At 37.1% G+C, this 72089-nt stretch overlaps 3 protein-coding genes across 3 annotated transcripts; 2 read left to right on the top strand and 1 right to left on the bottom strand.

Moving 5' to 3' along the window:
- Positions 1 to 3177: 3177 nt before the first annotated feature.
- Positions 3178 to 14916, bottom strand: LOC149957534 (uncharacterized). Its single transcript, XM_090167077.1, has 5 exons — positions 14697 to 14916; positions 14475 to 14621; positions 13982 to 14204; positions 3423 to 3426; positions 3178 to 3375 (listed from the first exon to the last, which is right to left on the bottom strand). The coding sequence occupies exons 1-5, from the start codon at positions 14761 to 14763 to the stop codon at positions 3178 to 3180; spliced, it is 639 nt and encodes a 212-aa protein (XP_090023203.1). The 5' UTR covers positions 14764 to 14916.
- Positions 14917 to 42043: 27127 nt separating this feature from the next.
- LOC149957533 (alpha-ketoglutarate-dependent dioxygenase alkB homolog 3-like) lies at positions 42044 to 43288 on the top strand. The gene is made up of 6 exons (XM_090167076.1): positions 42044 to 42310; positions 42383 to 42474; positions 42538 to 42703; positions 42766 to 42987; positions 43056 to 43136; positions 43214 to 43288. Exons 1-6 carry the CDS (start codon positions 42185 to 42187, stop codon positions 43286 to 43288), a joined length of 762 nt encoding a protein of 253 aa, XP_090023202.1. The 5' UTR covers positions 42044 to 42184.
- A 9338-nt stretch (positions 43289 to 52626) lies between these two features.
- LOC149957532 (uncharacterized) lies at positions 52627 to 53376 on the top strand. Its single transcript, XM_090164832.1, has 2 exons — positions 52627 to 52662; positions 52727 to 53376. The coding sequence occupies exons 1-2, from the start codon at positions 52644 to 52646 to the stop codon at positions 53173 to 53175; spliced, it is 468 nt and encodes a 155-aa protein (XP_090020958.1). The 5' UTR covers positions 52627 to 52643; the 3' UTR covers positions 53176 to 53376.
- The last annotated feature ends 18713 nt before the right edge of the window (positions 53377 to 72089 follow it).

Genomic DNA, 72089 nt, shown 5'->3' with positions numbered 1-72089 from the left:
TCGGTTTGAATATTTTGTTCTGCGGGAGTCCAGCGCTATCCAGAGAATAAGAAGAAAATATCTTTTATCGATCCCCCTTCGTTGGTCAGTTTTATTCATTTCCGACCCGGCAGGCGGCAGCGCCTGCTTCGACAGAATGCTCATGGCTCTGCTGTAATTTAATTTAACTGATTTATACATTTTCTGTGAGAAGAGCGGATTTCTACCTCATAGAGGTTTAAAGGAACCTTAATGCGCTCACAGAGTGTCGGAATAAGTTTCATTTTATATTAATTCAAGAATTTCAACCATTCAAAACGACGCCTGCCTAGCTTCAGTACTAAAGAACAGTGCAAATTTACTAAGCCTAACCAATGCCGTGCCACGCCCGACAAGTTTGTCAACAGTATTTCCAGTCTCTTACTCTTCTAAAAGAATTTCAATTAAGTTATTGAATTTAAAGAATTTAAGATAACATTTTATTATCAACAATAACTTAATGGTTTTTGCATTCGAAGTATGAAATTTTGGGAAAAAAAAACAATGAGTTAATAAACTTCAGTTAACAGGCTACGTGGCAGCGGACAAATTTTTTGTCATGAAACTGGACTAGTGACGATGGAATATGTGTAACCTAAACTATTTATCTTTCAATATATGATAAATTCGACTTAATGAAGAAATATTTCATGGTTATGACTCTGTCCTGTTTCAGTGATTCATATCTCTAGATTTAATTTGAGCAAAGGCTTTTATGGATTTCAATGGGAAAGGGGGCCAATATTGGAAGAAATTTCAAAGATATTCATTTCTCTTTCTGTATTTCTCTTTCCTTTTACCTTCAGGGCCGCAGTAAGACAATTTTGCGCCTGATAAAGGCAATTTTATCTTGGGGGAGGAGAAGGGGGGAGGGGTCGTGTCAGCTTCCTACGATCTACGTTTTTAACTATTCTTAATACAACTTCCAATAACATTGTGGATACGCTAGCGAGTCTTCCCCAATATTTAAAAAATTATGAAAATGGATTGCAGAGTTTTTATTCATCGAAATATTTACAAAGAACACTACATTAAGTTATAATTTTTTTATCGGATATACGGTGTATAATATTCCGTTAATTACGTTTGCAAAAACTTTACCTTTCTGTGCCTTAACTGCGAGCAAATTTATCAATTAAATCTACGTTATTCAGAGTTTTTGCTATTTCTTTTTCAATTGAAATTAGAGCCAAATGAGTTAGCCGTTTGGGACTCATCGAAGAACGTAAATAATTTTTAATGAACTTTAACTTACTGAAAGATCTTTCGCGTGAAGCGGAGGTTTAAGGGTATCGTTAAAAAAATTCTACAAGCTATCTCCATGTTAGGAGAGCTACTAAACAGAAATCGTTAATTAATTGATTGGAGAATCTCGAAATGTGACAATTTATTAAAATTTGGACTTATTGGTGGAAGCATATGCTTTGCGCTTGCTACTTCTGAACCGATTGCTGGCGTCGGCTGGACCAAATATCTAGCGTCAAATGAAGGTTACCACCCTTCAAATTGCCTAAATCGTCTGACATAAAACATATTGAAATCAGTAAAGAGAAAAGAAGCAGGCGAAGAAAGTTCAGTTATAATACACGTATAAAAAAAGCTCTCAACCATTATTGTTGGTTTTAGTTCTTCGTGAACTATGCGCGATAGTTCACTAGTCACGGTTCTGCAACTACACATTTCTAGGTTGGGATTCGCAAACTCCAGCACTTTGCGCGATCCGTTCCCGTCCACGACGCTAAAGTCTAAGCCGTCTATTTAAGAGATGTATTGCATTCTTATGAAAATTTCTGTTTAAATTTGTGGATGGTGACTTAAAATTAGTTTCTACAAGTCGCTGCCCTCTACGATGATATTCTCAAATTTTAATAACACTATTTCATTATCGGGAATTCGTAGCAACCACCCGTGACCTCACACTTAGGTTGGCTGTTCTTTTCGTGCCAGTCATACCACAATTAATACAAATGTAAATGCGCGGTAAATTCGTCAGTACCCAAAGCAGCACTTATAAACTTTAACAGTTTTCGGTCTGGAAATAGATTGCTTTACGGTATCTTTCGCATTCTACTTGGTCGTCGAAGTACCAGTCTAAACCTCCATAGCTAACAAAATTGAACAGCGCGTGCAACAAAAATACCACTTCCTTACTAATACATGTCTTGTATTGACTGTATTACATTATATTTAGAGCTTTTAGAAGGACGTAACCCCGAGATTTCGCGATACGATTTTTATAAACCCCCTCAAGATTGAATAAGGTAAAGGGAATTCCAAATTTTACATAAATACAAAGACCCTCCATTGGAATGGCAGCTTCTTCATGAAACGTTTGGCATTTCATAGTCGTTAATTTGCTTGCCTGATGAATAAATAAATTATTCTTCAAAGTTTGTAGTCTGCTCTTAAGGGGATAGTCACTTGTAAAATATGGTATACCCTACACATTTGTTTAAAGGAAAATTCTATAGTTTTGAGTGTTTTAACTATGATTTCCAGATAGGGAAACCTTGTGATAACCTACGAATTGTACACCTGATTACTTGAGTGACTATCCCCTGGCCTTCACAGTGTAACTTCAGATAGGTTTTTTGCCCTCCAAGTTTGTTTAGGACCTACACATACCCTCAAATCGGTTGCCAACAAAGACTTAATACATTCTTCCATTGGCACAATTTTTTCGTTGTTTTGACTAGATGCATCTCCTTTTATATGTTGAGAGAATTTAACACAAATCCGAACGAAACTCCAAGATCTTTTTATTAAGTAAATCCAATTTTACTTCTTTTAAAATATAGGGACACATTTCGTGTCTGAACTAAAAATAATAAAATAATCAGAAGACTGACTTTATTTTATAGAGCACGTGTCTTTTTAGAAATATTTTGCCGACCCATCTTTATGGGAGTTTCGTTTGGCCGACTGCTGATTTGGACTGCTCATTTGGCCGACTGGTATAATTGGCTTTTCAATATTTTCTTGACCAATTATTGCACCACAATCCGGACAGTTTGTTGGAACCTCAACAGTGTAAAAGTTGTTTTGAAAATTTGTGGAGTTGAAAAAGTACCCATAATCAAATTCTGATATTATCCTAAGTTCGGATAATTCATCAGCTTCATGTGTAATTGGTACTTTTGATTTTGGGGTCAACTTTCTTTAAACACTTTTATTGGCTTTGAGAGACTCTCTGTAAACAATTTCATCCAAAAGCAGCTTTTCCTCTGAATCAGGTAGCAATTGCTTGATGGCTTCAATGTGCTGACAGGAGTGTACACCATATTGACAAGTAACGCACTCAACCTTGACATGACTATCTTCATTTGAAGTACTTGCTAGTATAATTCCATAAGCGTCCTTTCAATAAACACATATTCCATCCAACATTTCCACATAACTAATACTTGGCTGAAATAAAAAAAATTACAATAAGTCTTTTAGTAAAATAATATGGTTTTCTGGTTTTAATATAGCTCAGAAGTCTTATTTTTCAATTTTTTGGGCTCTAAAAGCTGATCATGTCGCAAGGAGCTTTGGAATTTCTAAAGTGCATGCCAAATCTATACTAACAAAGTTAAGTCTTATGATGACGAAAGAGCATTTAAAAGGAGTGAAAACTTATACCAAAAATTTAGTGCTAATACGCACTAAGACTTGTTGTTAACATGACTCGCCAGTTATCCTTTTATATTGCTTTGAATATTTTTATTGTACATTGATTTTTACTTTAATAAAACTATTATATATTTGAGTACTAACAAAAGATTCAATTTGATCTGCACAAAAATTGGATATTAGACCCCATATTTTGAACATATCTACAATAAACTGATATTGCAAAAATTGAACAACTTCTATCAATTTATACACAGAAAATAATTAGAACGGTGGTTTGCAATTCCAAACCATTTTGTATACAGCAATTTGGATTTGCATGTCCATAGGCTTTAATTAATATAGTCCTCAATTACTAGGTTATATAAATTTCAAAGCTTTATTAAAGTGAAGAGTTGTGATATGACACTAATTAAGGTGTACCCTATTTGAGTTAATGTCAATTTTTCAAGGAATGCTGCCCCAAACTAGTCGAAAGAACTTACTCTCTCCAAACAAAACCGACATATCTGTATTAATATTAAAGCAACAAAACGGATACGATCCCAAAATAAAATTATGCCTTGTGGAATCCAGTGGTGCAAAAGTAACTCTCGCTAGAAAAAGCTCAAACTCCGTTGTTATAAATAAAACTAACTTCAAGGTCCTGATCGTCAACTCAAACAAAGCTGGAGATGGGTGGTCAGAGGCAGGCCAAAGAGTTCACTCTAGGCCCTACTAGTCAAAGAGCTAGTGAGTAACTCGCACTCTCCATGACTAGTATTAGGATGGTTACTGGCCTACCCACAGGTCACTGCCATCTAAACAAGCATCTAAATACTATTGGGGTCAGTGATGACCCAATATGCAGGGCTTGCCTAACGGAGGATTTAACTGCCTCCCACGTACTCTGTAGCTGCGATTATTACGCAGCTCAAAGGTTTGAGCATTTGGGTATGCATCAGTTGGAGACACACGATGTATCCAATATTACGGCCAGGCAGATTCTAAACTTCAAGTTGGCTATTGGACTTTTATAAAGTCATTGGATTGGGGATGCACAATGGACCTAAGGTCGAAGTGCTCGGCTTGCCACCCCTATCAAAAATAGTAATAATAATAATAATAACTTCAAGGTCAAGAAAAATGCTCAGGGAACGATAGTTTGTACTGTACAAACTATCGTTCCCTGTACAAATTGTACAACCTACTTTACCCATTCCTGACCCCTCTACTCAATTTCAAGATATTGATCGATTCCTCACAAAGCACTCTGTACATATTGAATTTTCTTTGTAATTTGGTGTTGCCAACTGTACTCAGTGAAGGTGGTTAAGCTAAATAACTCTCCTCATGGAAATTTTCATCCACCAACAATTTTGGAGCCGTCATGTTTAAAGGGCTCACTTCTCCAGGGGACCCATAGATTTTAATCTTAAATAGTCAACTTCTTCTGCGAGTTATTTAACTTTCTATCTTATCTGAAAACTAATTTCAAATAATGTACTAGTATTTCATACCTTCCATGATTTCTTGTGTGAAATATGCATCTAAAAAAAACTTGGCACATTCAGAGTGAATGCAAAATTTAATTTTTTTCCATGAAGTCTGCAAAAAAAAGACCGATTGAGACTTAAAACCCTTTAGACGTTCTACAGCAAATGGAAATTAAATCCTACCATCAAATGTTTTTTGAATGAAAGTTGATAAATTTATGAAAAAATTATTACACTTCATACAACAATAAATTATTTTGGTACAGTCCAAAATTTGCTTTTTTTTGGTTTAATAAAAATGGTTACTTTTTCCTGCATCAAAGTAAACGTATTACACACACACATACTGTATAACCATAAGTTTATAATACTTTACATAAGTATGTCTCTTTGGAAAATATTTTACTGAGAGTTATTCACGGGGTGACGTCATCACGGTAAGAAAATCACCCCCAAGCGAGGCGCCGTTAAATGCTACTCGGGACAAGAGAGCGAGCAATGCGAAACGTCGCTAAGCCCGTTGTATAGTCTCTCTTGCGACTAGCTCTCAGTAAACCTTTTGTATGTTAAGAATAAGAAGTGTCATACTTATGTAAAATATTACAAAACTTATGATATAACTAATCTGAAGTAAAGTGATTACTTTTAGTTTTTAATTCAGTTTTAAAATCCACTAGCCAAAAAGTGGTCCCCATTTTAATACATTGCTGTATACAAGTGCATTTAAAATTCTAGTTAAAAACAGAATATTGAATAAGGGGGAACGTTTTTCGTTAAAATATGCATTAGAATCTAAATAGATAGGGGAAATGGGTACTTCACATGGAAAACAGAACTGAAGAGCAAAGCAAAGGGATTACTAATTTGAAGGCCTTTGTTCAATGATTAGAAATAAATTTGGAATCACTTACGTCAAAATATTTTTCTGCTTAAATGATGCTACCAATTCGTACAAGAAAAATAATATAATGGTTTGGAAGTCTTATTCCACAATGATTCTCTTATTTGGGTTTCACGTTAGGATCCATCCATTTGCTTATTTGGCTCCGATGGGGAGATAATTGTACGTGATATTTTTTATTTTTGAAAGTACAAAAATCCTTTTATAGTTTTATTAACTTTAGTGATATATTGATGGGGCTTACTATTCCTATACTTCAATTGTATTGAATAAATTCTTTCATTTCTTCCGGATACACAGTTCAAGATATACAGCAGCCACTTTCTACCAATTGAAGAGGTCATTGCAATTTCAGTTCTTTGGAATCTTAAAATAACCAATAAATAGTATATTATAAAAAGGCCACAATCATTTGAGTTACTTAATGACTTTGGGTTGTCATTAATAGAGGTGCATGTCCATTCACTTGCTTCAAATGGTATTTGCGCTGTATCACAAGGAAGCATTGTCAAACATATCAGAGTTTTAAAGAGGTTTCTTTATATTGATTGGATCCATTCCCATTCCATCCTATATAAAAAGTTTCTTATCTTTGAAATAAATAAGTTCAGGAAACCAATGTACTGCGTGTAAACCATATCCAGGAGATATAGGCACCAAGACAGTTTGGTGTGTCATTTAGTCAATTTGCGGGACAGTCGAAAGGTGTGTCTTTTCCTATATACACCGCTAGTTTTGCGACACACCGTTTACCGATCTCTAGCAAAGACGGAAACATAAGTAATATATTTCAGCCTGGCTATATTATAGACACCAAGACGTTTTGTGCTGAATTGCGCAGTAGCTCCGAAAATCTTTTAGGTGGTAATTTTAGTTATCTGCCATACCACTTGCCAAGTGAACCAGAGAGATGATAATGATAATTCAGAATAGAATCTAATCTACTGTTCAAATCCAAATGATGAAAACCTACTTTACAAAAGAGTAAGAGATTTTTCTTTAATTCTAAAATTGAACTAGTTTCAAAAATCATCACCAGGTTATAACTTCATTTAGTTTATTCTTATAACGTTGTTTTAATTCCTTAGTCTCAATGTAATCTCTTGACCATTGGTCGAGGTCAACCACTCCTTAAACCAGCCAACCTCACAAGCAAATGTTCATTGTTGTTGCGAGCCCAAATATCCTCTTTCTTTTCGCTTCTGGGAAAACCTGTCAAACTAATATTTTCTTTTCCCGTTACCAGAAGTAAATGAATTTCCCAAAAGTGAATTTACATGCATACATACATTTTTGTTGTTTTTTTTTTTAAATATTTTTCAACAGGACCTTTAAGCTATTATCCTATAAGCACCACCCCTTTGGATGTAACCAAGCAACTTGAAAAATATTTAAAAATTTTCTAAAGCTAGAAAATCATGGTGAATTGGCGGGCCCACGGGCCTAGAGGGGCCCATTCAAAATTAGGACCATACTTTTCTAATCGGCCAATAAATTACTTTCAACGAAACTGGTAGCCTTTCCAAATGGGCGCCCGGCCTTATTGGTACTCGCTTAAGACGAATGGTTGGTAGCCCTGTTTGAAGAATTTTGTCGTCTGCTACATAAATAAAAACTTAAATGAATTTAAACAGGGCTATAGCGGGCACCAATAATGCCTCGCGCGCATTTGCCAGTGCTACCGATTTAGTTGAAAGTCGTTTATTCAAAAAAAGGCAAATGGAGTCAAGTTGCTGGCCGGATCAAAATCTGAAGCTACACCATTGCGCCACTGGCAATGGCCCCATGCCCCGCCCTGCGTCGTGGGTAGAAACAACTTCTATAAAATTCGTCGCTCGAAAGTTCTATGAATTCGATAATAAAAATAAATTTAATATAATTTGGTATTTTAATATAACTTATTATGTAACTTATTCTAGGCTAAATTACATAAACAAATCTCTAAATGGTATCCTAATACCAAACAAATTGTAAGAATAAATAATGTACTTACTATAAATGTCGAAATCCGCAAAGTATTTTCTCGGTATCTTCTTTCGACACTCACTGTTTTTTCTTAAATCCCGAAAGAATCACTTCGTAATTTTTTCAACTTTGAATCTCGCGGTTAAGCGTTCAAAAATCCGAAATACACAAAAAGAAATCGCAATATTATTTTAACTTCTAACCTCGCGGTTAAGTGTCCAGAAATCCGAAATTATATCTCCGAAATCCAAAAATAAAATTGAAGTCACGATTAAAGGTTCAAACTTGAAAACTATACTTCAATATCTCTGTAAAAAAACTTAAATCACACTAAGTATACCAAAGAAACACCTGCTCTGGTCGAGACCAAAAGAAATTGGAGCCGGTGGCCGATACGCAGTCCGTTTTTATTGCGATATGCAAAAGTAAGACAGTATTACTTGACAGTGCTGTTGTCTACTTTAACCAGTCTCGTAGATCTAAGAATTTCAACCCCAGGAATGGACGAATAGAAAGGACGCTGTAGCTTTATCTAGTACAATTGTTTGTCGCTGACCTCCGATTTTTTTTGCCGGAAATGACCACGTCAACCCAAGACCCAAGTCTATCTTTTAGAGGTGTGCAAATACCATTTTTTGGGGATCGAATCGAATATCAAATATTTTTTTCAAAGCATGGCAAATACCAAATCGAATATATATAACGTCGAATAATTTGGTGGAATATTTTTAGGGCAAAAATTTAGGCCAGTTAACTGATCAAATACCAAATAGTATTTCGAATATCAAATTATTCGACGTATTTGGTTTTCAAATAGCCAAATAGTTTGCATATTTGTCAAAAAAAAAGTAATTGAAATCACTGTTCGTTTTACTTGAAAATGGTAAAATATTAAACCAAATACTGTATATAATGTTATTTATCAAAATGAGTTTCCTGATCGTAACCTACAAAAATATAGTGCTTATCAACTTATCATACATATTTTAATTGGGTTCCATGGCAAAATAATAATAATATTAATTAACTAGGCTAATACCCTAGGTACTACTCCGGGACCAAGTCTTCTAGCGACTTTTAACCTTTAGTAACTTCTAACTACAATTAAAATCACATATGCTATATACTTCGTAGTTTGCAAACACTTAACTAAAATTTCAAGTTTTTAAATATATGTAAAACGCGAAGGAGCAGATCTTTTGTTACAAATTAAAAAATTGCATTTTTATTAATTTAGTTAACTCAAAAATTCTAAACAGAAAAATCCATAAAGTTACTTACTTCAACTTTCCTCCCGGTTTTTAGTTTTGTTTTGGACTTGGTTTACGTTTTAGACTCAATTTTAGTTTTACTTTGCTATTCTAGAAAATTCCATAACAAAAGAGAACACGCGAGTAATCTAGCCAATAGGCGCTAGAATAAACAGCTTCTGCCTTTCGCTAAGAAGTTTTAATACAAACGGTATGGATAATGGACGTGCAAGCTACTCTTTATATGGTCCTTGGCGCTGCGACCTGAAGAGAGGTGCCAGAAATAAGGACTAGTTCGGAAATTTCACTACGCTCTCCTGGGATGGCCTTGAAACTCAACAAATTAGAAAAAGACCCGCGGTTATTCGACCAGTTTGCAAACTATTTGAAAATACCAAATACTTTTTCCCTATCTTTTCGAATATTCGACTATTCGCGAACTTTTCCAAGCGCTATTCGATTCGACGAATCGAATATTCGATTTGGTCTGACCAAATATTTTGCACACCCCTACTATCTTTCTATTCCTAGGGGTTAAGGCGCGTGCCAACTATAGGGGCAGAGGGGGTAATTTCTGTCTTGCCACCGCTCTCGTGTTACGCGCCTGTAGTATCCATTTTAATTTTTTCACGCGGCGAGTTGGGGAAATCCATCTATCATTAGAGGTTTTGCGCGGAGAAACCAATTAACCCTTTTTCGAAGAGATTGTTGATTCTAGGCTTTAGTCTACTGGTTTTATCTTTCCCTTACCCTGTACCCCGCATTTAGACACGCTTGTCCATCAAACCTCGTCGTCTATATTCTCGCTAGCATTGCAGAACTCTCGATCTTTTCCGCTGTCCCATTGTTGTCGGCCAAAGGCCTGCAGCTGGGGAATTTTACGGAGAGTAAAATCTTCTGACCTCTTCATAAAGCGGAAATTTGTAACCCGGAAACCGTGATAAAATTAAATACCAACATCTAATTTTTATACATTTTTTTAAATTTATAATAAATAATATTAATAAATAAATAATTTTTATAGCCAAATGTTATTGGAATGCGCATATTAACTTAATGCATAGGGTGATTGAGAAAGCGCTCCGATTGATGAAAGTTTTTCTGAAGTTGGAACATTTTTATATGGCACCCCTAGCTACCCTGGTACCCGGGGCGGACCGCCCCACCCTTACGCCGCGACTGATGTATGTGTATATATTATAGAAAGAGCTTTTGTTTAAAATTTTCACGCGTGGATAATATTATCAAAGCGTTCTATTTTCGAGTTTAATGTATCGGGGTTTCGTCACTGGCGTTTTTCGTTTGTATTCGCCCGCGTGTATAGTTCTTTCAAACAATTTACTTTTTCTGTAATAGGAATATTTCCCCGGGAAATAACTGTACTTTTTTTAATAGGAATATTTCCCCGGGAAATAACTGTACTTTTTTGTAATAGGAATATTTCCCCGGGAAATAACTGTACTTTTTTGTAATAGGCATATTTCCCCGGGAAATAACTGTACTTTTTTGTAATAGGAATATTTCCCCGGGAAATAACTGTACTTTTTTGTAATGGGCATATTTCCCCGGGAAATAACTGTACTTTTTTGTAATAGGAATATTTCCCCGGGAAATAACTATACTTTTTCTGTAATAGGCATATTTCCCCGGGAAATAACTGTACTTTTTTGTAATAGGCATATTTCCCCGGGGAAATACCGGGTACCCCGGCTAGTACAATATAAATAATAAACAACTTTCCCCATACTGTATTCACGAAAAGATGGCGGCCATTGATATAAGGCAGGTAGATATGGGGGAAAGGGGGAGGACCCTAGCCTTCCACTAGAGCGATGATGACGTCACAAGAATACACCCGATAGCTAATACCATATGTAACAAAATCACTAATGAATATACCGTAGAGGCGTTTTCCTGGTCAGAGTCCAAATCACTACCAAAAGCAGGATTTTAAATTTGGAAGGTAAATTTACTACACCGGGGCACATTAGCGTGAGAAATTTCCGCGTATTTGGTATTTTTCAAGCTCAAATTTTCACTGAAAAATAAGTCTTTTTTCGCCGAGTCAACAACAATTTTTAATAGTTTTCGATGGCGAACTACAAATTTACAATATACGTTTTTTGTCTCGCACCTAATGGTGAAAAAAATATTTTTTCAAAATTGGTGAAAAACAATACCAAATACGCTGAAATTTTTAATGTCCTTCCAAATTGACCTTCCAAATTTGAAATCAGTAGTATAAATAGTTTTTGAGAAAAATCACTTTTCCGTGCAAAAAAAAGACCCTATACATATTTTCGTACTTTAAATTAAAATTTAAAGTAACATAGTGACGTAGGTTTTCGTAATGTCATCCGCTTTAAGGATTACAACAGAATGACCACCCTGTTTAAAAATCTATAGTGTTAGGCTCCTTTCCCAATCAAGCCATGGTCGTCATCTTGTCTAAATTTATTATCACCCGTTGACATAAGGTTTATGGTAATATTGGCAGTCTCCCAAAAAGGTGAAACTGGTCTACTTTTCGATTCTCTGGCTGAAATTTTGACTTAAGATAGCTCTAACCTTATCATAACTCCACTTCAACCATTTTCAGAAATAGAAAACAGTACAGATTTGTTCAAAATACCACCAAAATGATTTGTGTTTTAATGAAATAAATAAATAATTAAACGATAATCTTTTGAAAGCTTAAAATTATTTTTTCAAGGCTTAATTAATTTAAATAACGTTTTTATTCGAAGGTAAAGGGTTACAATTTCTTCACTTATTTTTTTTGGTTTACTCTCTTCCTAAACACCGAAATATCGACGGGATGTCCAACGACTCTCTGTCGACTTCTTAGCGGGGAGTTCAAGCTCGACTCTTTTGCATATTGGGGCGAATAAAGGGGGATTTAGTAGCTAAACACTGTGAAAGTATTCGAGCTTCCACACCTTTTTAGTTCCACATCGAGATATATATATCGAAGTGGGACTATTGCTATGGGCGGAATGTCGTTAAGTGTTGTTTGTTGTTTGTTGTAGTTTGTTGTTTGTTGTGTGTTGTTTGTTGTTTGTTTGGTGTGGAAACCAACAACACGGCAGATGGAGCTGCGAAAAAGAATTTATTAATATAATTTAAATTACCGCCGGCGCCGGGACTCGAACGCAGATAGCTGCTGCCCGCGTAATCTCCAAAAGCCGAAGATTTTACCCACTATGCTACGCCGTCCTATGCGTGAGAATAGCTTAAACTTTTACTATAGAACACTTTTTGTTTCGTTCCCGCCCAATAGGGGGGCGCATTACTTCCATGGGGGGGGGGGGGAGCGGAACTAATTTTGCGTTTACTCAATAGCGGGATACGTAGATTGTTAACTAGTAGTGCCCGTAAAGGCGGGAGAGCTAGATCCGTTAGACATTCAGCAGGGAGCATATAATCTTATATGCTCTCTGGATGTTGAGAGGTCTACGGGTAACCTCTCTGAAAGAAATGTGGCGGAGAAAACTGGAAATCAGTAACCTCGTAGCTGTCGCAAAGGTCAGAAACCGTGTATGGTCAGAAGTAATACATAAGTGTGGCCGATCTCTTAGATTTATATTCGGAACTTCTATTTGTTTTTAGCCTTGAGCACTTTTATAGTTTGTATACGTGGTCCAGAGATGTCGCTCTTGTCTGAAAGTTTTCCATCCAGAAGTTAGTTGTTTGGCGGGACAGTGCCGTTAATAATATAAATAATAAAGTTCTTTAACGTCTCTTAACGTCGACGTCTATTATAAGACGTTTTCTTAAACAATATCAGTCACTTTCGGATTTAAAAGTTAATTCCTAAAAAATATCCCTCACTTTCAAATTTATAAACCAAAAACTGTTCTGTAAAATCAAACTCAAAATATTAAAAATATCCTTCACTTTCAAATTTAAAAACCCAAAACTGTTCTGTAATAATCAAACTCAAATATAAATTCTGTAAAAATCAAACTCAAATATAAATTCTGTAAAAATCAAACTCAAATATAAATTAATGTAAGATTTGTTTCCTAGAATTTGAAGCTATATTACTTTAATTGACAATATCCCACACTTTCAAATTTAAAAACCCAAAACTGTTCTGTAATATATTACTTTAATTGACAATATCCCACACTTTCAAATTTAAAAACCCAAAACTGTTCTGTAAAAATCAAACTCAAATATAAATTAATTTTCGATTTGTTTCCTAGAATTTGAAGCTATATTACCATCTTCACTTTCCAATTTAAAAACCCAAAACTGTTCTGTAATAATCAAACTCAAATATAAATTCTTTAAAAATCAAACTCAAATATAAATTAATGTAAGATTTGTTTCCTAGAATTTGAAGCTATATTACCATCTTCACTTTCAAATTTAAAAACCCAAAACTGTTCTGTAATAATCAAACTCAAATATAAATTCTGTAAAAATCAAACTCAAATATAAATTAATGTAAGATTTGTTTCCTAGAATTTGAAGCTATATTACTTTAATTAAAAATATCCGACACTTTCAAATTTAAAAACCCAAAACTGTTCTGTAAAAATCAAACTCAAATATAAATTCTGTAAAAATCAAACTCAAATATAAATTCTGTAAAAATCAAACTCAAATATAAATTCTGTAAAAACCAAACTCAAATATAAATTAATTTTCGATTTGTTTCCTAGAATTTTAAGCTATATTACTTTAATTACTTGAAAAAAACTTCGAACAACTTCATTGGCACATTTTTTTATTTGTTTAAAAATTCAAACATTTTAAACATAAGATTTGTTTGATCATCTCTCTTGCCATCCACATATCTATCATTACGGTACATATCACCACGATATTTTTTATTTCCTCTTCCTTTATAGGGCTTTTGCTGCAAATTTGGCCTTCTGTATCCTTTCATTTCTGTCCTGAATTGGCCCCCGTTTCTTGGACAATTCCTATAAAGGTGTCTCGTGCTATGGCATGTATAACACCTTTTTTTTCCTGAAAAGCATTTTTTTATTTGGGCAACTATTTACTAATACTTCGAACCAAAATAAACAATTTTAAGGTTTCTATATTTTTAACAAAAACATTAATTATCAACGTTTTATAACAAAACTCATATTGGAAATATATTAATCTAAAAATTACATCCGGTAGTGCTACACCTAGATTTTCACATAAACCCCACGCGAAATACATGCCAGTGTACAACATACTCCCTTTCTATAAAATCAACCAATAATTTAATTTTAATTCCTTGGAACTTACCACCTTTCCTTTTTAGTGAGGCTTCTTTTCTACTTTCATTTTTTTGGGCAGTTTGCGAGTCCTTTTCTTTGCACACATCACCATTTTCTTCTTCGTTTACTTCTTTGGGAGTGCGCGGTGACCTTCTTTCTTCTTTATTTTCACCGTCTACGGATTTATACAATTGACAAATTAACATCGATACCGCAATTCATAACGTTTTACTATAAATAATAAACTCACCTTCCATAAAAACGTCACTGTTTTTGTCGATTGTCTGCTCGTCAGCCATTATCTCTATTGTCGCCATAAACTCTTTCCTTGGACGAATTGTCACGAATGGCTAATATCCAACTCCCGAGTCCAAATGGAAATTATCCAAGCCCTAGTTTGGCGCCCCCTAAACACATGCAGCAAAAGACGTATTTTCCAAGGAAAAAACCCATCCAAAAATGGCTTGGCTAAAAACCCGACTCCCCGGAGCTTAAGAATTGCGTTCCTTAAAGGTTCGAGAAAGGGGGGAGCGTTACAAGGATATTGTTAAACATTTCCACGGGAGAGGGGGGGGGGCGAATGTTGTGTGAGTTTGGATTGGTCTAGGCTAGGGTCTTTGGTCCCAGGATATGGAGAATGGGGGTTAAGGGGTGTAAACTCAAAATGAACGCGCCCAACAAAATCCCCAAAAAACAAAAAAAAAATTTTTTGACAAAACAATTTCCTCCACTTTTTTTAGTAAATTATTTTACTTTTTTATTTTATCTTATAAATTTTATGACTTTAGTTCAAGTATATTATAAATCTCAATAATTATTTAATGGCTTTTTTGGAGTTACTACACTTGCTTTAGATTACACTTGCTGATATTTTTTAATCATATCTATTCTTTACAATAAATTTTTTTTCTATCATTTGATAATAAATTAAATGTTTATACTTTCATTCTAAGAACAAAAAATATAGCATACTTCGTATAGTATATATTACTAAAAGCTAAACTAACATTAAAAAAATTTAATAACATTGTTATTACAATAACACAAATATTTTATACTTTCATTTTAATAGCAAAAATGTTTATACTTTCATTCTAATAACAAAAATTTTGCATACTTCTGTTGCATACTTCGCTTGGTATATATTAAAACTAAAAACTAAACTAAAATTATAAAAAACGAAAATTTCAATTGTTAATGCAACTGGAATTTTCTCCGCTTCTAGTATACCATCTTTATTTTCATCTTTCATGTCATCCTCGTTCATGAGCACATCTCTTTCTCAGTGCATTCTCCCGTGTCTTTCTTTGGCTCTACTTTGCAATCTACCTTCAAATCGTCATTTACATCAGCTTCCTTCAGCTGTTTTTTTGCATCTGTTTTTAAATCTAAATCTCAATTTTCTTTTAAATTTTTAATTACCTTTTCCTCCTCTCCTACACGCTCATCTAATTTCATTCCATTAACCACATTTTCCTGTATGTTGGTTGTGGCAACCCCAAGGTTTGTTATACTATCACTTAAAACAACTTCCTTTGCGCTAGTGGCTACATCTTTTTCTACACTTCCGGTTGGTTCGGTAGCTTTATCACACGCTTTATTTATGGTTTTCGTATCAAGCTCTAATATTATATGTTTTGGAATAGTTTCCGAAAAAAAATCATCCAGATCAGATCCTATATCCGATGAGCTATGACGTCATTCAAATATTTGTTAATGGAATTTACAATTACACGAGGCAAATGTGAAGTACCTATCGGCCGTTAAATCGATAACGTCAGTTTCTACTTTATTTCTTTTCTTCTTAGGGGCACTAACAACAGAAAGACGATATACAAACAACTACTCTGAAATATTTATTTTTGATGATACCTAGGGCATTCGCTTATCGTTGATTTCAAATTTTCCCTTTTGATGGGAGTAATTGAGTATCCAGCTATCTCACGGGAAGGAAACGTAGAACAACTAAAATCACAAAAGGGATAAAGCCAACTTAAAATTACTCTCACTTTAAAATTAAATAATATCCGTTTTATAACCTAGGGCTGGCTGGAGGCGAGATTTTTTCAGTTTTTACTATGCCAATGAATCTACCGATTTCATTTCTAGGGCAAATAAAGGTACTATAAAAATTTATAACCTATCCGATAAATACTACCCTATTCGTTATTTCATATACCTATTAGCAGCAGCTGTTGATGGCTCTGCACTATTAATTGGAACAGTGTGCACCTCTGAGCGGATACTATAGAAGTAATATTATTTAATCAATAAACTTTCTGTAAAATTGCTACAAGCAAAGCACTAAGGTATACATACTTTTCACCGTCCAAATTTGTATATTGTCTCTTTCGAACGCAATAGGAAATTACGCTCTTTCTTAAATCGATACTCTCCTTCCACGACTTATACGCTGCCGTGAATGCGCGTGACGCGTCTCGGTATGCTTTATATGCCCCATTATGTCGCAACGCGTTACAGAGCATATCTATGGGAACATCGTTAACAAAACCAAATGCGGCTAAATGAACAATTTGATCATGCTTCTCTATATATTTCTTGAAGAAAAGACCACGCATTTCTTGAGGCCATCCTCCTCCTTCACTATCTTCACCTACGAACCTTCTAAGTACCACCCAACTGTTTGCTTCTCCTCCCGGCATAGCAAATTAAAACAGAAATCCTAAAAAACGTTGCCAAAATAACAAAGTTCTTCAACAAATTAAAAGTGTAATGACTCCTTTATGCGACTTTATTACGATTAACAAGAAAACTAAAGCTCTGAGCTAACAACAACAAAATGGAACATGCGTCATACACGAAACAAACAATTCTAACAATAAAACTCGTTTTCCTTTCGTCCAGTTCAAGGGAATAAAAAAAAATGCTATCCCACCCTCCTATACTTCCACTAATTTACCTTTCTCTTGCCTATTGCTAAAGTAACAGTTGACGTTGTATGACACACCATATGCTGCAAAAAGGCCAACAGATATTATCGTCGGAAAAGGTCTCCAGTTTCGCTTTTCTGAAATCACCCCAATATCATTATACGAATGTGCCCGCCTTCGTTATAAGAGCCAAAGGTCCAAGGTCAACCTTCAGTTAGAGACCGAGACCAGAGAAGAAAATTCTCGTGCCCGAATTGGAACCACCTATCTATTTTGGGATTCGACCCCCAACAGCGTAAAAAAAAATTTCTTGCCAAAACCCATTTGGAACATTATTCGTCTTATAATTTCAATATTGTTTTTAAATTTAATATGCCAGAACCATGGTTCAACTTAGTGGAATTGGTAGGCCCAATCGAAGCGTGGCCAGAACCAATGATAGTATTGTTTTGGGACCAGCCTATACACCTCACACGTCAAAACATTTATTATCGAATACTTAGGATCGCCGCTTTCGGTTTTGTTAACCACGTACCAAAAGAATTGCTCCAGCGAGTGTTACGTCACACCCGTTTTCCAGTATGCTACGAAAACCTCCGATTAGCTATTTTTGCACTTTACCAAGCATTTCAAACAAATAATTCCATAAGAATGAACAGTTGGACGTACTATGTAAAAGAACATCGTACAGTAAATTTAAACTGGGAACCGTAAGTTATAAATACTTAAATCTTTAAAGCTGCAACTCCACAACTTTATACCAATTATTTTTGTAGGTTTTGAAAAACTTCCTATATTCGAATGACTTCAGCTATATATGCTTAAGCTTCATTATTATATCTTTTACTTTAAACTTCTGTTACATTATATAAAATAAATTTCTCTTTTCCAAAAACTAAAATGTTTTATATTCAGAAACCGATTTACATTCTTATTAATTTCATTTTTAGAGCAATGTCCAATCGCACTGGGTGAAAACTCGGAATAACTCCATAAAAACTTGTTGAGGTTAACTGTAATAGTTAGTGTAGGGAGCTGTTGCCTCGCGTGGCTTGCAGGGCTTTCCGCCACCCTCCTACGCATTGTAACCCGGCCACCTGAATTAAAGGCTTTAAAAGTCGCTCGATGACTTAGGCCGAAGGTGGTGCCTTGGTATTAGCCTAGCTGATTATTATTATTATTATTATTATTATCGCTGAAAAACCTGAATTTTCCTAACTATTGTCTTAAGGATCTTATTCATTCTCATTGATGTTCTGGTAGAATAAATTTCTTCATAAAAATACGTTTTCTCAAAAAAGAAATAACTCTCCTGCACTTGCAGTGATTTAACACATCGGGTTAGAGATACGGGATTCAAATTTTGTATATAGATAAAGGAGCATGCACCTTACTACGCATACATAACCCTTTAATCACATCAGAAGTAAATGAACCGAAGTTATCAGTCTCCTATATTTCCCATACGGGATGCATTTTCCTTATGCGCTCAATCTAAAATTGCCGTTTTGTGTATCCCACTTTATTCCAAATTGAACAAAATTTAGTAAATCGTATTTGGTTAGGCCATCCACAATTTCTTACGAATTCTATTATTAACACTAGCTGAGTCTATTTGCTTTTACTACGGAATAAAATGATTTAAAGTGCCAGATTATTTTAAATTTACCGATAATTGCATAGTTGTTTTTTATGTGTGACACGATAGCACTGGACGTAAGCTAAACGATTCAGAAAAATCCATAAAGAAAATGCTTTCCATTTCTCATGATCGGTTTGATGAATTCGGTTAATAATAATAATAATAATAATAAAAGGCTTTATTGGATGTCTCTTTCAGAAAAAAATCTGATTTGCAAAGAGGTCCCGAGTATTAATTTAAACAATAAAATAAAAATAAAATAAGGTATTTAAACTCTGAAAAATAGTCTCAATACAATTATATGTCCATGCTAATAATATATTTTGTCACATCTTCCCTGAATTGTTTAAAATGGTCTATTTGTTTTAATTCGCTTTTCATATTGTTCATTTACTTCTGATCACATGCAAAAACTTCACACACATTTGGTTAATTGTAGCTGTCGAATTTGAGAACGGTAGAGAACCTCAACTTTTAAGTATTGTTAAGTGTTGCATGTTTGTTTGGCGTGGTGGAAAGCGGGGACATGGTAGATGGAGCTACACATTGAGCAGTTAGTTTAGTGTCGGTAAGTTTGGAAGTTGGATTGTAGTAGGAATATTTATCGACGTTGTAAATTAATTCTAATTACTTATTTTCTAAGCTATATGAATAATTAAAATTAAAATGTAATAGGATTAGTAAAAAAAATTAAAATGTAATAGGATTAGTAGGGGAATAATTTAAAATGTAATAAGAATAGTAGAAAAAGAATTAAAAATGTTATAGTTTGGCGGGAAGTTTGAATTAGATAATTTCTTTCGATATGTTATAATAGGAATATTTCTCGACGTTGTACATTAATTATATTGGATTATTCTTGCACGTCGTAAGACATCGACCGTTGCCGGAAAAACGTTTTGATATCCACTATGTATCGCTGAAAGTCACGTTCTCCCATTGAAGCTTCCTATCTATATTCGTAATATATTATCTATGGGTTAAACCAAGAATGAATTTATTTATATTCAGAATAATGTAAAAAACCTTCTATTGATAATTGCGAGGGGTCGGACATTCAGGGAAAATTGTACGGGATTTCGAAATCCACCTGGATTTCGAAATAATTTTCTGGATTTTGGTGGATTTCGAAATCTTTCTTCGGATTTCGAAATCTTCCTACGGATTTCCAAATTTGGAAGCGGATTTCGAAATTTTGAAACGGATTTCAAAGATTTCGAAATGGATTTCGGATTTCGAAATTGATTTCGAGATTTCGAAACGGATTTCGGATTTCGAAATTGATTTCGAGATTTCGAAACGGATTTCAGATTTCGAAATTGATTACGAGATTTCGAAACGGATTTCGGATTTCGAAATTGATTTTTAGATTTCGAAACGGATTACGAGATTTCGAAATTGATTTCGAGATTTCGAAACGGATTTCGGTTTTCGAAATTGATTTCGTGATTTCGTTCCGGATTTCGGGAAATAGTGGATTTTTCGGGATTTTTACAAAATCCTAAATCTTTGTTTGGATTTCGTTTTGTGATTTGGGATTTTTTTCCGGATTTCGTGATTTTGACCAGGTTTTCGTGATTTCACGCCGGATTTAGTGATTTCGTTCCGGATTTCGGAAAATAGTGGATTTTTACAACATCCGAAATCTTTTTTTGGATTTCGTTTTGAGATTTTGGATTTTGTTCCGGATTTTGTGATTTTGTTCCGGATTTCGTTATTTCGAGCAGGATTTCGTGATTTTGTTCCGGATTTCGTTATTTCGAGCAGGATTTCGTTATTTCGAGCAGGATTTCGTGATTTCGCGCCGGATTTCGGGATTTCGTGCCGGATTCCGTGATTGCGTTCCGAATTTCGGATAATAGTGAATTTTTACAAAATCCGAAATCTTTTTTTGGATTTCGTTTCGTCATTTTGGATTTCGATTTGGATTTCGAAGGGAGTGTACGGGATTTTCACTAAATGTCCGACCCCTCGGATAATTGTTATGTGTAAAATTAGCAAGCTTTGCTTTTAGCTTTTCAAAATAAATATACTAAAAACAAATTAAAATAAAGTTGTTTTAATTAATCATTTATTTTAAAAATTAAACATTTCAAACATCAGGTTTGTTTTCTCGTTAGTATCCTGGCATCCTGGCTATGTCGACCTCCGTTTTTATAATCTTGACGGTTGCGATCTCCTCCATCATTTCGGTTCGCCCTTGCACGTGACTGTTCGGTCAAGCCTCATTTTTCGCGCCGAAGGGGATTTAGGGATTGACTAGTTGGAATCTTCTTTGGAATTTATGGGCTTTTTGTGTGTTAAAAGTGGTGATCGCCAGTTACGCTAGCGGGACTTCGAGAGCTGTTATCAAATTTTTGCTCTCTGCGTTTTACTTAGTCTTTCATATTTTTTTTATTAAATAATTTCGCTTTTCATTAAATTTGGTGTTCGTTTTGGTTTTGTATTTAAAATTTTTGTGTCCGTCTTATTTGCGTATTGGTTTAATATTCCTGGCCATTTTGATGATTATTTTAACTGATACAACATAGCAGCTATAATTGTGACCGTGAATTGGAATTCTTCTAGGTTTGCGTAAGTATTCTGTTAAATCTTTATTCCGTAACCTGAGAATATAACATACTACGAGCTTCATGAATTAAGTGATGTTGATAGCGAGGTTTAAATACACCCTACTAATATTTAATTACTAATTAATAATTAATTACTGTTAAAAAAGGTTTTCGCCACTAGTAGATTTTTAAAGATTAGATAAATCACTCTTCAAATAAAAAAGGGAAATAAAAATACGTGATTTGGATTGTCCCTTTTAAAACTACGACGACTTTGCTTTTAGGCGGTTAAACCATGGAGGAAAAATAAAGGAGTAGAAATGGTTTTCGGTGCTCTAGCCGATTTTTAACGGCACCACCCACAAACAGGTGGTTTTTCCTAGTAGAATTTTTTTTGTAAACCAGCGTACTGTAATGTGGTGCGCGTGCCAAATATTCTACCAGGTCTACCCCTAATGTTCTTCTCCCTTATTCTCCCACATGTGGGAGGAACCTCGTTGATGAAGAGTGAATTTCCTCCATGGTTACACCTAGGAGCAGTAAAGGAATAAGACTAAGGAGTGGAAAAGACAGGTACCGCACAAATCTAACAACGTCACGCTCCAAGACTATATATACGCTTCGCTTACTTGACAGGCGTATTCTATAACTCAACTTGCATACCGATTTTCAGTTTTTTCCTAGGAACACGCCTGTTTAGTAAGCGAAGCAGCGGCGGCATTCGAAAAATATTTCTGTGGGGACATGGGCAATATTTTTTCATCCAAAAATTCATACACTTAAAATTTAAAGAACAAAATGTACAGCTCTAAATTTTTATTACTATATATTTTTTTAAGTGTTCTTTCTAATATCTCATCCGTCAATGCAAACATTGATAATAAAAGTTTTACTCGCATCTGCAATCTCAAAATAACTTCTGTAAAAAGACTGAATTTGGACCCAAAAAAAGTCAGTGAGATTATACATTTTTCCCTTATTGCTACTTTCCCTCAATTTTATTTCTGTGGGGCACTGCCCTCATTTGTTTTTCCCTGTGGGGGTTCGAGCCCCAGAGCCCCCACGGGATCGCCGTCACTGCTAGTGCGCTTGTGCGCCGCGGGCGTGAGAGGGTTAATAATAATAAATAATAATAATAATAAGGCACCACCTTAGGCCCAAGTCATCTAGCGACTTATAATGCCTTTAAACAGGTGGCCGGGTTACAATGCGTAGGAGGGTGGTGGCAAGCCCTTCATGCCACGCGAGCCAACAGCTCCCTACACTCACTATTACTATAATAAGCTAGGCTAATACCCAAGGCACCACCTTAGGCCCAAGTCATCTAGCGACTTATAATGCCTTTAAACAGGTGGCCGGGTTACAATGCGTAGGAGGGTGGTGGCAAGCCCTTCATGCCACGCGAGCCAACAGCTCCCTACACTCACTATTACTATAATAAGCTAGGCTAATACCCAAGGCACCACCTTAGGCCCAAGTCATCTAGCCACTTATAATGCCTTTACACAGGTGGCCGGGTTACAATGCGTATTAGGGTGGTGGCAAGCCCTTCATGCCACGCGAGCCAACAGCTCCCTACACTAACTATTGTCGTTAATCTCAACAAGTTTTTATGGAAGGGGAAACCGAAGAGCTCGGGGAAAAACCCCTTAAACCAGTGGGGAGATAACTTGCAAACTCAACGCAGAAGGAGTTGTTCCGAGTTTTCACCCAGTGCCACAACCTGGGATCGAACCCGGCTCCTCTTGCTGCGAGGCGAAAGTGCTAACCACTCCGCCACCCCACCTACGGAACATGGAAAGGGGGAAGACATTGATAGACTTTGCTAGCACGCTTGTTAAAAGTCTACCACTGCCAAAATCAAACATGTGTATTTATTTGTTTTTTTTTTCTGATAGGCCCCGAGCTTTCCACTCTTTATTCTTATTCCTGAATGGTTACGCCAAGGAAAGTTTTTTTTATTCAGGGGGGAATTAATATATTCCTACCGTCCGCGAGCTCGATGGACCAATAAACTGCCGCCAATGATGGCATCATTTTGACGCAGCACGAATGCTAGAAATCGCGTCGGGAGGCCAAGGGGGGGGGGATATGAGGCGGTAAGCTCCTATACGTTAGGTGAGATAGAGACAAAGCTGAAAAGCGTCCTAATAAATTAATTCACCCGGAATATAAGAAAAAAAAACATTCTTGGTAAAACCAAATATGATGTACCTTTTTTTAAACTGAAATATTTTTAGGAACTAGGCGGTTAATTAATAATATTTTGTAACGAAATGATATTGTACCTTAATTTTTATACTCAAACCTTTTGAGAAACTTGTCAGTAAATTAATATTTTTAAACCAAATAGTGTAACTTTTTTAAAACTAAAATTTTTAAGAATCTAGTCTTTTTGTATTAATGTTAAATTATGGGTGTATTATCCCTTTTTAATTTCGAAACAGAGTGACGATGTTTCTATTCTCAGGTAGCGATTTATAAATAAGATGTATTTCATAATTTAAACTTACGTTAAAAACTTTTATTCCAGTCGTGTTTCCTACCCTTCTGGTAGCGAACCAGGGGAAAAACCAAACGCACACACGAGAAGGTCGTAGTACCGTAAGTGTTAACGAAGCAGGAGAAGGGTTAAACCCGTAACAGCACACACGAGAAGGTCGTAGTACCGTAAGTGTTAACGTAGCAGGAGAAGGGTTAAACCCGTAACAGCACACACGAGAAGGTCGTAGTACCGTAAGTGTTAACGTAGCAGGAGAAGGGTTAAACCCGTAACTGCACACACGAGAAGGTCGTAGTACCGTAAGTGTTAACGTAGCAGGAGAAGGGTTAAACCCGTAACAGCACACACGAGAAGGTCGTAGTACCGTAAGTGTTAACGAAGCAGGAGAAGGGTTAAACCCGTAACTGCACACACGAGAAGGTCGTAGTACCGTAAGTGTTAACGAAGCAGAAGAAGGGTTACACCCGTAACTGCACACACGAGAAGGTCGTAGTACCGTAAGTGTTATCTGATTGGAAAAAATTGGAGCTGTGACAAATTTTGAGCCGTGAGTTAAATGGATAACGACCAGAAGAGAGAGGAGAAAAGAAAGAAGGAGAGAGAGAGGATTGCGGCTAAAAGAAAAGATCCTCAATACAGAGAAAGAGAAAAGGCCCAAAGAAAGAAAAGACGTTATGAAGATGTTGAGCCCGATTTAAATCTTCCCTCTACAAGCGCTGATATATCAGGGCATAGTGTTAGCTCTGAGAATAAGAGCATGTGTGACTTAGGCGTGCAGCACCTGGTACCAACTCTAGATAGTAGGGCGTATCCGCTTATGCCGCATTTGGTACCCAATACTGCCGAAAGCCGCTTTGAAGAAAATATGGACAGTAGCGAAAGGAAGCGAGCCGCTATGGCCCAGAAGCGGCTCGATTCCGAGTATACCGAAAGGGAGCAGGCCACTAAGGCTCACAAGCGGCTCGATTCCGAGTATGCCGAAAGGGAGCGAGTCGCTATGCGAGCCACTATGACTCAGAAGCGGCTCGATTCTGAGTATGCCGAAAGGGAGCGAGTCGCTATGCGAGCCGCTATGGCTCATAAGCGGCTCGCTTCTGAGTACAACGAAAGGGAACGAGCCGCTATGGCTCAGAAGCGGCTCGATTCCGAGTATGCCGAAAGGGAGCGAGTCGCTATGCGAGCCGCTATGGCTCATAAGCGGCTCGCTTCTGAGTACAATGAAAGGGAACGAGCCGCTATGGCTCAGAAGCGGCTCGATTCCGAGTATGCCGAAAGGGAGCGAGTCGCTATGCGAGCCGCTATGGCTCATAAGCGGCTCGCTTCTGAGTACAACGAAAGGGAACGAGCCGCTATGGCTCAGAAGCGGCTCGATTCCGAGTATGCCGAAAGGGAGCGAGTCGCTATGCGAGCCGCTATGGCTCATAAGCGGCTCGCTTCTGAGTACAATGAAAGGGAACGAGCCGCTATGGCTCAGAAGCGGCTCGATTCCGAGTATGCCGAAAGGGAGCGAGTCGCTATGCGAGCCGCTATGGCTCATAAGCGGCTCGCTTCTGAGTACAACGAAAGGGAACGAGCCGCTATGGCTCAGAAGCGGCTCGATTCCGAGTATGCCGAAAGGGAGCGAGTCGCTATGCGAGCCGCTATGGCACATAAGCGGCTCGCTTCTGAGTACAACGAAAGGGAACGAGCCGCTATGGCTCATAAGCGGCTCGCTTCTGAGTATAATGAAAAGGAGCGAGCTGATATGGCTCAGAAGCGGCTCAATTCCGAGTATGCCGAAAGGGAGCAAGTCGCTATGCGAGCCGCTATGGCTCATAAGCGGCTCGCTTCTGAGTACAACGAAAGGGAACGAGCCGCTATGGCTCAGAAGCGGCTCGATTCCGAGTATGCCGAAAGGGAGCGAGTCGCTATGCGAGCCGCTATGGCTCATAAGCGGCTCGATTCTGAGTATAATGAAAAGGAGCGAGCTGATATGGCTCAGAAGCGGCTTGATTCTCAATTCAGAGAAAGAGAACGGGAAGCTGTAGTGGCTAGACAGCAAGATGTTGCCTGCCTTCAGAGAGATAGAGAATTATCACGACAGGCGATGGAAGACCGGCGGTTGAATCTCGAGTTTCGAGAAAGAGAACGAGTGGCTGTCGCGATGAGGCGTGTTGACCCGGAGTTCAGAGAAAGGGAAAGAGAAACTACCGCTTTACATACAAATGACCCGAAATATCATGAAATGTTATATTTGAAAATGATTAAGGACACACCCTCCCATGTATGTGAAAGCTGTTACCGTTTATGGTTTAAAACGAGCGTGCAGACGAGTCAAAGGGGAGAGCGTGAAAACCTTTTTCCAACATACGTTTGTATCACTTGCCAAAAAGACATAAGGCAAGGTAAAATACCAAAGTTTTCCAAAACAAACGGGTTTCTGTTCGTGAATCTCCCAGAGTGTCTCAGAAATTTATCCCCTTTGGAAGTGAGATGCGTTTCTCCTAGAATTCCATTCATGCAAATACGACCTCTCGGTGTTGATCGACAGAGTGGAATCAGAGGAACCGTCGTGAATGTACCGATAAGCGTTGACACAACGTTATCCACGGTGATTCCGCGTGCCTTTAACGAGACTTACACCATTCAACTCAGGTTAAACCGCCGGATGGTGTTTGATCACGCTTATATGCACGAGTCCGTTCGCCCACATGTAATATGGTTAGCTGCCCGCCATTTAATTGGCACGCCTCTCTACGTGAAAAACGAAATAGTTTTATCAGAGAACGTGCTGAATGCCAATTTAGCTAGACTTGATTTCATCGTAGATGAGGAAGATAGGGTTGCGCCTGAGAATCCTGGTACCCAACCAATAGGAGCTGATCGCCCTGCAACCTACGGGGTTCAACCTATAACAGAAGATATAGCGCCCATAGAAATTCCTGTTGTTGAATTAGATTCTGATGAAGAATGGAACGAGGTTACTGACAGAGACTTGGTAAACTGCGGTTCAAACGATACTTTATTGTTATCGAGTGAGGATTATATATCGCCGGCTGATTTGCCACCTCCGGGTGATGTCGCAGTTACGATAGCTCCTGGAGAAGGTCGTAGACCAATTGCAGTTTTATTCGATGAGGATGGAGAATGGTTATCTTTTCCTCATATATATGGTGGTCACGAGATGAAATTTAGCGTGAAAGTTACTTACGCTGATAGGGTGAAATGGGAAATGCTAAATGTCGATCGCCGATGCGCCAAGGACAATTCGAAATTGTTTTACTCATTCTTGAAATTAGAATTGCTGAAAATAAGTTCAGCTATTCAAATTTGTATGCGAAAAACCAAATCTTCCGATGGACGGGTGATTACTGCTGGGGCTGTTAGGTCAGAGGGTGGCTTAGATTTATTAGTCAAGCAAAACGACGGCTATAGGATCTTAGAGACTATAAGATCTAGCCCTGCATATTGGCAACACCGCCAAAAAGAATTATTGGCTATGTTGAGGCAATTAGGTATTCCTACTTTTTTTTTTACATGCTCTGCGGCTGAATCAAGATGGCCAGAGTTAATTAACGCACTTTTAAAGACAACGGGGAGAAGCGTGTTAAGTGCGGAAGAGATAAAACAAATGGATTTTATGGAAAAAGCCAAACTTATACAGAACGACCCAATTACTTGCGCTAGGTATTTTGACTATAGGTTTAGAGCTCTAATGAAGCTATTGAGAAGTAAAATGGCACCTTTAGGCATTATAGTAGACTTTTACTATCGAGTCGAATTTCAGCACAGAGGCAGTCCGCATATTCATTCTTTGCTTTGGGTCTCGGGTGCGCCAAAACTAAAATCCGACGGCTCTAACAAGGAAGAAATCGGAAGTTTTATAGATAAATTTATTTCTTGCGCTAAGTTAGAAGGTGAAGAATGGGAAGAGTTGTTAAAACTCCAAACCCACAAACACTCTCGGACTTGCAAAGTAAAAACAGGTGGAGGTCCGAAGCCAACTTGTCGATTCGGGATTCCTTTCCCACCTATGCCCCGTACGGTCATTGTCGATCCCGAAAATCGAGACTGGCCGGAATTGTACGGGAGACAAATTCAGGAATTAGTTCCTAAGGTATTGAATGCTATTGCAGATATAAAATCGGAAAATGCACCCGAGACATTTGAAGCCTTTTTGCAGGCTTTAAATTTCGATATCTCGGAAGAAGAATACATTGACACGGTATCTTTCTCGTTGAAAAAAAAGGCAGTTTTGCTTAAACGTCAACCAAATGAAATTAGGTTAAATCCCTACAATACAGATATTTTGCGCCTTTGGTGGGCTAACATGGATCTCCAATACGTTTTGGATCCTTACGCTTGCGTTGTCTATATTGTCTCCTATATTGGGAAATCGCAACGCGGTATGTCTTTGCTTCTAGCCGAAGCTTGTAAAGAAGCTAAACGAAAAGGTTCCAATATCAAAGATAAATTGAGAATTATTGGCAATAAGTTTATGAATGCTCAAGAAATAAGCGCGCAAGAAGCGTCTTATGGTGTTTTACAAATGGCCGTTTCTAGATCTAGCCGTGCGTCTATCTATGTAAATACAAGTCCCCCTGAACAAAGGGTTCATATTTTAAAACCAGTTTCCGAATTAGAGGAACTCGCTGAAAATAGTACAGATATTTATGCGACAGGCCTAATCGAGCGATACTCGGTCAGGCCTGACGACCTTAATAATGTTTGCCTAGCTGAGTTTGCAGCTTGGTACGAGTTCTCCAAGAACAAGCGTGCAGGTAAACAAGCTCCAGTCGATAATTTAAACGTAGACCACGAGCCCGAGGATGAAATAGAACCCGTATCTGGTAGTTTCTTGTCCTTGGCGGGTCGAAAAGGTTACGTACGCAAACGTACGCGAGCGAAAGTCATCCGTTTCCGGAAGTACAACATGCAGGTAGATCTCGATAATTTCTACAGGGAACAGGTTATGTTGTTTCACCCATGGCGGGATCAAAACTCGGATATTATAGAGAAAGATATCAAGGGGTTATACGAGTTGAACCTGCTAGCGATATCTGCCAAACGACAGGAGTTTTTTGGAGATACCGATGAAGGAGCAATTGAAAAGGCTCTTCAGGACTTCCACGAAAATGAACTAGTCGTGAATCTTGACAATGTACAACCAATGTCTGATTACCAGGATGCCAGGGATCGTAATTTTACACTTGATGATCCGAATTTTGCGGTCCGAGCCGACCACACTGAAGGCGCTGACATTGGGCTAGAGTTGGACGCAGTTCGCCCAACCGACGTCACAATGGTAGCGCGAGTGACGTCTTTGGGAGATTCCGATTATGTTTCTCTGCTTCGTTCATTAAATAAACGGCAACGAGAAATTTTTAATTATGTTTTGGAACATTTTAAAAATGCAATGGTAACCCCTTTGCGTTTATTCGTGAGCGGAGGTGCCGGTGTAGGGAAATCGGTGCTTATTAACGCTATTTACGAAGCAGTGTCCAAATATTTTTACAAAAAACCAGGAGTTGATAATTCCAGTGTTATTGTTTTGAAAACAGCTTATACAGGGAAAGCTGCTTTTAACATAGGCGGCACAACTTTGCACGCTGCCTTTAGCCTGCCCACGGTGCAATATGGCGGCCAAATGGCACGTTTGCAATCAGAAGCTTTGAGTAAAATGCGAGCGGTATACAATAACTTGAAATTATTGATTATTGATGAAATTTCAATGGCTGGAGTCAAAACAATTAACCAAGTTCACGACAGAGCCCAAGATATCATGGGCTCGGGACAGACTTTCGGGGGTCTTTCTGTACTAGTGGTAGGTGATTTCCATCAGTTGCCGCCTGTAATGGACAAACCGATTTTCCAATCTCCTCACTCCACTTACGGCGCTTTAATTGATAGTCCGTGCTGGGAAGATTTCCAATTCTTCGAATTGACTGAAATTATGCGACAGAAAGATGATAAGTCGTTTGCTGAAGCTTTGAACCGAATGGCTGTCGGCGCTTTGACAGTTCAGGATGTGTATTTGTTTGATCGTTGTATGCTTTCTAACGTTAGGATTCCTCCCGAGGACGCTATTCACCTATTTCATACGAATGTGGGGGTTGACGCTTTTAATGACGCTAAAATCCAAAGCCTGGCTACTGAGAAAGTAACGTCTGTAGCTTTCGATTCGGCTACAGGTGACGTTTCAAACTCCGTTAAAGAAACGCTACTGAATAAAGCTCGAGATCTTCCTGTCACAGTAACGATGGGTTTAACGAGAGAAATTTGCTTAGCTTGCGGTGTGCGATATATGATGACTTGCAACGTTGATATCTCAGACGGGTTAGTCAATGGGGCCACAGGACGGCTGCGCCAAATTGACTATGGTAAAACGAAAAAAGGAGATACAGTTCCTTTAAGGATTTGGATGCATTTTGAACAAACCAGAGTTGGGCAAGTCTTACGATCGAAAAGTCGTTCGCTCGGTACAATGATGGAAGCTGCTCTAGATTGGACTCCCATTGAAAAGGTTTCCAAATCGTTTGTTCGTAAACATGGTCAGAAAAATGTGTCAATTACCAGAACTCAATTCCCGTTGAAAATAGCAGAGGCCATAACAATACACAAGAGCCAAGGTGATACATACGCTTCAGTCGTTGTTCACACCTCAGACAAAAGATTAGCCAGAACTCATATGTACGTCGCTTGTAGCAGGGCAAAAACAGCAAATGGTTTGTTTTTTACATCGGAATTTAAAGCCCCACTGCCACCGCGAGAAAATGACGCGGTCGAAAAGGAAATGACGAGGCTAAGATTAGAAGTTTCACTTTCACTTCCGTTTTCGGACGTCAGACCCGCTATTTGTTTCCAGAATGTCCAATCGTTAGGTGCGCATATTACGGATATCTGCTACGACGCTGTTATGATAGGCGCTGATCTGCTTTGTCTGGTTGAGACATGGGCCAAAGAAGGTGACGATATCTCACTCCCTGGCTTTGCGTACTTTGGGGGCACTACGTTAAACCGTGAATCTTTAAGGGTGGCATTCGGCTCGTCCATTTACCATAGGTCATCAGTTTTTGCTACGAACCTTTTAGAAAAGGTGGAATATGGTCTCCTCCCCAATCGAACTCGTAATGCTAGGGCTCATTTTGAGCGACTTTGGTTCGAATGCACTCTGGGAGGCGAGCGAATCGATGTTCTGTTGATATACAAGTCCCCAGCCGCTAGTTTGAAATTGGTGTTAGACGATATTGGCCCATTGCTTGACCAAATGTATAGTAACTCAATTCCGACAGTCATCGTTGGCGATTTCAACCTGGATTTCTTACAGCGGCGGACAAAACTTACGGAGCTTTTCTGCCCATATGGAGTCGAGCTTATGCCTGGTTTGAATGGTAAATTTTCTACTGACGGAGACACGCAAATAGACTTGGCATTCGGCAATAAGCTTTTCCGCGAAAAATATTTCGCTCTATACCGTGAGAGTTACTATTCATACCATAAATCGATTTGTTTTTATAACAAGAGCAGTTGAGAAAAAAAATTTTAATGGCCCTGATGTATCAATTTTTTATATGTTTTGGATATCTGAATATGGGTATGGAAATGCCAGGAAATGTTAAAATAATAGTTATGATGACAAACGGTGCCTTGATCGTAGCAGATTGCTTTAAAGGGAGTAGGGACTGCAGATTTTAGGGTGGACCAACGATTTTACATTGTTTTACTTATAGGTTAAAAAGAACTAAAGAAGCTCCTATTTTTACTGGTTTTTGCAAATTTCCTAGCGTATTAGCAGTTGATTCGTTCTAAAAAGTCCCTACTATAGGACTCACTGTGTAAACTAGGATGAAAACTCGAAACATACTATACCAAAATGCAGTTTTGACTGAACTTAACTAAATTTTATGTCCACTTTTCAAAAGAGTGCGCAGGCATTTGCTCTCGTCATTATCACAACAGGTTTCACCCCGTAAGCTTAATTTATTTTATTTTATTTTCTTATTTATCCATTTATTTATGTATCTATTTATTTAAATGCTTTTCCTGTAGTTACTTCGTGCATTTTGTAATTGAAATCGAAGATTTATTAATGCGGTTCTTTTTATTTATTCCTTGCGATTATGATTTATAGTAATTGTTTACACTATTTTTACGAGTAAGATTATCTGAACCCTAGCGACGTAATTTTTTTACACATGATATGTGGCGATATTTTTACGTCATATAATATCCAATTTAGCCACTATGATCCCCATGTGTGGAGGGCAAACTGTTAGGCACTCACGGTCAGTGGTATACATACGGCCTCTGCAGACCCCGCAACGAGGGCGGGGGCTTCTGGCGTCAAGGGGCCCCTCTAATTGGCTTTTGAGGAGGCCGCAAAAAAAGAGTTTAGCCACGCCACTGCTCACGATGGCATAACTTCAAAAAGGTATTGTGGGTTCAGAAAACGAGAGAGAAGCCACTCGCGAAATCCGGTGTACACTTAAATCATAATCGTTCAAAAAAAAAATCTATAATAATATGTTAGCTTTTAAAAAAACGTTGCTACACCCTTGCCGCTAACAGTATGATCCTTTCGGGCTTGGATACCTTGGGGAGCGGATGGGTGTTTCGAGAAGGGCACCAATGGAAATGTTGGGCAAGAGTTTTGCGGATCTCAACAAAATTATTTACTAGCTCTTTTATAGATATATAATATAGGAAATACCATACGCACTATTTTCTTTATCATTGCACGTTTGAGCTACGCGATTTACACGTTATTTATATTCATTTACTGTCGTGAACCATCATTTTCGTCGCGTTGCATTGAAATAAGTTTATTATTCAATTTGTAATTACTTGTTATTTTTTCTATTGTTTGTTTGTTGATTAACATCCGAATTAGTTGATTAGAATCATATTTTTGTTAATTATTTATGTTATGGGAAAAGTTTAGTTATATTTTTGTTTAAGTAACCTTTAATTGCAATTTTCGCTTCATTGATTTGTTCTTGAAAATTTACTAATATAATTAATGCCAATATTATATGATTTTAACTTGCCCCATTTTTAGTTGAATTATTGGAGCCCAAAAATTGACAATGGTGGTACATTTCCCATAATCCCTTTGGAGTCTTTCAATGTAAATACTTGTGCCGCGATCCAATACGGGTTCCCAATATGACCATTTTCCTCTATCAAGTTTCATAAAAGGAACTAAATGTTTTCGGTATATCATTCAAGATTGCACTGGATGATACTTTTTATAAGAGACGTCAAGCTATTTTTAAAATTCCTCATTTAAAGATGGCATCATTTATCTTCAGTCTTGCCATGACTATGGTTTTTCTGATCATAAGGAAATAATAGCTCGATTTCAATATTTGCTTCCTTTCTGGAGAAAACTATTGTTACTAAATCTTGGAAATTATTTCACAAGGTTGAAAGACAAACTAGTCTAAAAGTTCAGTGATAAACTCAATCAACAAGAGACGTTAAAGAAATTCGTCACCAGTTTCATCACGCAAGGTTAAAAGACCAACTATAACAAGGGAGTTTCATATTTCAATAAATCAACAAGAGACATTAAAAAACTTCATCACTCGTTACACCACACAAAAGGTTCAAAGACAAACTACGAGTTCAATCCACACCTAACGAACTTCCTTTTGAGTAATAAAAGCAATAATGGAACCATAAAGAAACAATAATAAATTGAAGTCACTATCGGGAGAAGGTATTACATTATTAAGAACACACGTACGCTTAAAAAGTTAAAGCATTGAAGACTCTATTTACCTTCACACACTTACGTACCGCCATTGTTAATTATTGGACTCCCATACTCATCCAAAAACTAGGGGCATTCGGGCATATGTATTTTTATATCTATGAATGTAAATTTTTATTAGGATAATCTTTGCCGTATACCATTCGCAAAACTTAGGTATATTAACTTCCAAGTTCCCGTTTATAGCTCTACCACAAATAGATCGAAATTTAAAATATTACTTTTTGTCAAATTACCTTGCAAGTTAAGTCAAAACCAATATGCATTAATCAAGAATGTATTTATGTACTAAGAATATGGGAAAAATCCAAAGCAGTCGGACTTAAGCTTAATTACATTCAAGGGTATCTTTTTTATGAATTTGTGCAATAATAGGAATTTTGGTGTTTGAACCATACCCAAATGTTTGATATAAATTTCCTAAAATAAACACATTTGAATCCCAGTTTAAGAATTTCTTTAAATCATTTTTCCACTAATTTCAATAATTTAAAAAAATTATGTTTGTCGTGTTTTGCTTTCCTATATCACCTTTGATACTTTACGTCTATCTAACGATAGGAAATCAAATGACCTCAACAGCTTATGAATTGGTTTGCCCACCCGTGTATCTTGAGGGTGGGCGGCATCCACTCTTTAACTTAGGGTGGCAATTTATATATCAAACGATAAGAAATCACATAGCCTCAACAGCTTTTGTATTAGTTTGCCTACCTGTGTCTACTAAGGGTGTATGGCTTTGCCCACTCGAATACACTGATGTGGAACTAATATTACGGCCTGGGCCGACTTGTTTTATCACACGTAGTTGCTGCGTGAAAAAGGGAAAATGGGAATTTTACAATTTTCATTGTCGCTAATCGCTATAGTGAGAAGCGTGTTTTCAAGTTTCTTTGGAATTCAGCTACGATTACGCCTCGCTTGTTTATAGTTTGTTTTACACATTTTTAAAATTAAAAGTTTTTCAAACTTGGAAATATCAAATCTGATATCATTAAAAAAAAATAAATGATTCGATCGAAATTAAAATTTAAACAAACAAATAAAATTATTGGAATATAATTAATCCAATTAGTTCACATAAAGATTAGGCTATTATTAATTAGAGTAGTTCCATACGAAATTAATATCCGATATTTCCCGCGAAAAACGGTGCTTTTTTCGCAAGATAAGCCTATTTGATTGATATTATATGATTTTGAATTTAACGGTCTCATCAATTTTCATTTGGATTTGAGACCAATATTTTCATTTCTTTTTGATTCCTCCAGTAACTAGGGTGGATTCTCGTGACGACATCATTAAATAGTGGAAAGCTAGTGTTAAACCCTTTTTCTCCAACACACCTTGCGTTACCCAGATGGCCGCCATCTTGTATAAGAATAATTTATATTTTTTGCCACCTATAGTAGTTCATTTTGTCATTAGTTTTATCTTATAGTGGTCATGACGTCACGATATTTATGGACAATACCCCTTTTTTCGCTCGATTAACGAGCTACGAAATTGATTTAACTCTTTGAGAAAGATTTAGGTTTAACGAACTGATATTCTAGATAAACGTATTCGTCAAGGTTTCTGGGTCGATGAAAGGGTAATGTTTGTAACCCTCAATTGTGAAATTTACCAAGAACACGGTTTTTCGCGCCGTTTTTAAACCTTCTTATTGCCATTTCCTGGAACGAGTCGCGGGGAGTCTAGGCTCGACTCTTTGTGCGCCGGATATTAGGAATAATAATAGTACTTCATTCCCATATGTAAGACCCGGGACAGCTACTGCTTTCCATAGTGTTCGGCTAACTTCGTAGCGGTTGTACGAATGCACTGCTTGATGGTTTATCGCACCCATCAATTTACACGCCTTCTTACGCACCTTATCTTCTTGTCGAAGGAGATTATTATTATTGAGTGGGGTGGCAAGCCAAACACTTCGACCTAAGGTCCATTGTGCATCCCCAAACTGGGTGACTGAATTAAGTCCTTTTGCCGACATAAAGCTTAAAATCTGCCCGGCCGTGATATTAGAGACGTCATACGTCTCCAACCGATGCATACCCAAATGCTCACACCTCTGGGCTGCATAGTAATCGCAGCTACAGAGTACATGTGAGGCAGTTTCCTCCTCAGCTAGACAAGATCTGCAAATCGGGTCATCACTGACCCCAATAAGCGTTAAATGTCTGTTAAGATGGCAGTGGCCTGTAAGTAGGCCAGTAACAATCCTAATACTGGACCTAGAGAGCGAGAGTAATTCTCTAGCTCTCTCCCTAGATGGGCCAAGAGTGAACTCTTTAGCCTGCCTTTGACCCTCAATTTCAGACCATTGTCTGAGTTGACGATCTGACATAAACTTGGAGATCAAGCCGCGTACAAGTCCTCGGGAGATGGGGAGAGCAGGTTCTGGACCAATGAACCCAGCCCTCGCACCTTCCTTGGCCAAGGCGTCGGCCCTTTCGTTCCCAAGATGCCCCTTATGCCCAGGTACCCAACAAAGTTGAACTTTATTGTGCAACCCAAGAGTGCAGAGGAGATCTAAGCAGCTAAAAACCAGTTTAGAAAGAATACTATACTGGCTGAGAGCTCTAAGAGCAGCCTGGCTATCTGAATAAATCTGGATAACCTTCCCATGATACCCCTGATGTAAACAGTAAGCAACACAGGAGCAAATGGCAAAAATTTCAGCCTGGAATACACTAGTGTGTATCCCTAGGCTTTCATAAAAGCCAAAATTATTAGTAAGGCAATACATCCCCGCACCAGTGCCATAGTGGGTCTTAGACCCATCAGTGAACCAGACCATCTCTCCTCTGGTACCGAAGGTCAAGTGACTCCACTCCGCACGGCTAGGGAAGTTGACCTCAAAAGGTTTACTAAAGTGGAGTTTAGTAACCATCAGATCAGAACCCATTGTTAAAATCGGCATCTGATTGGAAATATCTCGGAAGAGCTTGGTGTGGCTATGCTCCCAATTATTAGCCTTCCACCAGCCATTTTGGTTAAGCCTATAGGCACCTAAAAGGGCAGCTTCCTCAATAAAAAGGCGAAGAGGAAGCATATTCAGGAGTATTTCCAGAGAAGCGCTTGGGGCTGTTCTCATGGCTCCTGTAATGCCGACACAAGCCAGCCTTTGCAGAGTGCGCAGATCAAACTGCACAGTCCTTAAAGTAACCCTTGGCCACCAGACCACAGCTGCATAAGACAGGATAGGTCTGATGATCATGGTGTACAGCCAGTACACAGCCCTGGGGCTTAAGCCCCAGGTCTTGCTAACTGCACTTCTAGTTCTCCAAAATAACATTTTGCCCCTCTTGACAATGTAGTCAAGGTGTGGTTTCCATGTTAGTTTGCTATCCAGGATGACCCCGAGGTACTTAACCTCGATGCTCTCCACTGGGTCCTTTCCCTCGGTGCTCTCCACTAGGTCCTTTCCAAATAAGGAAATACCCTCAAACATACCTTTTATCCTTCTACGAGTAAAAGGAACCAAGACAGTTTTATTAGGATTAACAATGAGGTTGACCTCCCTGCACCAGCTCTCAACTGATGCTAGGGCCCTCCTCATTACGTCCTTCACTGTTGCCGGGAATTTCCCAGTAATGATGATAGCAATATCATCGGCGTAACCGAAACAGCGGCATCCTCCCCTGTTCAACCTCCGAACGAGTTCATCCACCACCAGGCACCACAGAAGGGGAGAAAGAACGCCCCCCTGTGGGCAACCATGACTGGTGGAGACCATAAGGGAGTCGCCCAGCAAGGAGGAAGTCACTTTCCGGTCAGTTAACATAGATTTGATCCAAAGGCGCAATGTGTCATTGATACCAAACCTTTTCGCAGCCTTAAGTATAACTGCGCTGGAGACCTTATCAAAGGCTCCCTCAATATCAAGAAAAACTGCTAACGCAATTTCCTTGTGCTCAATTGCTTTTTCCAGACAGCTGCTGATACCATGCAGGGCGGTCTCAGTAGACCTGCCCTTCTGGTAGGCATGCTGCGCAGCCGACAGAGGAGAGTTGCAAAGAACCTCCTCTCTAATATAGTTGTCCACCATTTTCTCCAGAATTTTTAGGAAAAAAGAGGTAAGACTGATTGGCCTAAATGCCTTAGCTTTTAGGTAATCAGATTTACCAGGCTTGGGTATAAAGATTGCTTGAGACAGCTTCCAGGTGCTAGGTAAATGCCCTAGAGCAATACAAGCCCTGTAGATTCTCAGCAGTAGAGGGCATAGAATATCACTGCCCTCCTGTAAGAGGATAGGAAAAATCCCATCCGGTCCCGGGGACTTATAGGGTTTAAATGACTTTACAGCCTATATAAGTCTAGAATGCGTGACGACCTTATTCGCCACTGCCCAATCTTCCCTTTTGGTTCGATTGATCCTCAAAGGGAGAGTGCCATTGCCACCATTGCTGGTGAGCTTGGAGTCTGGAAAGTGTACATCTAGCATAGGTGTCAGAGTATCCTTACTGGAGTGGAAAAACTACCATCTTTCAACTTAATGGTGTCAAGATGCTTAGTATTATCATGTGCCAGAATTTTCATTAATTTGGCCGTACTGGGAACATCCGCTTTGTTCTCACAGAAGTCCCTCCACGAAGCCTTCTTGGCATAGCGGATAGACTTGTGGTAGGTGGTGAGGGTGCGTTTATAGGCGTCCCAATCACCCCCCTTCTTTGCCCTGTTGAAGAGCCTACGAGTTTCCTTGCGCATCCTGCCAATCTCGTTGTTCCACCAAGGCACTAACCTTGGCCGGTTGGCAGGCTTTGCTGGACAATTGCGGTGATAGGAGTCGATAATGGACTGTTGAACGCGATCAACAGCCAAATCAAAATCCAACACCGATGACAGCCGTGGCTTATCACCCTTAAGGAAGAAACTTAAGTCTTCCCTGAAACCGGACCAATCTGTGCCCCTAGGGTTACGAATAGCGGTACAAGCCCATACAGGTTTGACCAGAAGATTAAAGCAAATGTGTCTGTGATCTGACAAAGACGGTTCGTTAGACACGTGACATTCGCTGTACACAGTGTGAGATCAATGACCTCACTTCTGTTAGAGGTAACAAAAGTTGGTACATTGTTCCTATTTAAAATGTGAAGTCTGGTACTAACCAGATATTCCATTAAGTCTTTACCACGCTGGTTGCAGTCTGAGCTGCCCCAGATTTCGTGGTGAGCATTAGCATCGCAACCGATGACCAATTTGGCCATCCCCTGCGAGGGGGGCGGTAAAGCATCGTCGTACGGTAGGTATGCCGATGCCATAGTAACCTCTCCACCACCATCCGTGATGAGTTTTACCGTGGCAATATCCCTGGAGGTGTACATTGAGAGCGAAAGGGCATGAATGCCCTTGCGTATCAGTGCACAAGCCCTGGGTGTAGCAGAGTTATAATCATAGAAAATATTACCTGCATTTTGGAGACCAAGTATCTTGCCATTGGCAGTCCATGGCTCCTGTATGAGAGCGACGTCGAAGCTCTCCTTGGCAAACCTTCTGCAGAGTACAGCAGAGGCTGCCTTACAGTGGTGCAAATTGATCTGCAGCACCTTCAAACTCATGTTTGGGTGGGGTTAACTTGGTTGCTGGCCAGTTCTGCCAAGCCGTACCCAGTGGAAGATGTGGAGGCCACATCACTCCCACCGGCCCGACTAGCGTCCCCAGCCTGCCCCCCTGTTGCTCCCTCCATATGAGCATCCTCCTTGATCTCGTCGGTATCTGACAAGTCAATAGCCTTAAGGTCCTCTGCGAGAGTTTCCTCTCCTCTCCAGATTCCCCAATGGCTAGAATCTCGTCTTCCATCTCCAAGACCTCAGATTGTTCCCTATTCGGCGAAGAGCCCTCCAGGTTGGTCGGGTCCTTCGAGCTGCCCGTGCTTGGATCAAAGAGTATCTTGAAGAAACCCCTGTCCAAGCCGGTTTTAGCTCTAAAACCTGCTTCCCTGATGGCCTTAACTGACTCTCCATCCATCTGAAAAATCCAGAGGATGGCAGTCGGAACCTCAGACTTGTTGACTATCTTCCAGCATTGCGTATTCAACGCGCTGTTGAAAGTCTTGAGTCTGCGTAGAAGGACATTAGCGTCCTTCGTATACACATCCATGGTGCGGAAGGCGGCCTTTGAATGGTTTCGGCAGGTCTGTTACCTTCATTACTGAAAGTAATGACCCACCAGGAACCAGTTCCTTCTGGTCAAACTCCTTCCCCAACCACTCTGCAGTAGACACATCCTTACACAGGTAGTGTACTGCGCCTCCTTCCAGCTTAAAACTCCAGAATCGAGGTAGAGGGTCCCCCAAGGGTATCCCATCAATCCTCTCTAGAATCCTTCGCTGGATGGTGCCCATCTCTTCTTCAGAGATGGTCTTCATGGGATAGCCATCAATAGTGATGGCCATCTTTATAGAGTTTAAGGGTCTCACTATAGGTCTGGTCGTGGACCTTCGACCTTTTGGAGACCTGAGACTGGGAGTCCGGAGTTTCGTCCCCCCTTGGTCTCTTGCCTTGCGTAGGAGGGGGTCTTCCTTATTGGAGACCTCCCCTGACCTTTGCTTTTCACGGCGGCGTCGATTCCGCTTTTGGTTTTTATTAAGGGACGCTTCCCCATCGATCCCTTGCTTCGCCAGCTGGGTCTTGCCAGTGGCAGACCCTTGAAGGCTAGGCCGGGTTCTATTTGGGGAGAGTCCCTCTAGCTTAAGGGTGGGTTCTTCCGAGCCCTCCCCTTGTTTTGGGTTGGGTCCTTTCGAACCCTCCCCCTGCTTAAGGCCGGGTTCTTTCGAACCCTTGCCCGGTTTTTGTTTTTTTTGTTTATTTTGTTGTGCATCCATTTTTGGTCCCACGAGAAAAGAGGAAAGTAGAAGGTCACCGCCCTGAATCCTCTGTCCGGGCGGAGGGCTAATTACAACGGGGTTTCGCCTGGTTCCCCGAGGGGATAGTTCATGATACCGTATTTACGCTTCCCCGGTACCATTCAGCCCTCAGCACGATACCTTACACCTTAGCTTAAGGAAGAAGCAGAGCCTTAGTTGGCAAGCATGAAGGGTTTCGCCTCCACCTGTTACTCCCTTCCACCACGAAGAGGTACAAGGTTGCAGTTTATGGAAGGGTTTCGAAGGAGATAATCCGAGATTGAATGAAACAGTACTCCGAGATATTCCACAGTATCAGTTCTAGCTATTTCTTCATCTTGAATTTTCAACTTGATAATATCTTCCTCTACGCTTTCACCCCCAAACTCTAAGCCATAGTTGGTCGCATAATCACCACAAACAGTTCGAAGTGTTTGTAAATCCAACAAACTCCCTGCCACATTAAAGATATCATCAGCGAAAAATCATAGGCATTTATGGTCGGGGGGGGGGGTATTTATCATGGACGCGTCCAGCAAAATACCGCGAAAAGTCAAACAACTTTTCTGCGTCCTTCTAAGGGGGGCAAAATATGGACCGGTCCCTTTTTGAAAATTATGATATAAAAGACTCAATTTCGGGCACCCGTTGTCACTTTAGATTTCGGTTGCTATTAGATTTTATTGAGAGTTACTTTATTTAGTTATTTTTATCGGGTTGCTTACTCATCCGGATTTTCCCATCAAGTTCCATTTGATAACGAATATCATCAGTGTGAAAGCTGTCACTCAATGTAATCTATATTTTTTTAAACAATATCATGTAATTTTGTAAACATTAAAAACAATATCATGGGCCTTTCACAAATTACTTAAAGTGGTGAGGGATATGTTTTTTTCCTTAAACGTACTTCTTTCCGTCAACATTACGAGGATATCTTTCGATTTTTGCGCTTTATCTCATAATATCGGAGGCTATTTCAATCTTTTCGTTAAAATGCCATCATAAAATTTTCAGGGAGGTGATAATAAAAATCGGATCGCAGTGGACCAATTCCACCGTAGTTGACAGTGGTACGGCAAATGAAACAACATTGGCCATGTGGGGTGCGGCCATGGACAAGAAGCTTTCACCACGCGTAAAAACAGGAAACAAAAAACATATTGGCTGGGCCGAGTTCACTGTCCAAACCCAAGATGGTAGAAAGATATTGGCGCCATTTGCTGTTACAAAAGACACCGAAAATTTTGGACCAAATACAATCTAAGATTTTTAAAACCATTATCGCGTAAAAAATTATATTTTTTAATTTATTTTTATAGCTAAGCTTTTGTATACAAAACTATTTGGTGGAGTACCAAACGAGAACGGTAGAATAATTTTAATGCGTGTTAACGTTTAATGGAGACTTGGCTCTCTGACGTCACTAAAAAGCTTTAGCCATTCATGGCCGCTGTTAGGGAAGAAAAGCGTTGGTGACATTACCTGACGTCATCGTGCCAAGCCGCTAATAAAGCAAACCCATGAATTAGAAAAATATTAACCACCAATGTGTATTTTTATAGTTGAACTAGAACGTCGGGGAACGAAGAGGCCAATAAAAACAAAAGGAGATCTAATTAAAAAAATTAAAACACTAGAAAGAGCAGAGCCAGTAATGTCTCGAGTAACTCTAGTAAGATTTTAACAACTTTATTTGTAAAAAACACTGACCAATTAAAAATATTAATTCGGTATATAATTAAAGGATTTGGATAAAAGTCGATGTCCAATAAAAATTCAAGGTGAAGAAAATCGCAGGTGGATTGTTTTGGACAAAACATTTGATGCGCCATCGCTGTAAGTTTGTTTAATTAAAAAAAATATTGCACACAACGTAAATTCTAATAACGCATTTTTTAGAATATACTACGATCCAGATTTCGTCCCAAAGCAAGAGGCTGATATGTTGGGCAACAGGAAAAACATTCCTTGGGAACAAAAAGGGCATATGCCGAGACTGACATGTTGGTACGGCCCGCTAGCCTACACTTACGGAAAGGCCATTTCACACCCAGCGAATGAAAATGTATGTATTTAAAACTATAATTTCTAAAAAATTACACTTTCATTAAATTTTCACATTTACAGTGGTCTACAAAAGTAAAAGACATTATAAAGCGGATACAGACATACTGTAAAGACGTATGCAAAATAGAGGCTACGTTTAACTGTGTGCTGTTAAACAAGTATAGGAACCAGCATGACGCTGTTCCTTGGCATGATGACAACGAAAGGACCATGGGGGTCCAGCCAACAATAGCATCAATTTCTTTGGGAGAGACCCGAAATTTTGAAATTCGAAGGAATGAAGTAAGTTCCGGAAATACCAAAATAAAACATCGTATATATATTGTTAACTATCATCATATATCAATAAGGCCAAAGAAGCGGAAATCATTATTCCACTAAATTCTGGAAGTTTGTTGATTATGGCCGGAAATACCCAAAATGAATTCAAAGTAAATATAAATTTATACTATACTACAATCAAATATATTATCGAAATATGACACACAACACTAATGCACTTTTGTAGCACAGAATTCCAAAAGAGAAAAAACAAATATATCTAAAAATCAAGATGGTGGCGTGCGCGGATTTCGAAATATAACCCGCTAAAGTATAGATCCCGGCTTTAATTTGAAAAACGTGGATTTTCTCAATATTTAAAATTTCATAACTTTGTATTTACGTTCTCCTTCCTTCCGAGTTGGTTTTTTTTGAAGCATTAAAGTTTGTAAAATTATCTTTAAAAGAATGATCGGCAAATGTGTCTTCGTGTTACTTATTTTAAGCCATTTTAGTTCTATAGTTAGATAATTTTTCGTGATTTGTAAGCTTACTTTCATTTATTTAAAAATTGCATAGCTACGGCCATCTAGTTTTTCGTTATTTAGTATAGTTCCACATTTTTTTGTTAATTTCGCGAGTACCATGATATCTCAAATGTTCCTCTGATAAAATCTATTTCGGCGAAATGACGGCGATGGCAGCGCGCGTTCGACAGAATGCTCATCGCTCTGCTGTAATTTAACTGATTTATACATTGTCTGTGAGAAGAGCGGATTTCTACCTCATAGAGGTTTAAAGGAACCTTAATGCGCTCACAGAGTGTCGGAATAAGTTTCATTTTATATTAATTCAAGAATTTCAACCATTCAAAACGACGCCTGCCTAGCTTCAGTACTAAAGAACAGTGCAAATTTACTAAGCCTAACCAATGCCGTGCCACGCCCGCCAAGTTTGTCAACAGTATTTCCAGTCTCTTACTCTCCCAAAAGAATTTCAATTAAGTTATTGAATTTAAAGAATTTAAGATAACATTTTATTATCATCAATAACTTAAGGGTTTTTGCATTCGAAGTATGAAATTTTGGGAAAAAAACAATGCGTTAATGAACTTCAGTTAAATTGTTTGGCATGAAACTGGACTAGTGACGATGGAATTTGTTTAACCTAAACTATTTATATTTCAATATATGATAAATTCCACTTAATGAAGAAATATTTCATGGTTATGACTCTTTCCTGTTTTTTTTATTCATATCTCTAGATTTAATTTGAGAAAGGGCTTTTATGGATTTTAATGGGAAAGGGGGCCAATATTGGAAGAAATATTTATCTTTCTGTATTTATCTTTGCTTTTACCTTCAGGGCCGCAGTAAGACAATTTTGCGCCTGATAAAAGTAATTTTATCTTGGGGGGAGGGGGACGTGTCAGCTTCCTATGATCTACGTTTTTAACTATTCTTAAAACCCCTTCCAATAACATTCTGGATACGCTAGCGAGTCTTCCCCAATTTTTAAAGAAATGTGAAAATGGATTACAAATAATTTTTATTCATCCTAAAATATACAAAAAAAACTACATAATCAATTTTTTTTATCGGATATACGGTGTATAATATTCCGTTAAATGTTTACAAAAACTTTACCTTTCTGGCCCTTAACTGAGTAAATTGATCAATTAATTAATCGTTATTCAGAGTTTTTGCTATTTCTTTTTCAATTGAAATTAGAGCCAAATGAGTTAGCCGTTTGGGACTCATCGAAGAACGTAAATAATTTTTAATGAGCTTTAACTTACTGAAAGATCTTTCGCGTGAAGCGGAGGTTACGGGAATCGTTAAAAAAATTCTATAAGCTATCTCCAATTCTCCATGTTAGGAGATCTACCCACTAAATCGCAATCTTTAATTAATTGATAGGAGAATCTCGAAATGTGACAATTTAATAAAATTTGGACTTATTGGTGGAAGCATATGCTTTGCGCTTGCTACTTCTGAACCGATTGCTGGCGTCGGCTGGACCAAATATCTAGCGTCAAATGAAGGTTCCCACCCTTCAAATTGCCTAAATCGTCTGACATAAAACATATTGAAATCAGTAAAGAGAAAAGAAGCGGGCGAAGAAAGTTCAGTTATAATAGACGTATAGAAAAAGCTATCAACCATGATTGTTGGTTTTAGTTCTTCGTGAACTATGCGCGGTAGTTCACTAGTCACGGTTCTGCAACTATACATTTCTAGGTTGGGATTCGCAAACTCCAGCACTTTGCGCTATCCGTTCCCGTCCACGACGCTAAAGGGTAAGCCGTCTATTTAAGAGATGCATTGCATTCTTATGACAATATCTGTTTAAATTTGTGGATGGTGACTTTAAATTAGTTTCCACAATTAACTAAGTATATGGAGGTGAAACTAAAGTCTCTGCTTTCAACAATGATGTTGTCTGATATTCTCAGTCAGGTTGGCGGTTCTTTTCGTGCCAGTCATACCACATTTAATACATATGTAAACGCGGTAAATTCGTCAATACCCAAAGCAGCACTTATAAACTTTAACGGTTTTCGGTCTGGAAATAGATGGCTTTCCGGGATCTTTCGCATTCTACTTGGTCGTCGAAGTACTAGGCTAAACCATAGCTTACAAAATTGCGCGAGTCAATTTATTTCAAAGAATTGAACAGCGCGTGCAACAAAAATAGCACTTCCTTACTAATACATGTCTTGTCTTGACTGTATTACATTATATTTAGAGCTTTTAGAAGGACGTAACCCCGAGATTTCGCGATACGATTTTTATAAACCCCCTCAAGATTGAATAAGGTAAAGGGAATTCCAAATTTTACAAAAATACAAAGACCCCACCTCCATTGGAATGGCAGCTTCTTCATGAAACGTTTGGCATTCCATAGTCGTTAATTTGCTTGCCTGATGAATAAATGAAATAATAAATTATTCTTCAAAGTTTGTAGTCTGCTCTTAACTGGATAGTCACTTTTAAAATATGGTATACCCTACACATTTGTTTAAAGAAAATTCTATAGTTTTGAGTGTTTTAACTATGATTTTCAGATAAGGAAACCTTGTGATAACCTACGAATTGTACACCTGATTACTTGAGTGACTATCCCCTTTCCTTCACTGTGTAACTTCAGATAGGTTTTTTGCCCTCCAAGTTTGTTTAGGACCTACACATACCCTCAAATCGGTTGCCAACAAAGACTTAATACATTCTTCCATTGGCACAATTTTTTCGTTGTTTTGACTAGATGCTTCTTCCAAAAATGCTTTATTCGAGTGAATGGTGCCTTTACTCCTCCCAAAACCCCAATGCCTATCTCCAGATAAAATCGTCACCATTATTTGAAATTACAAATCTAATTCAAGGCGAAGAAAATATTTGCATTTAACCGTCACATTTTTTAGTTTTTGAGACCAAAAACTATAGCTACGCTCCCTTTGGCTCTCCATTGGAACCTAGATAGGTAGCGGCTAACGCTATTAGTTTTTCCTCATCGGTATTCCTTAATTTTATTTCAGGAATAATGATACACCCATTTCAGTATAAGTTTTACATTGTTTGCTTATATTTGGATAAGTTTATTTAAGAAAAAAATCATTATTATGAATTTTTAAATTGCATATAGCAGACGCTAGATCATAAGCGCTAACTAGACTAATTTGGGTGGCGAATAGTTTAAAAAAAAGCCCCAAGTGTTTAAAAAAAACCATGGTTCAATATAAAAAAACTGGTATAAAAAAGGTTTTTTTTTCAATCCTGCAAAAGAAATTTATTCATAGTTACTAGTAACTTTTTCCCCATTGAATGCATCAGCTCCATTAATGAATTGTCACCGACTAATACATTTCCGTGCCATGTTTCTAAATAAAATCAGACATTAAATAACGAAACGTAATGAATTAAATTACCAAAAAAAGAGAGGGAGTGGTTTAATTGCACGTTCTTTCCCTAAAATAGTATCAAATCAATTTTAGCTTCTTTTTCACTCTGAATCAGTAGCAATTCCTTGATGGCTTCAATGTGCTGACAGGAGTGTACACCATATTGACAAGTAATGCACTCAACCTTGACATGACTAACTTCATTTGCTACATTTGAAGTACTTGCTAGTATAATTCCATAAGCGTCCTTTCAATAAACACATATTCCATCCAACATTTCCACATAACTAGTCTTTTAGTAAAATAATATGGTTTTCTGGTTTTAATATATCTCAGAAGTCTTATTTTCCAAATTTTGGCTCTAAAAGCTGATCATGTCGCAAGGAGCTTTGGAATTTCTAAAGTTCATGCCAAATCTATACTAACAAAGTTAAGTCTTATGATGACGAAAGAACATTTAAAAGGAGTGAAACTAAAACGAAAAATTTACTGCTAACACGCACTAAGACTTGTTGTTAACATGACTCTCCAATTATCCTTTTATAGTACATTGATTTTTACTTTAATAAAACTATTATATATTTTCAAGTACTTACAAAAGATTCAATTTGATCTGCATTGAAATCTGAAACATGTTATAATTTATAACACTGTCTTTGCCAAATAATCTATCAGTATTCAACCTCAAAAAATTGGATATTAGACCCCATATTTTAAACATATCTATAATAAACTGATATTGCAAAAATTGAACAACTTTTATCAATTTATACACAGAAAATAATTAGAACGGTGGTTTGCAATTCCAAAATGAACAGTTGTGATATGACCTTAATTAAGGTAAGTAGCGGTACAATGAGAGAACTATATCGCGTGGTGGAGGTGTAGTGGGAGGTGTGGCGGAGGTGTATGTTAAATTTGCATAGAGTTTTGCTAGGTGAGAGTTCTAAATCAGGAGTGGCGGAGGTGTACGTTAAATTTTCATTTGAGTTTTTTGCTGGATGAGAGTTCTAAATCAGGAGTGGTTGAGTGTTAAATTTCGATAGAGCTGAGTGATAGTTCGAGACCAGAGAGATAAGTTTATAAGATAAGAACTTGATATCGCGCGTGTGTATTTACTACGAGATAATACTGATATATAATACGCGTCGGGAGAGACAATCATCTGTCAATTTGTGGAATAAACGAAACATGGCTCCATGTAACAACTCTAAAGATCTAGTCCAACAATTGTTTTATCTTCGCGAACATTGAGATCGAAGACTGCTACATAATTTTCTCTCAGAGATTCAGAAAAATTAACATTTACCTATATACAATGATCAAAGGGATTACGTTATATTTGACGCGACCGATTCCCTAAAACAATATGTTAGGTCTTTTCTTCCATGGTGGAGGTGGGATTGAGGTTGTGATTTTGGTGGAAGATTTTGAAAAACACGTTTTAGAATGTCATATAGAAAATGGTCCTACCTTAATAAAAAATTTTGACTTCGGTCCCAATTTCTCAAAGTTTCTGATATTGACGCGCGTAGCTAAATGCACATCGATGTACTGTTTACTTTGGTTAACATCAATTTTTATAAGAAACCAATTTTGATAGTTTTCAACTATAATTTCAAGTGCTCGAAAGGTAAATCGGAAATCTAGTTTTCCCTCAACTGTTTCCTTAAGTACCGAAAATCTAAGCACCTGCTTCGTCGTGTTCATGTCTACAGGTGTTGCTTCTCCTGTTACTTTCACTCGATAGAAGGGAAAGAATGAATAAATTAAATGAGGATTCGCGGTTTTTTATACTAAAAACCTAAAACACTTGAGAGGACAATCGTTCCCTTGAAAACTTTCCAATTAAATTAATTGATTTATCACCAAATGGTGAAATCATGGCTTAAGTGGATTTCTTTTTAAAGAATATTAAGTATTTTAAATAGCTCCAATGTCTTCGTCAAATGGTGAAATAACGGTTTAAGTGGATTTCTTTTTTAAATTTGAATAAACCCGCGGGAAAATCTTAACTATTTTAAATAGCTTCAAAAGATAATCTCATATTAATCAGAACCACTTTATTAAGCTCGTAAAATATACAAATGTTAATGGGAAAACACTTGAGTTTTTCTCCGACTCTGTATATAAAGATTTCACGTTCAAAAACGAGTTATTATTTCTCTCATTTTTATAATAGAAGTTAATTTCGTTAAGTTAACTGAATTCGCGTTTACACCTACCAGCGATTCTACACAGTCGGCCGGTATGTATTTGAGATCCGCTTATGATTATGTGATAAGTGTTGGGGATAGGACTATGGTGAAGACGGATTTGTCTATTTAAGTACCGCAGTGTACGTACGGTCGCATAGGTACGCATTTATCTTCATGTTTCTAATATTATCATTATAATAATTTAAAGCACCCCGTTCCGGTCTTGCGCTACTTTATGTACTCGCGGGTGTAATTGATCAGGACTATACTGGGAACGTTTGTGTCATTCTCATCAACCATGGAAATTCCAAATATAGAATTAAGACGGGGATAAGATAGCACAACTGATTTGCGAATGTATTATATACCCATCAGCTGTAGAATGTAATGTAAGTTTTATTCAATTTAATATCCACTAAAAAAATTATATTTAAAATGGAATAAACAATTTTTATTCGGTTTTACTACTTTCATTTAAAACTGTGCTAATTGCCGCGACTTATACAAGGCGCAATTCTTATTTCCAGTGTGATATCTACAATTAAATTTCAGATCTAATTTATTGAGATAACTATATTTAGAACATCCATTATCTTCCAAGTTTCCCACATTGTGTTTTAAGAGTTTGGAAAAAATTACACTTTTTACTAAGCCCTTGGCGTAAAACTTCGTCGATAATACATCTGATAAGTCATCTTCCCCTTCGTTCCACAGTAGACTGCAAATATTACGGGAAATCCAAGAATTTGTACGTTTATCGTTGATAGTTAAGTCTCCGTATGGGAACGGAGCTTTGAAGTGGAAGACTCCATTTTCTCCTGTTTCCGTTATGAAAAACGCCACCTCTTTTACAACGTACTCGCCGTTCGCACGGCATCTTCTAGGGGAAAGAACAACTGTTAGTACAAATATACAATGCAACTTTATAGTTGCGAATCTTACTTACTTACTTACTTACTTCACGCGTCTTATATATCAGTATTATCTCGTAGTAAATACACACGCGCGATATCAAGTTCTTATCTTATAAACTTATCTCTATCATTCACCAGGTTATAATTTCATTTAGTATATTCTTATAACGTTGCTTTAATTCCTTAGTCTCAAAGTAATGTATAAGCCTTGGTACCCCAGACGCTTAACTTGATAATATTTATCTTTTAAGCGAATTCATAATAACAACATTTACATTTAATGTAATTTAATTATATAATGAAAATTAACTTACCTGCAAACCAAGCCAAGCCTACGACGTTTCCAGTCCGTTAACTTCTACAAAAATACATTAAGCCTACGTCGGGAAAATTACGGAGAGAAAATGGCACGACAAATTCGTCTGATTTACACACCCAAACCTCGGCGTTCTCTCGCGGGTTTACAAAGCCGTAAAATACGGACGGTGAAAAGGTATGACCGGTGTGTCGGTGTGAATTTAAATCTTGACATTTCCGAGAAAAGTACGGGAAGAAAAAGGTATGACAAATTCGTCCGATATACACACCCAAACCTCGGCGGTAATTGGCCATTCCATAATCAATAATTAATTGATGATTACCCTTATAATATTAAAATAATATTAATTTCAATCCCTTTTCCTAATCATATTTGATTAAACATGTATTGTAGTATCATCGACGTTAATTTCATTAAATAATATTATTTCCATCACATTTCCTATGTAAAATTTTAGTAAAGTAATGGAAACTTCCAAAAACGCTGTCAAAAATATAAGACACTGGTATCGCCATCTGTTTTAGTTTTCTTTTTAATTTATGTTTTTCTCCGTGTTTTTAGATAACATTGGTTATTATTAACAGTAAACCAAGTTTTTAATGGTTAGGTAATTTTTCCGTAAAAGTTTAAAAGCAGTTTCTAATGTTTTACGCGGTAGTTACGACCATAGCTTAATTCGGTTTCGTCCGGTACTCCACCGCACCGTAAATATTATATTTTCCAACTTTTAAAATTCTGGCAGATTGACTTCGGTGAGCCGACAGCGTTTCGAGAGATTGCTCTGCTGTAATTTATGTAACTGATTAAAAGAAATTCTGTGGGAAGAGCGGATTTCTACCTCCTAGAGGTTTAAAGGAACCTTAATGCGCTCACAGAGTGTCGGAATAAGTTTCATTTTAAAATAATTATGAATTTCAACCATTCGAAACGACGCCTGACTAAAGAACAGTGCAAATTTACTAAGCCTAACCAATGACGTGCCACGCCCGACAAGTTTGACAAAAGTATTCTCAGTCTCTAAGGGCCCGTTCCAGAGACGAAAAACTTTCGTAAAGTTACGAAAAAGGGGGCGTGTCTAGTAGAAATACGAAACTTTTTCAAAAACGCGTTCCAGAGACGTTTTACCGAGACAAAAAGTCTAGTATCTTCTACGACAGCTCAGGAGCTATCGTAGAGCTCTCGTAAATGCGTTTGGAGGCGAAAATAATCATTTTTTAGAAAATGGCGGTAGAATTTCTTCGAGCTAACGAGATAAATCAAGGTGTAAACAACATCGAAACAGACATCCCGCTGAAAATAATGTATCGTGAGTGTCCGAATACTAGGGTGCGTTCAACAACCCAAAAAAAGCCTCAGCGCTGACCATCGGATTTTAAAAAAGTTGTTGTACGGGGTTTTTCAATTTCCGGTTTTGACGTCACGCTTCCAATCGGATCCATCTGCTCGCCGAGCCGATGGATCCGATGCCAATCGGAAAAAGTGCATTCTTTTTTGAGCACGTGGGACCTCAAGGTCTACTTTTGCCGATGGAGTATGTAAATGTTACATTGGAGGACAGTAATAATGGTGATAATTACACTATTCAAGTTACGTTAGAAGATTACCAAAGAATTTTAAATGGTATGTGAATTCTGAATTGAATATAAATAAATTCTTTATTTATATTTAAATAAAGAATTTTGCCAGTGCTTGATGTTTCTTTTAATCTTAAGTTTATTATTAATTAGACGAAGAATTTCGATGTGCTTGTTTAGACAAAGCAAAAATGATGAATGATGATCAGCAGCTTGTACTTAACAAGGAATCAATTTTGGTGGAGACTGATTTAAATAAAATTGATATGTCTACCTCAATAAATTCTTCCGTTGGTAAACAGTAGTTTTTTTAATTGCCATCTCAGTATTTATTAATGTTGTGGTGGGCCATCATTTGTTGTCAATAAATTAATACGTAGGTTGTTTTCTATTCACATTTTGTTTTTAATACAGAGTTTAAGTGGAATTCCAAAAACATTCTGCTTTTAATTGACTTGTACAAGTCTCATAAAGAAGAATTTAATATTGCGAAGAAAAAGAAAGATGTATGGGGAAAAATAAGTAACATAATGCAAAATTATGGTTATTTTGTAACGCAAGATGATTGCGACGTTAAATTTAGGAACCTAAAACAAAGGTACACTGTTGAGTTTTTATAATTATGTCACACTAATTGTAATTTTTTTGTTTTGTAGTTACAAAAATAATAAAATTAAAGCATCAAAAACTGGTCGCTCACCAAAAACTTGGGAATTTTTTGACAAATTCGATGATATATTTAGTGAAGACCATTCCATAACTCCTCTTAATTTGATGTTTTCTGCAAACAAAAGTAAGTTTTTTTTTTGTGAAATATCACAATAACATATAGTAAATTTTAATTTTTGGAATGTTAGATTTGTCATCTGATGAAGCTGGAACTTCGCTCGGTAGTGAAACGTCGCTTGGTAGTGAAACGTCGCGTGGTAGTGGAACGCTACTTGCTCGTGCTACATCTCTTGGAAATTTACAATCATCTCCTAGTCTATCTCTCCGAAGTTCATCATTATCACTCCAAGAAGAATATAGTACACTTTCACCCTCAATTTCGGACATTGGCAAACAAAGTGGTAGTTGCGAGTTTAAAAGTACCCCAAAATCAAAGAGGAAAAAGGTAACTAAAACCACAACAGCACCAGATTGGTTTGTTGAGTGGGCAAAAAAAACTGAAGAGCTAGAAATTAAAGCTCAAGTTCAAACTGATAAAATTACCGCCCAGAACGAAAAATTTCAAACCGAAATTTTGAAAACTTTAAACAAAAAAAATGAAACTATGGATAAAATGTTAGAATTTTTAATGAAGTAAACATCACAATTCAATAAAATGATTTTAAACATCATAGTCTGCCACATTTCTTAAACTATGTGCAATACGGTCTCTTTTATCTTTTGCCTCTTGTAGGGCATGCTGGTTGTTGGCTTCTTCGTTTACTGGTGCAGTAACCACTTCGTCTTCAATATAATAATCTACATCATCATCCAAATCTTGCAACAAAATAAAATTGTTCAGTACACAAGCTGTCATTATCACTTCTGAAATTTTGATTATTAAGGACATGTCCAAAGCTTTGAGTCGTCTCCAACGACCTTTTAATAAAGCAAATGACCTTTCAATCATTTGTCTTGATGAACTATGCAGTTTGTTATATTTAATCTTGGCTGCACTTAAGTGTCCATTATTTTTGTAGGGAGTCATGATGAATTTGTCGATAGGATAGGCAGAATCACCTAAAATGTGATAATCCTCCGGAATATCTTTGCTACCATCAACAATATCTTGATATATAATACTATTTCTCCACACTCTTGCGTCGTGCACAGAGCCTGGCCAACCGACACAGCAGTCAATAAAAAAAAGCCTGTGATCACATGTTCCTGATAAAATAAAAGCAGATGGTTAATTATTGAATAAAAAACATAAATGGGCAACGTACCTTGTAGTAGTATAGATGTTCTTTTATGCCTATTGTAATAGGCATTTTTATCGGATACGGGCTCTTTTATGTCTATATGACAGCCGTCAACCGCTCCTATAACACCAGGAAATTGAAATCTTTCTTGGCAATGTTGAGCAGTGTTTGCCTTTGCGTTGTTTGATGGCCATAAAATATATTCGTCTCGTTTGCTGCTCAAAATTTCAACAAATTCCAAAAACACCAAATGCGCGTTACCTTTTGAGAGGTCAAACCTATCCCCCACACTGCGGAAAGATTCTGGAGTACCCAATAGCCATAACGCACAAAATACCCTCTTTTCAACTGATATTGTAATAGAAGTTTTGTTTTGAGATAAAACATTCCCATATAGCTGGATTAACGTCTGTTAATGAGAATTAAATTAGTACCACAAATGTAAATTACCGTAAATAATTTTACCTCAGCAGTCATTCGTGACATACGAAAATGACTTTTGAAGTCGTGTGGTGTGTAATGAGGGATAACTAATTCAACATAATTAGCTATTCTATTAGGTGTAAGCCTAGGTTTATCCTGAGAGATTTCTTTCAGCAATGCTATAGCAGTTGTTGAGGTTTTCATAAATTTCGACTTTCGACTGTTAGGGGTCCTAATTAAGTCTTCTTCAATCTCTTCATTATTACATAGTTCAGTTAAAAGTAAAATTGCAATTTTTCTTTTTTGATTTTCAACCTCCGCCATGTTAAAATCTATCGCTGAAATATCAATCACGAAAATAAAACCGTACAACAATTATAGGGCGTCACGATTGCAATCGATGAAATCGAAAACAGAAAATTTAAATCGTACAACAACATCTTACGTCACGATGGGAATCGATAAAATAATTTCGTTTAAAATGACGTACAACAACCTCTGACGTCACGCTGCTCAGCGCTTAAACATCGCTGAAATCGGAATCGCTTTTTCGAAAAACCGTATTTTGGTTGTTGGACGTACCCTAAGAATTGATTTAAAAAAAATGATTTTTGGCACTAATAATGAAACATTTACCTGAAACCGCGTTTATTGCGCTACAAATGGGAATGGCCGAGGCCTGAATTGAAGGGCGCTCCATAGATTCCGCTACGCAGGTAAGAATTCCTTTATCACTATTTTTATTTAATAATAAAACGAAACAAAGAAAGAACTATCTTTTCGTTTTAATAAATTTAAAATTATCTTATTGCAGATCCGCATAATCATGTGCTGTATTTGTTTTGGAAAGACGGCGAATTATTATCAAGTTGAGTGTTTGTCGAATCGTTCACAGTGTAAACTTCAACAGAAAAATAATATTTTGTATTACGCCTTAATATTTTTACATATGCTCCACTTATAATAAAAATTATTTAATTCCTCAAATAGAAGTATTTATTTATAATTGTAGCTATCATTTAAAGAGAAAGGAAACGCATCTCCCTTTTGACCTGATACCCAATGATAAAAAACTCCCAAAAATACTTAATGCAATGTTTTTTGAAGCCCTAACTGCTTTTATGGATAAAAAATTACAGGAAGGTGATAACCACCTTTGTAAAATATCCAAATGAAATTCAAATCTACCGCCAAACTGATCTTAAGAGAAAAACCAGATGGAGACAGCTCCGTTAAAAAAATCACCAAAACTTTGGTCAGCTGACAATAATAAAGAAATAAGTTTCATTGTTGTGGGCAGTTTTACATCTGAAAGCTAGAGAAAAGGTAATCAGTAATATTCATTAAGTTTATTTTAAAGGAGTAGACATACTACTGGTTAATGTAATTATGTTTCAGGGTTATTAATTATTCGTTTATAAAGGCGAGATCACTGAAGTTAAATTTCCTTTTCAGTCCGAACAAGAGAGTTGTGTATGGCCACCAGAATTTTATTGGTATTGTCCAAATTACTCAAAAAGGAGAGAGAAAATTGAAGATGTTGAGCTACCATTTCGTTTAGTTTAGAATCATTTTCTAAAGCCCATTCAATCGTTCTTGATTATTTACTACCGACAGGGCAACGTTGTCTAATGTTTCAGCATTGCTAGTAGCAATGGGTTCGGAGGACACAGGTAATGTTTGATGTTTCTTATGGCTTCTTTTATCACCTTTAACACGTATACCAAATTATTACTTATATGTAAATTTATGTCAATCTGTTTTTCCGGGAATGTAGGAAAAGAGCAACGTTAACAATACCACTTTTGAAATTCCTCCTACCGTTGGCCTAGGCGGATCTAGAAGTGGTTTTTCAGCCCTGGCATCTATTTAAAAATGTAACTGAGCTATATCTGCTAGCATGGATTAAATAATCCATGCTGCTAGTAAGTAATATACCTAAACTGATTTTTTCTAATTATACCCATTTCATTGGCAATATTTTGCTTTGTCAATCTTTGTTTTTATTTAATTGTGTTTTCATCAATATGGGAAGCTCAATTAAATTTAAATTAAATATTGATAACCTCTACTTTCTAGAAATATTTTGCCGTCTCTTTGAAGCCAAATGAAAGGGAGCACTACCATCCACGCTCGGTGGAGTACTCGTAGGAGTGATGTGAAAACACCCCGCACTTGGCATACCAATAAAAACACCACTTGTTCTGGCTAGTGGTGGACTTTCCTGATCCTTATGATATCTTGGCCCTTCACTATTCTCATAACTCTGTTGACCAAACATATTCTAGCTCAGCCACAATTTCTTCCCTTTCCTTCAACCTTGATTAAACTTCTTTGCATTTTGCACTCCTTCTTTGCTTGCCCAATTTTTAAAACAATTTCGCGTAAAACTTATGAATAATAAATGCTATATAAAAACAAATGTAAATAACAACAAAATTTGAAAATATGTAAATAAAGTTTAATATATATAGTAAAATAACTGAAAGTCGAAAGTGGAAAATTGCCACTGTTTACATGAAATAAATAACAAGTCAAAGCTAAGGCTTAACTAAGCGCTTGAAGAAACCCGCTTCCCACCGATATTTTCCGGCGTTTCTATTGGCTATGGCGGGGGGCGGAGCTTATTAAAAAAAAGGCGAAAGATACGAGAGCGGGAGTTTACGAATTCTTGAAAAGTTGTCTTTGGAACGCGTTTAAGATACGAGAGTTCGGGTTTCGTAGATTTGCTCTCGTAACTTTTTAACTTACGAGAGTTTTGAAAATGTCTCTGGAACGGGCCCTTACTCTCCCAAAAGACTTAACAAAATGCAAAAGAATTTCAATTAAGTAATTGAATTTAAAATAACATTTTATTATCAACAATATTTTAACGATTTTCGCATTCGATGTTTTGTGAAATAATCAAGCCGTAAATAAACTGCAGTTAAGAGGATACGTGGCTGCGGATACATTTTTTGTAATGAAACTGGACAAGTGACGATGCAATGTTTTTAACCTAAACTATTTGCTTTAAAATTTCAATTGAAAGATTATGATAAATTCCACTTAATGAAGAAATATTTCATGGTTAAGATTCTGTCCGGTTTTGTGATTATTATCTCTAAATTTTATTTGAGCAAGAGGTTTTATGGATTTCAATGGGAAAGGGGGCCCATATTGGAAGAAATTTCAAAGATATTCATTTTTCTTTCTGTACTTCTCTTTGCTATATTTTGGTGGTTTGTGAAAGCAGCTATTCCCGCAGCTTTAAGTTACTCATTTAGTAGTTTTCGTAACTTCGTCCTCAATATTTCAGAAAGATTATCATACTTCAACATTTCTGCTCGCATTTCTAAATTAAGTTTAACACCACATTTTCCACTATTCGTTAAAGTAGTTCCATCCCATTCATTCTGAATTGTTAACCTGTGCGATAGTATTGGTGTTCTTTGGACATTTTTCCGATTTCAATGTCCAGTATGATTTTATGGAAATGGTCCTTGTTCCATAACAGGCATTAACCGTAATTTTCGTCTTGCGGTCAAATTCCGCTTAGTTTTAATTTCGGATCCTTAAGCAAATTCCAAGGATAAGCCAAAAATTGCTTGGCACGTAAGCTCGGATTATCATCTTTCTAATTGAGCAGATCCTGGGTGCTTCATTTCCAATATGAAATTGTCATCAGTTCGATTTGTCCGACTCCCATTGGCAGCGGATCGTAAGGAATCATTTTCTTAACTTTGGATATTACATCTTTCGCTACTTTTTTAATGAAGTCTTCAACCGACTCGTTATGGGATCCTTTACAACATTCACTGAAATGCGTAACGCGAAGGAATCGCCCCAAAGTCCAAAGAATATTGCACTAAATCAGTCTTGCCGTTGTTCGTTAGCTTATGAACGCGATGCACCTCTTTGTTGTCTGTTTCCGAGTTGTGAGAGAGACGGAGGGAGCGGGTAAAGCGGGAGGGAGGCTTGGTGTCGTCTCATGGGTATGTGGCGGAGCGAAAAACACTTGAATTATCACCCCAAACTCGCTAACTCATAGACATAAACCAAGAAAAAAAGCACAGATGCTAAAAGTACGTTTTTAATCAAGATTTGTTTTGAAAATCATGTTTCGTGCGAATTTTTGTTATCTTAAATCCCTGACTTTTCCAGGTCATTCCTCACAAATTATTGTTAACTTTTATTGGTTATATTCACGCTCTTTGATTAAGGGTAATTCGCCTTCCTTCCACGAGTGAAGTAATCCTTCGCAGGATAAACAAGAAACGTAATCCTTAAAGTGCGTCGAGTACAGCCCGGCTTTCGCGAGTTCCTTTTTGTCTAAAAGGTCATCGGTGAAACTTCGCAGTCGCTTGACTTCATAATTCATGGGGCAGGATATATAGGAGGTGGTAGAGGTCGGCGTTTGAATAAGAAATTATACGATTGTTTATATTTATCCATAACCGAAAATTATTCAGAAATATTCGATAAAAATTATTAATTTTGCATGTTAAATCGTTGTTTAATTGTATAATTTATTCGTATAAAACAAATAATGCTAATTTTAATGATTAATTGAAATTTTTGCGGTTCATTTATTTGTTCCGCCGACCACAAGGAGGTGGTTCAATCCCCACCGCGGCTAAGCGACTTATGTTTGTTTGGTTGGTTGAAGTATAGCTTTATTCGTAAGGCAGACTGGGAAAAGTGTTTAGGATTTTCAAACCACGCACTATACAGGGTCTTTTTTTTTGCTCGGAAAAGTGTTTTTTTTCAAAAACTATTTATAGTACCGATTTCAAATTTGGAAGGTCAATTCTCTATACCGGGGGACATCAGTTTGAGAAATTTGAGCGTTTTCGGTAATGTTTTTCACCAATTTTGAAAAATTATTTTTCGACCACTAGGTGCGAGATAAAAAATTTCTATTATAAAGTTGTAGGCCGTCATCGAAAACCCTTAAAAATTGTTCACTCGACGAAAAACAACTTATTTATCAGTGAAAATTCGAGCTTGAAAAATTTACAAGTTGGTGAAGCCAAATTACGATTGTTTGAAACGATAATTGAAAAGGGAACAAGTCTAATACAAACGTAGTAGAGTTTTCACACTTGAAAAAATGTACACGTTTGGTTTTTAAATGCAGATATTTTATTCACATAAATTTTTACAAAACATTTTCAATAATATCACCATTGGCTGCAACACAGGTTTGTGCGCGGACAATTAAGTTCTCAAACGCTTTCTCTACCATTTCTGGTGTGACGTCTCGGCAAGCACTGATTATTCGTCTAATGAGTTCCTCCCTAGTTTCAATGGGCGTGGCGTATACCTTTGCTTTAACGAATCCCCAGAGAAAATAATCCAGCGGTGTTAGGTTAGGTGACCTTGCTGGCCAATGCACTGGACCATTTCTCCCTATCCACCTTTCAGGAAACTCGTTGTTGAGGTGCTCAGTTACTTGCCGGGAAAAATGCGGAGGGGCGCCATCTTGCTGAAACCACAACTGACGTCTTTCAGCCAATGGAAGGTCGTCGATTTCGTCACTCAGTTCGTTCTGTAGAAAATGTAAATACCTTTGGCCGTTGAGGTTCGTCGGCAGGAAAAAGGGACCAATCAAACGGTTTCCAACAAGTCCAACCCAAACATTGACCCGTTCAAATTGAACCTGGTGATGATATTCAAAACCCCAATGTGGGTTGATGTCAGACCAAAGATGGCTGTTTTGATGATTAAAGGGCCCATCTCTAGAAAATGACGCTTCGTCGGAGAACAAAACATGGCGCAAAAATTGTCTATCTTCTTGGACAGCATTTAGTAACCAGTTGCTAAATTCATAACGTCTTTGATGGTCTCCGTCAATTAGTCCTTGGTGGAGCGTAGCTCTGTATGGGTGATAGCGATTCTTACGAAGAATTTTCCACACACGATTTGCAGAACAACCCAAATCAGCAGCGGCGTTAGCGCAACTGTGACGAGGATATGCCACAAAGTACGCGAGTACATTGTTCTCGAAGTCTAAATCCGGTTGACCCAATCCGCGAAACCTAGGTTGCAAGTTACCAAATTGATTGAAATCGTGAATTGCTCGTCTTACTGTATTTACAGATGGTGCTTCATTTGGATGTCTTTCTGCGAAGATTTCAGTCACTCTTCTAAGGTTTTGCGCTGCTTCTCCATAGTAAATGGCAACTATCTCGGTACGCTCAGCTACTGAATAACGAGGCATTGTTCGAAATATTATCAAACACTGATAATAATCTCCCAAAGTTTTCCTTTAAATACCCAATGCATGTTTAGGATTGACCTATAGCCTCGTGTTTTTTAAATCCGGTCGTTTTTTTAACCAAAGTTTCAACTGGATTAGGTAATTCGGTTTCAATTATCGTTTCAAACAATCGTAATTTGGCTTCACCAACTTGTAAATTTTTCAAGCTCGAATTTTCACTGATAAATAAATTGTTTTTCGTCGAGTGAACAATTTTTAAGGGTTTTCGATGACGGCCTACAACTTTATAATAGAAATTTTTTATCTCGCACCTAGTGGTCGAAAAATAATTTTTCAAAATTGGTGAAAAACATTACCGAAAACGCTCAAATTTCTCAAACTGATGTCCCCCGGTATAGAGAATTGACCTTCCAAATTTGAAATCGGTACTATAAATAGTTTTTGAAAAACAAACACTTTTCCGAGCAAAAAAAAGACCCTGTATACTAAAGCGATGTTCCGGCCAGGTATTTTCGCATAATAGGGGCCTATCTAAGGTAGTACTGTCTAGCGGAACAGCTAGGAGACGTTTTTGGAGCTGTATGTTTGCGTACGTGAAATAACTAGTCGGGGTTTTCAAAAGTGAAACGCTGTTTGTTACCTAGAAAAATAAAAATGATCAAATGAGTTAAATCAAGTCAAGGCAAAGTCTTTTATTATTTTAGAGTTAAGTCGGTTGTCAAAGGGCCAAGTCTTCAAGCGACTTATAGCCCTTTTTTGTATTTGATAAAATTAGCAATTTTGTTGATTAATAAAGAAAAAACAAACAAACCAAACATTAATAAAATTAAAAAAAACCCAAAAAGGGAAATTAACAAAATTGAAGAAAAATAAAAAAACTCATTCTCATTATATAAAAAAAGGTATTAGAAGATTCAATTCATTTATAACCTACATTTAAAAGCTATTTAGTATTGTGTTTAAAAAAAAATTGTGACTGATATATTAAATGGAATATATGGCCGACGGATCGAAGCTATACTGCCTTTTCCTGATCGCAGGCAATTCTGTCGCTGTAGAACCCCTTGTGTATTTCGCATCGCCGGAATTTGGAGTATTCGCCGATAGTGGCGTTGGCTTTTGGACATCCAATGCCAGCGAGTTCCGTTACCGAGCGGCCTAGGATATCGGAAATGAATAGTGTCTTGTCCTCGCCTTTGCTGTAGACGTGTTCGGCGTCGACGGTGAAACGGCGGTTGTTCGCCATTGTCCCAAAGTATTCCACGCATATTTCTCCCAATCCGAAGGTTACGTCGAAGAATTTCCTGCGGTAAAAGGGTTTTTTTGCACGGAACGTCGCGTGCTGGGTGACAGAGTTTGCTTCAACGGACGCGACGCATAATTCCTTGATCGCAAAGTCTCGATGATCTAGGGAAGTATTACGGCCGAGTAAAGATTCAAAGTGTATTACAACGGCTGTTGCCATTTTCACTGCCAGATCGAGGACTGTGGTGGCGAGGCGGCCGGTAACGTCTTATTAAATAACCTCTCGGTGGAAGAGATCGTTCTTATATTCGGAAGATTTAGTTTTTTTCAAAAAAGGTTTAGCGTTACGGTCTTTTTCAAAAGCTCGGTGAAAAATTTAAAGCGAGTGGTATATGTCCTCGCCGTTTAAGTCGTCGGGAGCTGTATCTGTACGTTATTGCTTTGGTTACTCTAATAAAAGATGAGTTGGTGGGTGCAATTTCAACGAGCGGTACCTCCCCCTAGTCACCTTTTTAACTAAATCGTAACATTGAAAACCACGGTCGTCCAATTAGGATCGACCTCTTTCACTAATTTCGCTTTGTCTCGACTCGAAAGTAAGTAATCCCCGTCCATACCAATAGCTGAGATCAATGCCAAAAAGAAATAAGTAACCCATTTAAAGTGGGAAAATCATTATTACATTATAATATACATAATGGAGGGGAATGATACAATAAGTTTTTTGGAGTAGGGTTCATTTTCGATTTATGGCTGGTGGATGGGGATTCAATGCCATCAGAAATTCTACTTTCGATTGGCAGCTACACTAATTAACTTTAAACATATATTGAACGTCGTCAATATCTCTTTCGTCGACAAATGGTTCGTATTCTATTTTAAAAGAATGCCGACTACAAATTTTCGATTTAGATAGTCTGATGGTTTTAAGAATTATCAATCTACAATGCGGACATTTGTTACTGTAAAGAAAATATACAGTAACCCAATTGACTTTCTTAAATGTTAAAAGTTTTAACGAACAATGGAAGTATATTAAGACATTTAAAATAAATAATGTGAAAGTCTTTACGGGGTATACGAAAAGGTCAAATACGCGTCTAAGTGCCTTATAGCTATATTTTCTTTTATTTTCTTTTTGGGATTTTACACCCAACCAATGTTTCTTCGGATTTACGTTTTTATATTCTTTCCGCTTTTTTGATTACGTTCTTCTTTGAGGCGTAAACGTTCAACGCGGTGATAGGTCAGTCGGGTCTTGCTCGTAAAATCCAGTACTTCGTTGGGGATGAAGCTGCAGTTTTCTGCAGACGCGTTCAAGCAGATCGGGGCCTTAAATTGGCGAGTTATTCGGGCAGCTAACACTTCGGCGTCAACGTTTAACCAATTAAATTATAAACGCACCGAACTCACGATGGAACTAAAATGGTGTTAGGTTTGATGACCACGGCTTAAGTAGTTGTGGTATCAAAACATAACACGCATTTGGTGTGGCTGATGTTTACCGAATCGATCTTGTATTTGTCCGAGTTGAATAGCCGCGTGTTGATTTGGTTTTTGGATTGGGTGGGATTGATACGCAGGTTTCTTGTTGGAGCTAGCATATCTGTCATTATTGGGTACGATCTGGCCAGCTGGGTAAGATCTTCGTCTTCGGAATCGGTAACGCAGAAGTTCTCGCGCTCCAAACTAAGAAAGCCATTTACTTAATTATTATTATTATATAGAGGCCACGGGTCAGGATTATCGGCGTTCGTTCAGTGTTCGTCGATGAAGCGGTTGATGTCGTCGGCCAGCATTTCGCACCAAGGTTGTGGGGGTGGGTACCGATCATCGTTCACTTCGAAACTGGGCACGCACGCTGCCGTGGCAGCCCGGATAAGTAATAGTAATACGTTCAAACTTTCTACGGTCATTTTAATTTTATTAGTGCGGGCTTTCATGGTATCGTATATCGCGTGTTAGATAGTACGACCCATATTCCGGATTACGGCGGGATCCGAGATGACTGGGATGTGGGAATTTACCTCGATCTTTTACTTGTTCCAGCACCAGCGCGTCGAAACCAGAAACATTGTTCTGGTTCGATAACGTTGGTTCCTACGTTGATGCTCATTTTGACAATATGGAACCCAACCAACCAGCAATATCCTTAAATAAAGTTGTACATGCATTGCTGCGAGTCCCTCGTAACCGCGCTTTCGGACGCCAGCCATCCTTTAACTCGAAACAAGCGGAATTCGGCGTTTGTTTGTCGTATCAGACACGCGTCGTCTTTCCAAGTGAGGAGATCCTGAGAGCTTAATTGCCAGTCACAAAACAGCATGATTTCGATCTCACCAGAACCCAACGGCGCCGGATCGTAGAACGCTTCTTTTTGGATCTCATTTGTAGTCTCTTGATTTCTTGTTTTTTAACGTAGTCTTGAACCGACTCTTTACACGCCTGATGGAAGGATTTAATCAGGTTCGTCGACGTGCCTTTGGTATAGGATTTTTCAGTAGATCAGTCGTACTGTTGTTCGTAAGTTTTTGAGAGTGTTACACGTCGATAACGGCATAACTACACAAATTAATATCGACCAATCGTCTTTGCAAATCAAACACGGTGGGATGGCACTGGAAATAGTGGACATTACAAACGTTCATAAACATCATCCAGGCGCGTTTCGCGTCTGCGGCCGTGCCATTGCTTTTTTTCCCGTTTTCAATGTCCGGTTGGATGTTATGGAAATTGTCCTTGATTCGTAAAAGACATTGACCCGTTTTTCTATCTTGTGGTCAAACTTCGCGTATTTGGCGAGAGTAGTTTTCAATTTTGGATCTTTGTAAATGAGATTCTGAGTGCTTAGTTTCCAATATGAAAAAGTCATCAGTTCGATTTCTTCGGCTCCCAATGGCACTGGGTCTTAAGGAATAATATTATTTTAACATTTGGATTTTACATCTTGTCAATTCTTCGCTTCTTTTTAATTAAGTCTTCAACCTACTCGTTATAGGATCTCTATAGCATTCAATGAAATGCGTGGCGGCGTCTTAATAACGCGAAGGAATCACCTCAAAGTCTGAGGGACATTGCACTTAATCAGTATTACCGTTGTTCGTTAGCGTATGTACGTTAAGGATGTGTGTCTCCTAGTAACGGAACAAGTTTCCACGCAGAGCCGTGGTTACCAATTTCGCGTATGGGCGTTAAATTTAAATTACCTGGATACGCTATACCGTATCAGTATCATCGGCGGTAGAGTAAATCGCGACTTCGCTGAAATTCACAGCAGAGCCTTTAGCGTTATGAGGTTTCCTTTTCAAAATGTCCAACTCTTTGGGCATTTTTGCCGGCGGGGCAACGCAATTTGGCTTGTGCGGTTTCCTGGTCGGTTCAGTTCCACGGACGGCTGATTTTATTTTGTAAAGCGAAACTTTGCGAACGCTTTTTGGCCTAATGACACGTTTAAAATCGTCATCGTCGCAGCTAGTTTCTGTCACTGAAGTCCGCTTCAGTAGCACTCGGTCGTTTTTGGTCAAACGCTTATCACTTTAATGTATCACTTAACATACGTTATACAAAAATGACTATTTTGATAGGAACTTTAAGATTCTCCTTATTCCTCAAAGGAAATTCCGAGGCAAATTTGGTAAAATGCCATTACAATTTCTTATGGCATTAGCATTTTTCGTTCAATTCTGCCAGCCTTGACTCCCTGTAGAAAAGTATTTGTTGTATTTTCTTTGGGAACAGTTTCGCTCTCTTTGCACGTTTCAAGTAGCCAGCTATGCTAAACAGTCTTTCTACGTCACCAGAACTTGCCGGGAACGATAAGTATAACTTTGCTTGTTTTCTTTCACGGAATATTCCAATAATTGATACTTACTTGTTAGTGTACCAATCGGCACTGAATGGTTTTAGTTATGATCAGTCTACAATGCGGGCAATTATTATTAGGTAAATTATTTTTACAGTCCAAACACACTGTAACTGCAGCAGTCAATAAATACAAAATCCGATTGCGTTTGCGATGAACGGCAAATTTCGCATTAGCGACTAACGGTCGCGAACGTATCTAGCTACATAGATGTAATAATCGGACTATTTATCGAGTCTAGTTTACTCGCCAATTGTTTGACCTTAGCTTCGTATTGGGATTTGCACTCGTTTAATCGGGTATAAAAGTTTTGAATTTTATATTCGTAATGTTGAATCTGTCTCTCCAGTTTTTCTTTACCCTTAACTATTTTTTTGAAGTCCAAAATCGCGTCTTCTTTATTTTTAACCTGGAATGACGCGTAAAATTTATTTAATGCCATTTGAAGTAAATGAATAAATACGAAAGCGAGCGCCTTTTACGTACCTGGTTATCAATTTCCAATAAAATATTAAGATTTTGATTTTCCACAAATTTTGTTAATTTCGAAGCTAAATCGTCGGAAGAATTCGTGTTGATTGATTTTCTCTTTAAACATCGCGACGAAGTCGGTAACGATAGCGATTGAATCGAAGCATCTGATTCTTCACTCGACGACATTTCAATAATTGTAACGCCGTTTACTCACCCCTCGCCGACCTATACCTCTAATTACTTTTATTCCTCACTTCTAACTTAGCTTTCATGACTCATAGCTCGCTAGAAAAAAATTCCACCCTTAGAATGTGGATTAAGCCTTATTATGAATGTATCTATTTATACTAAGAAAGGATGTTTATAATATTTTGTATTGAACTGGAAAAGAAAGCTTGCACCTTTTGCGCCCTGCTTTTGTATCGAAAGGAGATCGAACAGCAAGTGCTATTAAATTTACGCAAAAACAAGTAAACAATAACAGCAATGACAATGTTATGGCGACGGGCACGCGTTGAAGCCTCTTGGTATTAAAATTAGCTATCCAGTTTATAAGCATAGGGGGGGGGGGGGGTGATACTCCGAGGAAGTCTAATTCACGAGCTGAACAACAGGAAACGAGGGAATAGAATCTTTAACGCGCGTCTCTAACTGTTTACAAGGAATGCAGGTGTCAACTGAGGAGGGAGTGAGGGATTTATGGATAGCTGTTACATCGACCTTTTTCCAAATAGAGGGTAGTCTACCAGATTCGAGAGATTGGCGATTTATTGCCATGACTGCAGTGGTGTAGTCCTAAAAAAAGGAACCGGGGGTGCTATCTGGGTACGAACAACTTCGATTTCCCGCTTCATCGAAGTTGCCTGTACCAGCCACTGTAAATGCACGTCCAACTTCGATGTTAATTATCATGGTACTTCAGTAGTAGGAAACAAAATTTTAACATTTTTTCCAAGATGGCCGCCATAACACCCCCCCCCCAAGACACCCCCAAAATATTTTCCAAAAACCAATTTTTAACCTTGGAAAAAATCATCAAATTTTTTTAATTTAAATCTCAAATTTCACCTTGAAGATGATAGTTGACTTCGACGCTCGACCACTGTCTACCACCTCTAAGCCTCGGTCTATCACCCCAACAAGTGTGGACACGATCGGACAAGGTCGGACCGAGATATCGGCGGTAATATGTGACCCCACCAAATACTTACGCTTATTCACTTTTGATATCGTTTTTTCCGTTTTTTCGCCATTTAAAATGCTAATTAGTTATTTGCGAGATGGGGAAACGAATTCGCGACCTTCGTTTTATACCCTTGGCAGCTTTTGGCCCCACCCAAAATACTTTAAATAACTAAACTAATATAAATAAGTTTTCATTTTTTTTTGCAAATATTTGAATAGTTTATTATTTTAAAACAATGTTAGTTTTAGTAAAAGTAAAAACACAATTTGTTATTATAATATTTAATAACTATTATATTTCAAACAATATATTTTTTTAAACACTTAACAACATATGAAACACTACAAATAAAACTAAAATATAATCTAACAAATTATAAAGAATTAAAGAAGGGGGTATAAATAATTTGAAGGCTGAAAAATATAAAAAACACAATGTTAAAAAATATTTTAAGTGTATAATTAAAAATAATTATAATTACATCAATTCGTAGAAGGTATTTACCCTCTTCGGTACAAAACGACATGTTGGGTTGGAAATTCAGGCTAGAATTTATAGATATAAATAAATTAATCTATTAAAAACGAATATATCTAAAAAATATTTACCACAAAAATTCTTTAACTTTTGTTGCTCTACCATCGCACGAATAAAAACACTGGTTTTGGTCTTAATCGCTTCGGAAGTATATAGTTCGAGAATGTATTAATTAATTAAAACAGATCGAACGGTATGTTGTACAGTGTCAACATGTTGAATTTGATCTAACACATGAAGTTCAGACTCAAAATGTTTTAAATTCTTGTGATTCCACCACGAAATTTGACGAGTATTACAAAAGATTATACATTCTTACTACTCGAAGAGAGAGAAATTTTAAAGATCGCGGCAAAGAAAGTACAGGCTTTAGATGTAATTCACCAGACATCTTGATTCTAGATTTCTCCTGGTAAAAATCCTTTACATTGAGATTTTATAGTTTAAGCCTGACCTATATTTTAAAATTTAAAAATATTGCCTTTGGGAATAATTATTAATTTTTTAATACAACTAAAATTAACTAATCCCTATCCTTCTTAAACAAGTTTTTATAAATTAATAAAAACAATTATATTCAATTTTTAAACATAACAAAAAGATTAATAAATTACCAATGGGTCGTTTGAAACAGGCAATAGATTGTATCCCAGATGAACTTTGTTTAAATCAGTTTTAAACAATAAATTTTCCAGAAGTTTTTAAATAATAATAATAATAAAAGAAAATATAAAAAAACTAATACTAATAAAAACAAAAAAAATATTTACATAACTCAATTAATTTAACCAAAAAATTTGATACCTGACAAAAAAGATAAGAATATCATTTCTGGAAAATTTATTGGATAAAAAAGATGAAAACAAAGGATGTTTAATATAGAAAAAAAGGCTTTACACCAATCCCAACATTAAATTAATAAAACTAGTTAAAAAAGAAAAAGTAGATTATGAAGTATTAAAAAGAGCCTCCACCGCCTGAATTAAATTAATAAAACTAGTTATTTTGGAAAACATATTTAAAAAACACAAACTTTTTAAAATAAAAACATTTTAAATAAAAAATATAAAACATTTCAAAAATTAATATCTTTCACCAAATAAAAACAATTAAAAAATAAAAAAAACACAAATAAAGTCTTCAAATAAAATAGTCTGATTCACAAAATTAAAATTTTATAAGATTTGAGTCCTATTTTAAAAAAAAATAAATTTAATTTTTTAAAATAAATAAAAAAATATTGTAAATACCTTGAGTCGTAGTTGAAAAAGTTGCCGACGATCGTTTAAATTGTGATTTGGTCGAGATAATTTGCAACTAAATAAAAATATTTATCTTAATTATTGTAATTATTTTTTTTAAATTAGTATTCCTTACTCTAAAGTTGTAACTATTTTAACTTCTTGTCGATCCAAATCATTAATAAAAAATAGAACGATCACGCCTTATTCTAAACGGATGTTATATCGTGTTAGGCGAAAATCGTTAGTTAAAGTTAATTGTTTTTTTCGAAAGAAAGATAGTTGTTGTAATTGGTAGAGAATTAAAAGGTCGTGTTGAAGATTCCTATGATTTCTATGTTGTAAGAAAACCAGCCCTCAAGAGTGGATTGAGTGTGGAACAGTAACCCATCAAACTCAAAACCGTCGTGGCGACAGACAAAATTAATGGAATGAACGTCAAATAGACAAGAATTGTTATTGATTCTTCTAGAAAAAACCGAAGCAAAAACAGCTGGCGATAATTTGAAAGATTTTTTTATAAAGGGGCAAGCAAAAATGATTTTTTTAAAAGGCTCTACTAAGGCTTGACACTCAAGAAAGACTGTTTTCATACAGTAATTTTCAACTCTAATTGAAACATCGTTAATTTTAAAAAGATTATAATTCCTAACTTTGCGTAATGCTAGATATTTAAGTGAAAAAGGATTAATAGCGAGAGGATGAGAAATCTTACCGGAATCAGTCAAAACTTCGCGAGAGCCCATGGTTTTATAAAACGAATACGGTAAAGACAGTCTTTTTATAAGAAAAATTTTAGAAATATTTAATTTTTTACATCCTGATTTAACCTGTTTAAAATCAAGTCAAAAGACAATTTTTTATCAAATACACCCTGCAGAAATATAATTTTATCCTTCGTTTTTATTTTATTCCTCGCAGAAATATATTTCTTCCCATAGAATTTTAAAACATCTAACCCTGTAATTAACAAAATTCTTACATCTATAATCGATTTTTAAAGCAAAAATATTAAAACTCTTAGGGCGTTGTCTTTTTTGTCACGGAAAATTCAATGATAAAAAACTGATTAAATATAAAGTCCTTCAAAAAAATAATTAATAATTTAATATTTTTATACACGTTTATATTTAAATTGGCATTCACAAACAATTTTAAATACCATTTACATACCGATAAATTATAACTAGGTTCTATCCTTGTATTAATCACTTTAATATTCCAGGTTTTATATTTTTGAAAAAATTAATGAAAAAATAAATTTCTTTTGGTATAAAAGGGCAAAATTTTACTATTAAAACATAACAGGCTAAAATGGCTTCCACAAGCAATAGTCAAAGCTCCGCGAGTCAAGCAGTTTCAGTTTTTGATAGGCCTGAAGAGGAGATGCTATTAGATTCGGACGAATCGGATGGGGACTTTATTCAAGAGGTACGTCGTATGTCAAATATTGAAGAAGTTGGAATCGAACAATCAGTGAAAGTTAAAAAAGGTGGAGTTTCTTACGAAACTAAAACTCCGAGAAAAAAGGCGAGCGACAAGGGAATATATCTAGATATTCAGATATATTCGTATAAAAACATTAAACATCTTCCCCAAGATGAACTCTGGAAGGGTGATTATAAAAGGGTGAAATTCTTAGCCAACACCCTATCCATGGATGTTATCCGAATCATAAACTCAACAAACAGGCTGAAAAATATAATTGACCAGACGGAAGGAAAAATTGTTTGCCCACCTACGAAGGCAAGTTAAACTCATTAATTAATTATTCGTAATAGTAATTAGAATAACATTTTAGACCTGGAAACGAAATTAGAATATGGAAGACTCCAGTGATTACGGTTCGGACTCTCAATTAGACTTTTCATCTTTAAACAGATTTAATTATAAAAAATTGAGAAAGTTATTTACACAATATTGTCCTTCAAAAACCGTGGTTTCCACAGGCTGATTTAAAATTTCACTTTGTGCCACTAACAGAATAGGCTTATGCATATTATTCTCGATTATAGTCTCAATATCAAAATATACATAGGATCGTGATTTTTTTTAAGGTCGACTGTTTAACATAATGCTGGTTAGGAGTATGTTCAATTTTACAAGAGTTGCAAGCTGTTTCACATTTGTGAGTTTTTAAAGTTTCAAATTGAACACAGCATTTTTCGCATCTGTGGAAAAGCTTGCAAGTTTCATTTTTCAGGTGAAAACTGTAACATTCACCTTGTTTTAAATACCTATTACAAAGTTTACAACGAATTGAAGGAATTTCTAAAATTTCGTGAAAATCTTGACCTAAACACCTTTTACATTTAATATTTCTAGTGTCAAAACAGTGGTGTTTGTTTCTATGTGTGGTGGAAAAAAAAATTTAACAGTCTAAGCACGAAGCTACGCCGCCCCAAATGGAATGTAGATTTTTAGCTAAATGAACGTGCGTGCCAATTTTTACAAGTAGTATTTTGTTTTCGGCAGGGGGAAAGCCTTTGAAATAAATTTGAAAATTTTCCGTGGCGTTAAATATTATTATCTGATACTTTGGGGCTAAAAATGTCTGAAATTTAGCTATATCACCAATTTCTACAGCTCCTTGTGCAATTCCTACATCATCATGCAATTTCTTAGCGGCTTTAGTTTGTAATTTACTACGAAATAATGTTAAGGCTCTATATTCTTTAAGAACACTTGTTAATGGAAGTTTTTTCTTTTTGTACTCGCCAATTTGACAGATTTTTTGTCCGACTGTGAGGGCTCTCGCTACGCATAAATTATCGATTTTATTTATATAGTAAAAATTGTTTTTAGTTTTTAAAAAAGCATCAAGATCGATAATGTCTCTGTTTTTTAGAGCTAAAATTTTTTTTTCCTATTTTCTGTGGGGATTTCAAATGAATTATACTAAATTTAATTTCTCCATCTAGTAAGAAATGTTTTTTAGATTGAGCAATGCGAGCTATATGGTTAAATATTCGAGAAACAGTTAACTGAACAATTTTAATAAATTTAATGTTAATTGGATGTTCTAAATTTTCCGATTGAATTGCAGATCTGAGGAAATCGAAACCTGGTGCCTGTTGTTTTACGTATTTGATAATTTTGGACAGAATCTTTTCAAATACTGTAAAAAATAAATGTGTGGG

This window comes from Leiobunum rupestre, chromosome 2, assembly GCF_980474605.1.
Source record: "Leiobunum rupestre chromosome 2, qqLeiRupe1.1.hap1, whole genome shotgun sequence".
Taxonomy (NCBI): Eukaryota; Metazoa; Arthropoda; class Arachnida; order Opiliones; family Sclerosomatidae; genus Leiobunum; species Leiobunum rupestre.
The sequence above is the reverse complement of the archived record's forward strand: the minus strand, read 5'-3'. Positions and strand labels throughout refer to the sequence as shown.

Excerpts from the sequence above, each read along its gene's own strand:
- LOC149957534 (XM_090167077.1), bottom strand. The coding sequence starts at position 14,763 with ATGGCGACAATAGAGATAATGGCTGACGAGCAGACAATCGACAAAAAC. Across the intron at positions 14,622-14,696 it reads CAGTGACGTTTTTATGGAAG|ACGGTGAAAATAAAGAAGAA; the intron begins GTGAGTTTATTA and ends ATAAATCCGTAG. Across the intron at positions 14,205-14,474 it reads CTCACTAAAAAGGAAAGGTG|GAAAAAAAAGGTGTTATACA; the intron begins GTAAGTTCCAAG and ends AATGCTTTTCAG.
- LOC149957533 (XM_090167076.1), top strand. The coding sequence starts at position 42,185 with ATGTGTATTTTTATAGTTGAACTAGAACGTCGGGGAACGAAGAGGCCA. Across the intron at positions 42,311-42,382 it reads TAATGTCTCGAGTAACTCTA|GATTTGGATAAAAGTCGATG; the intron begins GTAAGATTTTAA and ends ATATAATTAAAG. Across the intron at positions 42,704-42,765 it reads CACACCCAGCGAATGAAAAT|TGGTCTACAAAAGTAAAAGA; the intron begins GTATGTATTTAA and ends TCACATTTACAG.